General features: G+C 30.5%; 6 protein-coding genes and 1 non-coding gene across 10 annotated transcripts; 3 read left to right on the top strand and 4 right to left on the bottom strand.

Annotated features, from left to right (window-relative positions):
- Positions 1-1,755: 1,755 nt before the first annotated feature.
- LOC114367554 (nuclear transcription factor Y subunit B-5-like) lies at positions 1,756-3,581 on the bottom strand. 2 transcript variants are annotated; one of them, XM_028324753.1, is made up of 2 exons: positions 3,118-3,581; positions 1,756-1,977 (listed from the first exon to the last, which is right to left on the bottom strand). In XM_028324753.1, exons 1-2 carry the CDS (start codon positions 3,414-3,416, stop codon positions 1,923-1,925), a joined length of 354 nt encoding a protein of 117 aa, XP_028180554.1. In that variant the 5' UTR covers positions 3,417-3,581; the 3' UTR covers positions 1,756-1,922. The 2 variants fall into 2 exon arrangements, with proteins under 2 accessions (XP_028180554.1, XP_028180553.1); XM_028324752.1 differs by lacking the exon at positions 1,756-1,977 and having other exon boundaries at positions 2,845-3,566.
- An 11,989-nt stretch (positions 3,582-15,570) lies between these two features.
- On the bottom strand, positions 15,571-16,449 carry LOC114367753. Its single transcript, XM_028324948.1, has one exon. The coding sequence runs from the start codon at positions 16,447-16,449 to the stop codon at positions 15,571-15,573; it is 879 nt and encodes a 292-aa protein (XP_028180749.1).
- A 4,340-nt stretch (positions 16,450-20,789) lies between these two features.
- LOC114366858 lies at positions 20,790-23,476 on the top strand. Its single transcript, XM_028323872.1, has 3 exons — positions 20,790-21,080; positions 22,052-22,164; positions 22,827-23,476. Exons 1-3 carry the CDS (start codon positions 20,909-20,911, stop codon positions 23,115-23,117), a joined length of 576 nt encoding a protein of 191 aa, XP_028179673.1. The 5' UTR covers positions 20,790-20,908; the 3' UTR covers positions 23,118-23,476.
- A 676-nt stretch (positions 23,477-24,152) lies between these two features.
- Positions 24,153-28,548, bottom strand: LOC114425124 (mitochondrial thiamine diphosphate carrier 2-like). 3 transcript variants are annotated; one of them, XM_028391899.1, is made up of 8 exons: positions 28,362-28,546; positions 28,120-28,279; positions 26,905-27,021; positions 26,554-26,665; positions 26,130-26,257; positions 24,925-25,077; positions 24,572-24,709; positions 24,153-24,424 (listed from the first exon to the last, which is right to left on the bottom strand). In XM_028391899.1, the coding sequence occupies exons 2-8, from the start codon at positions 28,237-28,239 to the stop codon at positions 24,206-24,208; spliced, it is 987 nt and encodes a 328-aa protein (XP_028247700.1). In that variant the 5' UTR covers positions 28,240-28,279; positions 28,362-28,546; the 3' UTR covers positions 24,153-24,205. The 3 variants fall into 3 exon arrangements, with proteins under 3 accessions (XP_028247700.1, XP_028247701.1, XP_028247702.1); XM_028391900.1 differs by lacking the exon at positions 24,925-25,077 and having other exon boundaries at positions 28,362-28,548; XM_028391901.1 differs by lacking the exons at positions 28,120-28,279; positions 28,362-28,546 and having other exon boundaries at positions 26,130-26,295.
- Positions 28,549-35,753: 7,205 nt separating this feature from the next.
- On the top strand, positions 35,754-36,970 carry LOC114367961 (protein SRC2-like). The gene has a single exon (XM_028325248.1). It carries the CDS (start codon positions 35,896-35,898, stop codon positions 36,766-36,768), a length of 873 nt encoding a protein of 290 aa, XP_028181049.1. The 5' UTR covers positions 35,754-35,895; the 3' UTR covers positions 36,769-36,970.
- A 2,455-nt stretch (positions 36,971-39,425) lies between these two features.
- On the bottom strand, positions 39,426-39,496 carry TRNAG-CCC. The gene has a single exon. It is a non-coding gene; the product is annotated as a tRNA-Gly (tRNA).
- Positions 39,497-49,525: 10,029 nt separating this feature from the next.
- Positions 49,526-50,310, top strand: LOC114367023 (flowering-promoting factor 1-like protein 3). Its single transcript, XM_028324094.1, has one exon. It carries the CDS (start codon positions 49,666-49,668, stop codon positions 49,966-49,968), a length of 303 nt encoding a protein of 100 aa, XP_028179895.1. The 5' UTR covers positions 49,526-49,665; the 3' UTR covers positions 49,969-50,310.
- The last annotated feature ends 10,638 nt before the right edge of the window (positions 50,311-60,948 follow it).

Below are 60,948 nucleotides of genomic sequence, written 5' to 3'. Positions count from 1 at the left end.
TCGATCTTCTCTCCTTCCTCCAAAACCTGCAGTCTCCTGTGAAAAGATCACGATGTTAATTTGTATCATTAGCATGTTATGTGCTCATGAATTTATTATATATAGGCTGTCAAATACTAACGAGTTGGTAATGTGTGGGTGGTGATTAATAAATGTGCCACTACTGAACATATTAATGGGGCTGTAGAATGCTAAATGTTTGAGAATGCGACGGCATCAAAGAATTGATCATAAGAATTTAGAAAGTTGCAATTAACCACACTACTCTAAAAATAACCTTGCATGCAATTGTTTACAAATTATGAGTGGCAGGCGGGCAAATAAATGAACTTTACTTGATTTACACGTACACATATTGTTTGTTATTATATTTGCCCGTGACTTCTCAAAGGTTGGCATGGCTTATATATATTATTCTAAATAAATAAGTGATAGTATTAGTACTTTTTTATTTAAAAAAAGTGATAGTATTAGTACTATGATCATTCTCAACATGTTAGAGTTAGACTACAACTATATAAATTTGCAATTGAAATAAGTGAGGCAACTAATTAAAAGAACATTTTGGAGAGTCTAATTAATTTATTAAAGAGTTTAATTATAAAAAAATTACATTATCAATAAATAGAAATAATTGTTAGATGACTTTTAAGATATATAATTATTATAACAATTAATAAAATCACCGTATATAATAATATGAGAGTGGATGACCATGTAAAAAATATTTAGATTGTCAATGTATTTAAATTAATTTTTCATTAAATATTGCACCATTTTTTTACCTGTTCGATTAGTTCCCAATATACATAGATCAAGAAGGATGAAAAAAAAAAAACAATCCAAATTCAAGAAAAAAAATCCAAGCGGCTTTCCATGGTATGTATATAAATATTTTAATATTGTACCGATTTACCATTTTTTTAGAGAAAAAAATTAGATTAGAGGAAGGTGCGTCTTTTTGTGAGACTAGGGAAGACCATTAATCTCTTATTGACATTTCTCGATTTATCATAAACATCAGAGAATCTCCAGAACAAATTAAATTTACGATGAATTTGGTTGCTTGGAAATTGTAGGGAGAGAGGGCAAATCAATAGGCTAGAAAATTAGAAAGTTTCATTGTTTGGTAGCGATGAAACGATGAGGAGAAATAAAAAGTGATAGATCCTACATAAAAACATTTTGGCAAAAAGAAGCAAAAATAGATAAGAAATGGGTGAGTGCGGTCTTAGAAGTGTTGTTCTGTGACTGGAGGGTGTGTGATGAAGTGATAATCGATTATGATACATTTTATATGTAAAAACGATCAAATAATGTACATTTTATGTGTGAAAACGATGAAATAATGGGTTGAGAAGCACTATTTTTTATTTTCTCTTTTTTTTTTCACTTCATTTTTCTTTTATTTCTCTTAATAAACCGAACAATCAATATTTTCATTTGAATTCTTATATATTTCTTTTATTTTCTTTCTTCACTTACCTATTTTCACTTCTATTTCCTTTTTCTTCCATCAAACACACCGTTAATGTACTTTCTACTTTTTTTAGCTTTTAATTAAAATGCACTATAAGACTCACAAAAGGTTACTTGGTCGTGGAGTTCGTGGTCTTGATTGGAATGCAATATCTCAATTAGTACTTATTAGTTTTTACCTAGGCGCATTGTCACACATTAGTTTTTAATATTATGTTGTATACTTTCTAAGGCAACCAATTGAGTGCTAGACACTTGGTGAGTAGTCGTTGGCCATGGAAAAGAGTACCTTGATTCTTGTTATATAACCATATTGAGTAACGGTTACTATTAAGGAAAGAGCAAGTACAGTACATATTCATGCTTTCACGACCTAATTGGACAGCTATTAGTCCTTCATTCAAAAAAAATAATATTTTATGCTCTTCATAGGTTGCCATTTTTCAACACAAATCATTTTGGTTGGTTGATGCTTCCTGGATTTTCGTCCTTGATTTCCTGTAGATTCAATGCAACATTTTAATAGAAAGAAGAAAACAACAAGAAGTACAAACCATTTTTTTAGTTTAGTTCTTTTTGTAGGTGGAGGTTGTTACCCCTCCACCACGTTTAAAAATATATATGACATGGTACAATATATCTAAACACCAAAAACGTTAAACTCCATCGTATTCTTCTTTTTGTTTCTTTTAAGAGGGGAAGGTGAAGGAGGGTGGTTTTCAGTTATATGTTAAGACATGACATAATAAATAAAATATTAATTAAGTGGGGTAGAATTTGTACGTGGTCCCAACTCTTAAAAATTACAAGCTAATGAAACCCTAAACATTAGTCTAAAAAAAGTAACTTAAAGAACCAGTGAATATACCAATATATTCACTATGTGAAGAAACCTTAAAAAGTAACTTTGTGTGCAAGTGTGTTTAGCGACGGCAATGCTGACTTCAAACAAGATTAGAACAAAACAATTAACCAGAGATCAAATTAACTCAAACTTGAACACAAATCTTAATGTTATATTGTACATAAATGTTGGAAATTTCATGGAAATTAATTAATCTTGGGAACTCGATCATCTTCAAAAATGAAAGTTTAGCAAGATCCAGGTATGAAACTCAGATCAAACTGGTGTTTTGATTTCTGGCTTCGAAAGATGAATATTCCTATTCTTGAATCAAGGGCACTCTTATGAAAGTACATGCTAGATGAGTTTATCATCAATTAGTATATATATATATATATATATATATATATATATATATATATATATATATATATTTTGATTCCCAAATCATCAATAGATTAGCCAAAGCACATGCAAAGACCTGCAGTATATAAGTATAAAGAAGAAGAAGAAGAAGAAAAGAAGCAAAACAAGAAATCTTGTTCTAGGCAGGCTCAATCAATTCCAATTAAGACAAGAAAAGTATTACAAGAAAAGTAATGTCAAACCTTAAACAAGCCTTAATTAATTACTACTTCACACTAAGCATAATAATTGGTCATCAAAACCTAACCCCTCTATTACTCAATTGAAATACTTCATCGTCCTTCTCTTCAGGACTATTATTCTCTCTTTCTTGAAGATTGACCTTATTATTATGGTCTACCTCAACCTCTCTATATCTATGCAAGTACCTTCTCATTGGTTCAGCATAGTCATCAAAGCCTAGTGTTGCCAAGGCCCAACAAATGTCATCACCATTCACTGTCTTCCTTCTCTCCTTCCTGCACTTCTCCGAAGCCTCGCTGGTCACGAAGCTTATGAACTCCGACACACATTCCTGCATCGTTTCTTTCGCCTCCTTCGAGATTTTCGCGTTCTGAGGAAGAATCTGCTTCATGAGCCGACCAACATTGGCTATTGGCAGCAATCGGTCCTGTTCCTTGATGATGTTGTTGTCGTTTGAGGAACTGCCTCCAATGCTATCTTCCATTGATTTTTTGATGAGATGCCCCAGAAACTGGTTTCGACTATAATTAATATACACTCAGAATCCAGGACCAGATCGAATCCCGCTGCATATATATAGACAAATACTTACATGTGTTACGCACACTCTGCTTGGCACATGTTAAAGTTGTGTGACCTGTGTGTCTTGTTAATTGTTTAATATGTGACATGCCACATGTGAAAATGTATGCTCTCAAGAACCAAAGGGAGATAATTTTAAGATAAAGAACACAGGATAATTAACATGAAATTGATTTAGTTTAATTGGTGGATGTTAAATGTTTAAGAAGAGGGTTTTTTTTCTTCTCAAAGAATATTTACAAAAATAGTTATGTATTATTAATTAACAAGATTTTTCACATTATTAACAGAATTGAATTCATATTTTCTACTAATTAGAACAATTTTTGTTAGTATTTTATAAATAACTTAAACTATGTTATATTAATCATCTATAAATCCCTCAACTTGTGGTTAGTATGTTGTAGAACTAATATTTTAATTAAGGTTTTGAGTTCAAATTATATGGATGAAAAAATATAATTAAAAAATTCTTATTATTAAAAATGATCATTTACATTTTCTAATAAAGATTAATTCAACGAAAGCTAATAAATAGTTTATATCAACTGTACGTGATGAAAAAAACAATCATCTATGTATAATCCCACAAATTAAATAAATACTTAGCAAGATAATGCCAACCCGGTGACTATGTTAGTGGGGTCTGATGCTGCTATTCTCAATCCAATTGTTATTTTGCAAAATTTAAAAGAAGTTCAACCCAAGAATCTTTGATTTCATTGGCTTGCAAGTACTGTTACTCATCGATGCTCAGAAGGCCTTTTGTTGGGACTGTTGGAAATAGTAAAAAATGAATAAGAATTAAGAATTAGCCCTTGAAAAGAGCCAAGATACAAGTCAGTTGATGAGTGTTGGTAACAATGATAAAGAATTATAAACGAACAATCCCACCACCCAAATGAATCACCAATGAGCTTATACTAACGTGGTTTAATAAATGATTAGAGTTTGTAGTGTGACGGTTATGTTATTGCACTTTGTCCACTAATTAAGATGGATTGATTATAACTCAACCTCTGAAAATAAAAGATTGAAAGAAAAACTGTAATAGAAAATAAATAAATAAAGCAAAAGTAGAGGAAAGTGAAAATAATATATCTTTTGGGAATAGGGTACAAGTGATTAATTTTTTATATGTTTTAATGGACTTAACGTCATTCCATACGACAGCGAAGTAATTTACTCTTTAAATAACTGCCCGTCGAGTGTTCTTGGGTTCAATTAGAATTTAGGAGCTGTACATGTAATCGATGAGGTCCGAGGTTGTTGGCAGTTTTGCACCTAGATCATTATAATTTGCCCTTTGAAAATGAAAAGCAGCAGACATCACACAACCACGTTTTGTTGAGTTTTTTTTTCTTCTCTAAAAATTTATTAGGTGAGTTGAATTTTAACTAAAAACATATTTTAAGACTTAAACGAATGTTTATAAAGATACTTACGAATTGTCTACCAATAAAATCATTATATCAATAATAAAATTCAAACCAATATCTTTATAAGATATGAATATGATTCTTATCGAATGATTCAATTAGTGGTTGAGAATTAAAAAAAGTAATTTAAATTGATTAATAAATACACATATAATTAAACTGAATATATTTGAACCCAAAGAACATATACATATATCACATTAGAGGCTTGTTTGATGTTCATGATATAATAAAATATAAGAGTAGATACAAAAATATAATAGAATAAGAGCACACTAAACTTTAATCATATATAATATTTGATGCTCCACATAACATAATTGTGTTATCCTATTTTGTAATTGATGCAAACCAAAAAATGATAGAGGAAGTGACAATGACGAGTTTAATCTGTATGAAGCTTACGAATTACGGATTGTCCACTTCCTAAGTGACCCATATGATTTTTTTAATTTTTTTTTAAAATATGTTTTACGAATTAATTTAAAATTAATGACTTAAACAAGAATTAATGTCAATTAACACAATGTTCTAATCAACTAAGTTAACATGTCAATTGTATTATAAAATAATTAATAGCGTTATATATAACACTAAAATTTCTAATGTATATTTAATGCACATATAAATTTAGATAATAAATTTTGTGATAATTAATTTTGATATAATAATTAATATGTTTACATATATGAATTTTTATGAAACCTATGATTTTTATTTAAAATTTATATATGTAAAAAAATATATTATTATATCAAAATTAATTATAATAAAATCAAAAAATACATTAATAATTTATGTTAATAAACCTATGATTTTTATTTATAATTTATATCTGACACCACAAAGACCATGTTACTGCTCCCGAAACTGTTTTCCAGATACTTTTCTAATCCCTTCGTGACCAATTACAATCATGTTGAAAGAAATGCAGTGTAGCCTCTTTATGTTGTGCAGCAAGAATCCAAGCCACTTATAACACTGGTTCCAGATTGTTGTTGCAAATCTGCACGTAAAAAGGACATGTTCCAAAGTCTCATCAGCTTCTTGGCAGGATGGATAATTAAGAATGGTTACTTTTATCATTCCAATTATCAATAAACATAGGAAGTTACTTAAATGGCAATAGAATTTGTCAAGCAACTTGATGTAGAAGGTACAATATTCATTTTTAACCAAGGATTTTCAGGGAATGATCCATGTTGTTTCCTTTGTCTCATACTGATTGTAATCTGAGACAGTCTATCATTCTACCAATCATTTCTTTCTATTAACTTTCTAAATCTAGCCACAGGATCTTGGGCCAATCTCCACCATTGGATCTCATTAGCCAGATAATAGGTGCAGCCATTTGATGTGGGGTGGGATGGTGTTGCATTCTATATTTGTTATTTAGGAGTCTCAAAAAAGTAAAATTAGATACACATTTTTTTTTGGTGAGTGGGAGTGGCTAAAGCCTAAACTAGAACCCATGGGGGAGCATTACACCAGCATTGTCAGCTAACAAAGAAAAATGAATTAAATATGGAACAACAACAATCTAAATTTGCCCTGCATAGTAAGACCAATTTTGCCAAAGCATCAGCAGTTAGATTAGCTTCTCTAAGAGTATTAGTAAAAATAATAGATCCTCCTTGTTGACTAAACAATAAGACTTGTCTTATGCAGATGGCCACTAATGCATTGCTGCCTTATATAGGGCAATCCTAAGCCAAAGACAGCAGCCATTGGTCCTTTAGGATGTCAAAAAAGAACTTGTACATAATCAAGATTGAGAATACTCAAAAGTCAAAAGGAATCATATTGAAAAATGAAAATTGATAAGATGAGAATTATACAATGAGGGATCTTATTTATAAAGCTAATTGGATTAACCATTCCTAACTAACTTTCTGTAACCTCTGTTAAACAGCATCAGTGAAAGTAAAAGTGGAACTCCATACTTGTTGAGCGAAGACACTATCCCTGATGGAATGGATCACACTTTCAAATATGACTATTGCAAAGAGGACAGATCTCATTAGTGGTTAAGTGGCGCTAGAAGCAAATTGCTTAATAGGAATGCACATTTCTCACCATTTTCCAGAGCAAAAGTAACACATTGAGGGGAAAAAAAAAATACTACCCCTGCCTTGTTAGCTTGATTGATTTTCATAATAACTGTAAGGGACATGCTAGGTGCACCCAGCAATTAGGTGAATGGACAAAATTGTCCTTGTATTAAAAAAATAATTTCTTCTTTCGGAAGAAGGTTCTTCCGGTAGAACAATTTATTCTATCAGAAGAACCTTCTTTTGGAGAAGTTATCAGAAGAAGTTCTTCCGGTAACTTCTCCGGAAGAAGGTTCTTCCGGATGAACAATTTGTTCTACCGGAAGAACCTTCTTCCAGAGAAGCTACCGGAAGAAGGTTCTTTCGGTAGAACAAATTGTTCATCCGGAAGAATCTTCTTCCGGAAAGTTTTCGGAAGAAGGTTCTTCCGGTAGAACAAATTGTTCATCCGGAAGAATAAATTGTTCTACCGGAAGAACCTTCTTCTGGAAACTTTCCGGAAAAACCTTCTTCCGGAAGAAGGTTCTGGAAGAAGGTTCTTCCGGAAAGCTTCCGAAAAAAGGTTCTTCCGGTAGAACACAAATTGTTCTTCCGGAAGAAGGTTCTTCTGGAAACTTTCCGGAAGAACCTTTTTTCGGAAGAAGAAATTATTTTTTTTAACGCAAGGGCAATTTTGTCCATTCACTTAATTGCTAGGTAAACCAACAATGTTGCTTGGTGCACCTAGCATGTCCCTAACTGTAAGCTGAAGCTACAGTCAGAGTACCATCATTTGACCATTTCTAAGCCAAGATATCATCAAAATTTGGAGAGGGAGGCACCATGGCTTGTATTGCTATTGCAACTCTGAATCTGATTATGGCTCATAAACAATATTTGGCAACCATGAATCGGTCCAAAATCAAGTTTTCTCACCACTACCAATCCTCCAAAATAAATTAGATTCCACCCTCTCCCAGATGTTGCAAATACTGCGTTGAATTCAAGCGCCGGTATTTGGCAATGGGAAGCTTTTTGTTGGTTACACATTTATATTTTGCTTTTATCACCAGACTCAAAGATTGGTAGGTCTAGATTGCATATTTGCATTTTCCACACATTTCTCAAGCTTGCTTTAAACCAAGACCTCCACAGCTTCCTTTGGGCCAAGTTGGAGGGTGCGTATGGCTTGAAGAAATTGGAACATTTTTTTTTATCAATGGCATCACAAGGCGACCTTGGAATAAAGGAAAATTACATGATGTAAGCCAAACATGGCTTGAAGAGCTGACTGACTGCCAAGTACCCAGGTAAGGAAAGTCTTCTGGTTTTCCACATTGATCTGTTGTTGAAGTGTCTTGATATGAAACCACACATAGAACCACTTTTTTATTTTAATCATGCCAAAAAATTTGTTTGCCTTGCAAATTTATTACGATATTTCTATCAGAATTGGTCTATATTTACTAGTCGTCATTTTGATGAACAACTTGAACATGAGACCAATTCTAGATCATGACTACAAGCCTCGGTCAACCCAACTAATCAACAAAGTTATGGTAATTAAGATGATAAATTCCTTATGAGATAAAATAGGATCATTCTACCAGAAGATTTAAACATTTCAGCATGTAGTATCCACATTCAAATGAAGACACAAATGTTCCATCGTAACTAGAGGAAAGGCAACTATATGTATAACATAGACTCCACCTTCCCTACATGTTTCATTCGTGGTCATGCATACCAGCTTAATAGTAACTTCCTCACTGCATTAATACTATTAATATCAATCAATTTCATTTCAATGCATTTTCCTTTGGGACATCAATGCGAAGTTCAAAATTACTAGCATTTGTTCGTCATGAAGAGTATCGCATCATCTCATTTCAGGGGATTCATATGTGTAAAGTGTAAACCTTATTTCAGTAATGAATTTCACTATTCCTCTAGGAAAATCCAAAATCTGCCATATCCAGCAAGTGAATAGACTCCATTTCATTCTAGTTTTGGGGTGAAAAGGCTGAAAGCTGAAAAGATAAATCCAAAATCACCTCTATCATATGAGTGTTAGTTGTAATTCAGAATATTAGATGTAAGTTTGGTAGTTTGTTTAGTTAGTTGAGTGTGATAAGGCAGTGATTGAGGCTGAACTTGAGCTGTATAAATAGCTTCTATGTAATTCAATTCAATAATGCAATTCATCTCATTTTCAGTATATGCATTTTCTTGGTTCTCTCTTTCTCCCAACAATGAGGACACCATATAGATCTCAAATATTGTTCTTAATCTTGATTTTCCGAAAGTTATCAAAACACTCGTCTTTCGGTTGCATTCATCTCTCTGGTATTGTCATCTTTCAGTTGCATTCAAGGTTCGAGCATCACATTGTGATATTACATTTAGAATTAATAATTCACATTGCAATCAGAGATAGTATCATCAAGACCCAAACGTTGCATTTCAAAAAGAACACATAAATCTCAAAGCTACATTTCGTATCAAGCCTCAATAATCCCATATCTAATTTCACATTTGGTCATTAAATCTCAGGCACATCCTCCAATATTTAAGTTTCAATTAAGGCCACAAGACCACATGGAGACAATTATTGAAGAATTATATCTTCCAATTTTTGATTTTTTTCTAGTATGGAAATAAATGGCGAATATATTCTAAGTAATAAAAGCCTAAGTTTCCTTTAGATCCCAATTCCAATATGATCCCCATGCCTCATTAGTCGATACTGCTCCTGAAATAATACCTATGTTAAAAAGATAAAACCTTCAATCATTCCCATTTTCCCATACCAATTTCAAGTCTCAATCTTCCCAAACCTAAAACTGTACGTTTGACAGATTGTTTCAGACTTATGAATCAATTAATCTTCCATATCCTATTTACTTCTTTTGAATAATGATTTAGATTTAATTCAACCTAAGCATATTAACTTGGTGCGTTATGCATATTTTAATTGGACAAAAAGCGTCTCTTTTCACTAGAATTCCAGCTTCAAATGTTAATTTCTAATAATATTTTTGAGAAGGTTTTGACAAAATATGCTTAAAGATCCTTCATTGGATAATTGAATGAGGCCTGCTTCTGAAAATATGCATATTTTTTTAACAACTTCAATATAGCATCAACAAAATGCAGCGTTACCTATTTTGATAAGATTTGTTTTTAATTGTAGCAGGTATTTTGATAAGATTTTTTTGTTTTGTTTCAAAAAAAATTAAACCTAATATCAATCTTACTCATTCTTAAACCATCCCGCGTCTTCTCCTTAGCATTTGAATTACTCTATTAGGCTAATTCAAAATAAATATATATATATATATATATATATATATATATATATATTGGAGATATAATATATTATAATAGATATTCTATTCTAAATAAAATACTTTATATTACTATTAATTTATAATTAATTTTTTAATTAGTTTCCATCATTAATTCCTACTTCTATTATTATATATTCTTTTTTCTATGTATCTATATAATCGAATTAGAATCACGATTCTATCAAATATTTTTATTTATTTTATTTTTTAATAAAAACGAAAGTTGTCTTATAATGCAAATCCAAGATTCAACTTCCAGCTCAATGAAAGTAATACATCAATGAAACCATAGTTAAATAAATTGAGTATATTATTATTTTTTTCTTTAAAAGTTCCAAGAAGTGCATTATGAGAAGAGAAAGAGGTTTAAAATCAACACATATCAACACATTCCTTTTGCTTATATGATTTTTGGTTCAAAAGGTGCCATCTAGGAACTTGTTTAGTTTCCAGTTACAAATTATGTTCAAGACAAATACTTTTGTCCTAGATCAGGAACACTTTGCTATTGCATTGAATTTGCTTTTATCCATTGAATTTACATTCAAAATCAACATTCAAGCGTCTCAACGAAATCGAACAGTCTCAAAAACATTCAAGAAGGAGACAATTCAAAATTGTAGCCCAACAACAAATTCGCCCAAAATCAAGATCAGCAACTAAATACAGATCTCACGAGCGAGTTTACTGGAACGAAACCTCCACAAATGGAAACTCCGTTAATGTCGCAAACGAAGAAATTGCCTCAAAACATTCGTGCCAAAACACGGTTTCGGGACAGAGTGCGTTTGCTTAAACCGATTTATCAAATATATCAAAAAAATTAAAGTGTTGCAGTGATAAAGGGCCTGAAAGATCAGAGAAAAATTCAAATTCAGACGAGTGACACTGCAAGATTTGATATTGCAAGTTTGAAAAAAACGATTGATTAGACCGTAGAGGAATCAAGATCCAATCAAGAAGCTGAACTTGCTTTTCAGAAACAACTTTCAAAGCTTCAGAAATCAAAAGACAAAAAATGAAAAAAGAAAACAGAGAGGAATCGTGCAAAGAGACACAAAGCCGGAGGAGGATCAGAGACACCTATGCCTAATGCAGTTATACCTGTGGTGTTTATAAAGGCGTTGTCGCTAGGGTTTTTATTTATATGCGCCTCTTGGGCCGTCCGGCCCAATTAACTTATAGGCCCATTTATATGACGTGGCTTGTTACCGTTATTATCTTCATTGTGATTTGATTTTAAAATTTAAAACTTTGTCTCTGTTAATCTTAGCAGGATAAAATTAGCCATCCACTTTATTATATTTTCCATCGAATTTCTAATGGTAAAATACACATTATTATGAGGATAAATTATACTTTATTCTATGGTGCTTCAATTTAAAAACATCTTGTCCTTTTTACTGTGAACTTTGACATTTTTAATTATTATTTTGGAACTAATAGTATGTGCAATTTGAATATACTTTTTTTTATAAAAAAATGCATAATGAAATTTTTCAAGAAAAAATCTTTAAATTTTAATATATTTTTTTATTATCTATTTTAACAATAAAATCATTTAAATTCCTTTTCATATACATAATTTCATTAACTAAACAAAAACCTTGGTATGTCTTATTTAATTTCTTTATAAAATTTTGTCTTTCACGCTTCTTCCGTAAGATGCTCTTCCGTAAACTTAATTTTTTTTTAAATATTTGTTATCAATTAATTTAAAAATAATAATCCAAGCAAGACTTAAATCTATAACTTTACTTTCAGATTATTAGCATAACACTCTAACCAATTGAGCTAATGAACCAATTATGTTATAAAATAAATAATGTTGGTATACATAACACTAAAAATTTTAATGTATATTTAATTTTAAATAATAAATTTTGTGACAATTAATTTTGATATAAATCATATAAATTATTTAATCCATATATTTTTTTAAAAATAAAAAATATTTACTATTATAAAATTTAATATATATTAAATTTTATAATAATAAATATTTTTTATTTTTAAAAAAATATACGGATTAAATAATTTATATGATTTATATCAAAATTAATTGTTACAAAATTTATTATTTAAATTTACATAAAATTGGTTGATTTTTTTTTTCACACTAGTTAAAGAAAGAAAGTAGACTAACTTTTTGAGGTTAAGTCTGCCCATGAGAGTAGTGCAAATGCAACCATGACCACAACTCATTCAAAAATCAGAAAATAATGATGTCCACAAATGCAAGGGAACTGCTAGGCACACCCAACAGTTTTGCTGGTACACCCAGCATAATAGGGAAATGTTGATTTTGCCCTTTTGTAAGTTCAATACAGATTGGCAACCCATAAACTCAATACGGATTATCAATCCATTTGTGACTTTTACATTATTAACACAACACTCTAATCAACTGAACTAATAAACTAATTATGTTATAGAATAATTAATGTCGCTACATATAATACTAAAATTTCTAATGTATATTTAATGCATATGTAAATTTACATAATAAATTTTGTAATAATTAATTTTTATTTAATAATTAATTTGTTTGCATATATAAATTGTAAATAAAAATCATAGATTTAATAAAAATTTACATGTGTAAAAAAATATCAAATTTATTTAATTATGAATTGTTGTAATAAATATCTAAATACATCATTCAGTTAAATATCATATTTTTTTAATTTTCAATCACTGTAATAAATATCCAAATATATTACTCAATTAAATATCAAATTTATTTAACTATTAATTATTATAATAAACATCTAAATACAACATTAAATTAAATATCAATTTTTTTAATTATCAAATTTTGTGAATAAAATAATGTATAAAAAAATTATAATTTTAAAAAAAATTCAAAGTTATGCTAGATGTACCAACAAAACTGCTGAATGCCCCTAGCAGTTCCCAAAATGCAAATGAAGTGGCAAATTGCCTTGATTGCAATATGAACCTTCAATACTCTTGTCCAAACCTCCTACCAATTTGCCATAGTGCCACCTACTAAAACTAGTATGCTGTTTTATAAGACTAATAAATCAGTAGGGACAACACAATATCTTGAAGTAAAAGGTTAAAGAAGGGGAAATTAAGCTAAGCATTTATAACTTTCTTCGAAAACTATGTACATAGGAAGCAATCAGCCAATTTTGGAATCGATCACTCCATTACCACGCATGCAAGGAAAAAAAAATATTGTACCCGAAAATCATGATTCATGAAAATGGGAATCATAATTCCTAGAAATGATTAAAAATTGTTTGATTTGTCAGGAAATATTTATGTAAGATTTTTTAAAATCAAATATTAACATGATATTTTTACCAAAGATTTTAAATGTTTATCAATCAAAATAATCTAATAAGAGTAATATAGAATACATTAATTATATTTACCACAGTAAAACTCTTTTTTAGAAAGTTAGATTCTCATCCCTCCCATAGGAATGTTTTATTGGAAACTCAATTAAAAAACGATTCCTAGGAACAACTTCAAACATCAATGCAAGGGTCCATAGAGATTTTGCATCCATGTGGCAAGTTCACGTGAGCTTAAATGCAAGTTGAAGGTGTTTATGCACAACACATATTGAAGAACTAAAACTTGATTTGAGAAATCAGTTCCAAAACTGAAGCAGCACACTATCTAGTTAGTACATGTACTAGTAAAAGCATAGCTATGCTAAATACACGCATTAAATTGCCAGCAAAACTTGTTGTTCAGATGACATTGGTCTCTAATGGAAACCTAGAATATAAAAACAGAGCTTCGAGACAAACAGAAAAAGTATCTATCCTCGTCCAAGAGCCTAGCTCCACACAGAATATCCTCTCCCAATCTGCCCTGCTTCGTGTAAAACAAATCTAAGATTCTCAACCCCTTGCATTAAGGGAATCATTTGCCCAAAATGCTAACAACCTGCCACCTAAACTAACTAAATCCAAGTCCAATATTCTTTCTAGAATAACAGTTTCATATTTTTGTTGTCGATCCACTTTATGGTCCTTTCCCTTTACAACACCCTTTCTTGCATCCACACTAGAAACACAATCCTATCAGTCTCAACTCTTAATCTCTAAGACAAATTACGATGCATAGGAGTTCACTTCCCCACTGGACACCAACGATCCTGCCTAGTCCTTTGCACCTCTATTGTAAATAACAGCCCAGTTCACAAGGCTCTCACTATAGTGGGAGTTTGGACTTTGGAGAGTCAAATGTATGAATCCCAAACCCAATGAGCACAGGGGTAGTTTCTACAACTAGAAACATTTGAACACCAAGTATTGATGCAGAACCTTGCCATTGTGCCAAGGCTCACCCCAAGCCAACACTTCCACAGTAAACAAAATAATGCATTACCAGATTCAAATATTTAAATGAGCTTATGGAATTCAGAAAAGCAAGTTAGAATTAAACCTGATGTGGCAATAATTTTTCAACCCAAATATAACTCAGTTCACTTTTAACTACCTCTAAAGGCTTATAATATAATTAAATTACAGCTTCATGATTCTAACAAAATAGAACACTTTAAAATTCATATATCATCCTCGTCTTTTTCCAACAAAAGAACTTTTCTCACGTCTGCCTTATCTTATTGACATGACCAGTTAGCCAGTATGCTGCAAATAAGGACATGACTTTTCTTCACAAAAATTGATCATATTGAAGCTTCTTTCAAAGCACCATTTTCAGAGAAGAAACACGGTAAGCCAGCTAAGATTATTCTAGATCCAACCTAATGAAGGAACTGCAAAACTAAAGCAGGAAGTAAGCTACTGATCCTTAGTTTGTATCCTTTCAGCCACACTTATCCATCTCAAGTCCCCATACAAATTACAAACGGCAAAAGTAAACAGTTATACCTAGCCTACAATGCTGTATCCTGAAGTTGTCACTTGATAGTTGATATAGCCTATAATACATATATACATAATTATTACAAGGACAACAACAAAACATGCATGTGTAAGCTAGGTTACAAATAAGCATTGGATGTTAAGAATTGGTGCTAAACATCTAGTGTCCCAGTCATTTAGAAAGCAACAAGTAGTTGATGTAAATCACAAATGTGATGGGAAATGGAGAAAATGTAACAACCAACACAGGTTCAAACCCAGAAAAACAAAACAATTCAGTTAAATCAGGTGAATATAGTCAGGGTTGACACAAGTGATTGAATGGGATGAAGTAACACAACAAGCTAAGATCAGAGAAATTTGTACTCATGAGTTAACCACTTGATAACTGCCAGATGCTGCACAATCCTCATTTTTTCCTTGAACACTATTTTTTTCCTGGTACAGCTTTAATAGTTGATGTGCGTCCTCCTTATAACATATCACATACTTTTCCATAAACGCCTTTTTGGAAACAGCAAATGGGATATGAAAGCAGGCACTCTTTTTCCTCAAGCCTTTCGCGACTAAATACTGGACAACAAGAGCCCTTGGAATGATTGTTTTTTCCATACTCAACCCAAGAATCTTGGGAGATCGGACAAGGTCCAAAGAATCCCAGCCCAACTGATTGACCCAAAAGTTCATCACAGTATTTATTTTGTCAATGGATGCCAACATACAGTGAGGGCGCCTCCTAAATGCTTCAAGACAGGCTTCATCGGACCAACCCCATTTCTTATAGACGCCAACTTTCTCCTTCCACGAGGTTTGACTCATACTTTTTAGGGCAAGCAATGCTGTAACAAAAGGTGATTTTGAAGGATCAAACCCCAGATCCTTTACTTCCTCCACCACCTTAAGAATATCAGAGGTGAAAACCGCCCTACAACGGTTCCGAAGCAATCTTGCAATGTTTGTTTCTCCCACTCCATTATCAAGCAAAACTCTGATGTTGCGCTCGATGTAATCTCTTCTGCCATAGAAAATGCAATTACCAAACAAACAAGAAATAGTGTGGTCATCAGATTTCAAGAATCTAAATACCAAATCATAGCTTGGGACTATAGTATTCTCCAGGCTTCGACTCAGTATTGCAGGGGACTTACTCACTATGTCAACAATTGTAGAGCTAGAAACACCTTTTGAGAGTAAAAATTGAAACTTGGACTTACTCTTTTGCAAGGGTCGCAGGAAAGCAACCATGGTACCCTTCTAACCATACTGTTTATTTGGGAGTTAGAGAAACCGTGGTCTCTGAGGAACCTGATTGCTGAGTCAGGCTTTTCTGGGGTCCGAAAACAAATGCGGTAGGAGTCACAAGTTCTGGAAGCAGATTCAGGGGAGAACCCAAAATTGTGGATCAGGTAGGATACCGCGAATGAGTGTGAATTTGAAGTGGTCGTTGTGTAGAAACGCAGAGGAAATAGTAATGGGGAGTGGTGGTGGATAAAAGGGTAACGTGATGTTGCTGTGAAAGTGACATCTTTCAGATAGAGAAGTTTATTGAACATGGTGATGCTTCAAGAAAGCGACTAAGCTTTTTCGGTTGAAAATTCAAATAGAAGAAAGGGTTTCAAAATTTGAACCATCAAAGGAGTGAAGGTGAATAGTATTACCTTAAGCTCGGTAGTGAGAAACTCGGATATTGACACAGAACTTCAAATCTCAATCCCTGGTATAGTTGAGGACAAAGAGAGATCTCGAAAACAGAGACTCAGAGAGTGACGGAGAAAATAGCAGCGGTAGAAAAATTAAACGGAGTCATAATTTATCATCAGAAATTGAAAGTTTTACAAAAACAATAAATAAAAGGTTAAATTACTTCGCAGTCTCTGAATTATTTGATAATATTAAATAGGTCGAGGTCCATAAATTATTATTGTTTCCAATTGAATCGTTAAATTTTTAATTATTTCTTAATTGAATCATGTTGTCTTATTGTTGTTACAGAAATTTAATCCCAAATATCTAATTAGTTCATGAATTTAGTATTATCACCTCTCCTAGGGCTAGAATTTGAAAAAAAAAATCATAATATATAAATGAAAATTACCAAAATATACAACTCCTTCTATTATTTATCAAAATATATAATTTTATTATTCACCATGTAAATTTGAGTTAGGAAAACCTGAATTTACACTCTGTTAATTTATTTATCTATTTTTTAAATATTTATAGATAAAGGAAATTAATAAAATTTGAGAAAATTATAAGATAATTTTTTAGTTACGATTTAGGTATTTTTTTAGTTAAATTTATGTGTCGTTGATGATTTTGTTTTTTATATACGTTAATTAAAAAATGAAAAAATTAGTTAAAAGTATTAAAATAAATTAAAAAACATTGTGAAATAAATAATTGATACGTTTTTTTTTATATAATAGACATAAAATTAAATAGTGCGATAACTGAGATGGTAAAGATAAGAATAACGAAACATACTACAAAATACAATTGCAATGTAAATATGACGAAACTAATAATAATTTGAAAGATGTTGTGCAAAAGACATGTTTTGTTTCATTTCAATTGTTGATTTATTAAAAATAACTAAAATTTCTATTAGGCATAATCGTTTCCATTGGTTAGATTCTATTAACACCTTTAATACGTTTTCGTCGTTTTTTAATTTTGTTCTTTCATATTTGATTAAAATTTCTCAATACTTATGAAAAACACCAAATTGCAAATAAATAAATAAAAACAGTGTAAATCGAAAAAAAAAAAAAACCATGTTGAGAATTCAGGTTTGGGGGACCCAAATTCTCAACACCAAATTGCAAATTTTTTTGAAAACACAACACAATTTACACTTTTAACTTGTTTTGTTTGAAATATTTATATTATGTTTGGATTGATCTCTATAAAGAATAAAGTTTGGACTAGTTGAAAATGAACATGAATTAGATCACATTGCATGTTATTTTCATGCAGCTTATTCATATTTGATTTATGTCATCAAGTATATGTGACATTGGTGATCATTATAGTTCAATCATGTTGGACTATGAGGAAAACTGCAATGATTCTGTGTTACTATATAAGATGGACCAAATTATGCAATGAAAGTCTAAAAGTAAATAACATACGATTGTGTACCTAAAGACTTTTGCAATATAAATGATTAAGGTTAATATGAAGGGGAGATTGTTAGGAATTTTATAATTCCTAATTAATTAATTAGTGTGGCCTACATATTATATTTATAACTTATATTAGTTATTTAAATTTATGGGCTCAATAAAAGTATCTAATTTGGTGAGCCTATTGGACTATTATCAGGAATTAATATGAGCTTAATGAGCGAAAACCAATTTGGCTCGTTAGGGAATAATGAGAACTCTAACAGGTTAAAACCTAAAGTAAAGTTGTGGTTCCCAATACACCAAATCAGAAATTGTAGTATCTTCTTCGCATCTGATGAGAAATTTAAAGTCCCAAAAGAAAAACGGTGATTTTATTTGGTTGATGAATAACACAAAATCAACAGTTCATGAGACTCATCAATTTTATTGTTTATCATGGATTCAAATATTTTTTTTCACAATCCCCCCTAATAATCTAACATAATGTATTTTCGATGATTCTTAGTATTTTATTAAGATTCCTAAAATTTCAAACACACCACTCTTACTGTTGTGGGAGTTTGGAGTGTCACATACATGAAGTCATGAACCCTATTCCTACGAGCAAAGGACCTGTTTCTATTACTTGAGTACTTGACCATAAAATCATGAGGTTAAACCTTGTCATTGCACCAACGCTCATCCCAAGTCTGCACCTTTATAGGAACCAAAATAATGCGTTTAAATAAGTTTATAGAATTTTTAAAAAAATCATTTCAATATTCATATATTTTCCTTATCGTTCGGCAACAAAAGAACTTAACTCTCATTTGTCCTTATTATTGACATGCCACAATGCTTCAAACAATGCATAACTTTATTTCAAATAAATTGAATCACATTCACGCTTTTACCACAGAGGTCAAGAGATTCTTTCAAAACACCAGAGGAAGAAACATAGAGAGCTGTATAAGTTTTTTTCTTGATCAAACCTGCAAAACTGAGCAGGAAGCAAGCTACTGATCCTTAGTTAATATCCTCTCAGCCAACTTAAGCAAAAAACATTTTTGCATACACTATAATGTTGTATCCAAAAGCTGCCACACACTATATTTCCCAGTTAAGCATCGTAGAAAAAGTTGTTCGAATACTTCACATTACAGTAGCAAGGTATAAATGAAAAATGTACCCTGATATCTTTTAAATTACAAAAGCAGTTTCTGGTGAGAACTCGAGATTGTTTGAGGTAGGAAACCGTGAATGAGTGTTGTTGAGAGGTGATGTGACAGAATTTGGAAGAGAATGCTGATAGAAAAAGGTTCAATTTTGGGGTTGGGAATGGAAGTTGTATTGTTATGGTTCTCTTCAGATAGAGGTGTTTGAAGAGCTGGGAAATAAACATTTGAGCGGTGCTTAGGGAAGAGAATGCAACAATTGTCGATTGTCAAAACCTTGAAACCTTGAAACCTTGAAGGCACACCTTTGTTGTGTTCTACAGGAAGTGTTAAAAGTTAAAACTCTGTAATCTCGATACTTCAAAAATAAATAGAAAAAACAAAGCTTAAAAATGTTTGAGAAGTTAGAGGTTTTTCCCCTCCAAAGAAATAAAATAAGATTCTACGTTTGTTTGGGTAGAAATGCAGCTAAAAAAACATGTTTGTTTCGGTAAAAACTAGAAAGTATGGTCAGAAATAAATAAACAGTTTTAATTAAATATTAAATTAAAGTTACTAAATTTTAACACTTTAATCATATTGTTTTTGAGTGTTTATTTATAAAAAATGAAAAATATAAAATTTAGTTTCTGTAAAAGAAATGTGATAAATTAATCTTATAAATAATTTAAAGATAAATTAATTTCTAAATTTTATAATTTAATGTTAAATTAATTATAAAAAAATAATCTATTATTAAATTGATCATTGAATTAAAAAGAAAATGACCTTACAAATTTAATAACATGATTAATTTATTTTATTTTTTACACATTTAAAAACAAAAATTATATTTTTCATATTTTAAGGATCAATTTATCATCACATTACATTTTTATAAACGAATTTGGTTATTTAATATTTATCCTACTTTTTCCATTATACAAAATATTTAATTCTTTTAAGAAATAAAATAAATAAATAAATGCAACATTTCTTCCCAATTTCATGACTTATTAGGGAGGAATCATTTAACATGTGAAAAAAAAACAGTTTTTATCAAATAAAATAGTGAAATTTAGTTTTTTTTAATCTTATATGTCTCTTTTCATCTTTTTAAAATTTGTAATATCTTTTTAACTAATATTATTATACTAGAATATGTTATTATAATATATTAATTAATCATATATTAAAATAGTAAAGAGTAGCAAACATATTTAACTTAGTTGATTAAGATGAGTGGCTAAATGTTGTAATCTCCTTTGTTCAATTCCGGAAAAAAAAAATAAAAAACAAATATTAAAGAGTGTGGTAGAGCTAAAACGTGTACATCAACAAGCCACGGGGTTTTGGAAAGTTTTCTCTTCTCTCTTCAACATCGGGCTTACGCTACGATAAAAAGAACCACAAGGCCGCGTTTGGCGTCACACAACAACGATGGGTCAGGCATTTCGTCGAGCATCTGGAAGAATCCGAGCAGCGTCCGAAGCTGACACGTCATCCTTCTCCAAGCCCAAGAACGCCGTCGATCGCCGACCTCCGCCCAATGCTGCCGCCGACAAAGCGGCGCAGATCCCGAAAGCCGCTGAACATGACGTACTTCACGCCAGTAAGTCTCTCTCTCTCTCTCTCTGTGTGTGTGTAGGTTCAAGGTTTTTGGTTGGAAAATTTGGGTTAAAAAATTGCGAAAAATTTGTTCCTTTAACATTATTTCGTTCTGGGGAAACCGAAAATGTTAGTGGGTGCCTTGGAAATTAAGGTAGCTAATGTGGGTTATCCTGAGACTGCGTTCTTCTACGTTGTGGTGTTTGTGAATGTCACTATTCAGTTTAAAGTTTCACTTTTGGAAATATTTTTGCACCCACAATGTGTTGGGTAGGCATGCTTAGTTCAGCTGAAAATGGGGAAGTGAAACATTTTGGGGGGGAAATAAAAATTTACATTTTGCTTGTTAGTTGTTACAATCAAATTGTTGGACAGTGGAAACTGGAGTGCAACACAGTTTCACTTCAACCTCACTATTTTTGCCCTTCCTTGTTTTTAAGAAATTGTGCAAGAATAGAAGCAATAACCCTTGGAGTCACTTGGTATCAGAAAATATCTCTTGTTTACTCCTTTAATTACAAAATGTCACTTTATTCTTACTTTGTTTCTTGTTTTTAAAAGCTTGAGTAAGTAAGAAGTTGTGGAAATGGAAAATGAAACCAAAAAACAATAGAAAGTTGCTTTGTTTTAAAACAGGAAACAAAATGAAAACAACGTGAGAGTTTTGTAGTTAAAAGAGAAAGCAGAAAATGAAATTTAAATACATTTTCTCAAACCAAGCTATCCAAGTGTTCTATCCCACTCTATTTGAATTCTGTATTTTTTGTCTGGTATGTATGGATATACCATTGGATTTTGTCTTTTTACTTATTGTAGCAATTATTTTATCCATGGGGATTTACCTCATGTTAATTTGTGTGTTTGCAATATGCATGCATAGATATTACTTATAATTCTGGTGTTTTTTGAGGTTTTACAATGCTACTATGATAGTTCACTGTGGTTGATTGCACTGTTATTTGTTCTTGGCTTAAGATGATAGTCCTAGAGTTAATACGGACAACATTCTGGAAGAAAGAGATCCCAAATTTGATGCTATGCTTGGTCAAATGATTGGTAGAATTACATCAAAACCTGAGATGGGTGAGGTGAGTTTATGGAAGTTTGCTTTTACACCTTATGTAGAGTTGAAGTTGATGCAGAAATGTCATTATGTTGTATGTAATGTATAACTCCAACTTTTGACATTGTTTTATTCTTCACCCTTTACCAATGAAACTCCATTAGTGTTAGATGCCAAGTTTTATTAAGCATTGATCTCTGTATCCGAAGTAAATAATGGTATTATTGGCATTGAAGATCAAGGAAATCCTGTTTTTATATATTGGCTTGGTCATCTCCTGTAAAATGAAAGGAAATTCTGCCAAAATAATCCTACCATTGACTGTATGTTGTGGATTGATATTTGCTTAAATACTTTGTCATGTATACCTTTATGATGATATACTAATATATCTTTAGAAATCTTATACCAATCAATGTTTTTCATCATCAATCAATGTTGGATATGGTTTCTGACATTTGTTTTGCTCATGGTATTAGCATGGTGTCATTGGAACTTCACAAATTTGATTAATCTTTATGTGTGTTTGGATGAGCTTATTTTAGAGAAGTAATCAATTTCTGTCTCAAAAATAATATTACCAATGACCAATGCTATTTCAATGCTCAAAGGCTTTTACTTTTGACATTTTAGTGCCTATCTTACCAAGACAATCTCACCTTATACAGTTAGACAACATTATTACAGGCCTTCGTGGTTGATAAGTATAATAGGCCGATGCCCAAATTGCGAAACACAAAACCAGATTCTGGCCGTTATGATGAAAGGCCAGTTCCTGCTGGCACTTTGAATGTAGCACAGTTGCGCCATGTCATCCTTTTGCATGAAGGAAAAGCTGATGATTACAATGGGCGTATGGATGCTCACCAGATTGCTGAAAAATTCCGGGTCGATGTGGTTCAGATTCAGAGGATCTTGCAATTCTTATCGCAACCTCCTGAAGGTAGCAGTAAAGACAAGAACAAAGCACCAAGATAAATAGCTACACTGGCATTGCTAACTGGTTCTTGTCTGATAAAAGGCTGTTCTAAATGGATTTAAAGTGTAGAATTTCGCCCATTGAAAATGTAGTTCAACAGAAAGGAGAATGCCAAATACTAAAGGTCTTCATTGACTTGTAATGAACTATATTAGCAAGTGCTTGTGCAACCCAAATATTTAGTTTTAAGGAAATCGTGATATCGACAATTGAATTTGTACTTGTGACGGAAATTAACCCTGGAGAAAGTGAGTTTCAATAAGGGTTTTGAAACCCTACTACAGCTGAGTTTTTGTTCTTTTTTAAGTGCTTCACAGCAGTTAATAAAACATGAGCGAATTGAGTTTTGGCCTTGCAAGTTCCGTTTTATGCATGTCATGATAAAAATGCCTTCATCATCAAGCTATGCACAATGAAGATCTTGACGCTGTCATTGACTAAGTGCATGTTGACAAATACTAAAAATTATTTTCTTACTTCAACACATGTTTCAATATAAAATTTATAATTGCCATAATTTGAATATAAATTCCAAAATATTTTTTATTATTTTAAAAAAATTATATACAACTCTATCCAATTTTAACAAATCTTTAGCTTTTGCATTGCAAAGCGGTGAAGGTAAATTCTAAACCTCTAAATTGTCAAAATAAAGCCGAAACATACATGAACCATTTAATTTGGATACCACTTAAAATCAATTTTGACCCCCAAAAATTATGGTTTAAAATTTTTGGCTTCAACTTGATTTTAAAGTTGATTTTGCTAGAATTGAAAGCTAATCCAAACTCAATTTGAAAGTAAAAAACTAAAAAGCACGTGAGCAAGAAAAAACACCTCAACGGCTGAACTGCACCACCATTCAGTAAAAGGAAAATAGATGTTACCCTGCTAGATCTTAGCTTTCATCTAGACTTATTATCCATCTTAAAAGAGAACTAGAATCTTATCCACTATTGCTGTAGTTAAATTATCATATACCTCGTACTTCCTATCCGGGGGAGGGGGGGGGGGGGGGGGGTTAAGTAGACTAAAAAAGAATGAGATTAAAAATCATAAAAATCCCCTTCTTCTCCTTAGTAAAAAATCAAGTCAAAATAGATTCCAGCCAATCTACTGTCAATTCATACGCAACAAATGTTACAGCACCAGCTGGTGCAGCTTTAACAGTTGATGGGAGTATCCCCTTATATAGACCAGCCCAACCCTCCATCTGTAATATTCTTTTCATGGCATCTAACATATTTTTGTAGGCACGATGTTCAACCCGAGCTCCATATCTTGGATGTCTTTGAAGACCTTCAATCTGGTAGCAAACAAAGAATGAAGATTCATAATTGTACCCACATCAAGTCATGGAAAGTTAAGGACATCATTTAATCAGGCATCAGGCCAACACACGTTTACTTGTTTTTTTATGGGTGGATGAGGGGTTCAACATTCTAAAATCTACCTGAAATCTTTTTTTGACCACATCAAGTGGATGACAGACGAGCTTGGCACATGTTCCTGCAGCCAACCCACACAGGAAAAGCTGAAAGCTAGAGAGGCTTTCTGCAGTAGGATTTGAATATTGGCGCTGATTCCACGCCTACAATTATCCCACATAATATATGCATATTATAAGAACAGGTATCAGAGGATTGCTCACTATAAAGTAATAGTAAAGCATTCATTCATCAGCTCTAAAGGAATCCAACTCTATCTTTATATGATACATTCATTCACTATCTTTATAACATTTCATTTATTTTATTAAAGTAAAACATGCATTAATCAGCTATGAAGAAAAAACTGAAATTTTACCATGGTCCAACGTTTAAATGTATCATAGGTGCCAAATTGTAGACCTGCATAAGGTATAATCTCAACTAGGGTTGGTGACAGTCCAGCATACAAGCCTCGGAAGCCACGAGTCTGGAGAATATCAACTAATGCTGCCCTCATGTTTGGATAAACCTAAGTGATGGGAAAATATTAGCATGGCATGGTTAGAAACAAGGACCACAACAGCCTCAAACTGTGCACTAAAAGCTAAAATTATATAGTCAAGGGCCAGCAGAGGTTTTTCTTTTTCCCCAACTCTTTGCAGCATGAAACACAGAGTGCTCGGTACTGAGATACAATTCTTCACTGAATTTGAGGCTAGGGTCATAATTTATTTCCTACATAACCATGTCACCTGTTAAGATCAATGCTTAAGCAGCAAATTATGGATGCCTCTTTAATGCCATTGCAACGAACAGTCATGCTGTGGTGCCAGTCCAGGCACTTGACCAGCATATTTTAGGGTTCATCATAGCTTGTTGATCATTAAAAATCATACATGACATAATATGACAAATTTTCAGCCGTTTTGTGTTCTCCTCAAGGCATTTCATCAGCAAACTTAAGAGTTTAGCATGGTTTTTAGACCGCTAAAAATCATACATGATATGATCTGATAAATTTTCTGATGTGAAATACCATTAATTAATCAAGAAGCCAAGGTGAACAATCCCACCCTACGATTGGCAAAATGATCATGAAGCAACTACCCAAAAATCTTAAGTTGTTAGGTAAAGACACATAAATGAATTATATTACATCTCTAATACTCCGCCTTATGCAGGAGTCATTTAGGTTTGAAGCAAGGGCGTTCCAAGCCCACCTATCAAGTATTGAAATTCAACCTTTTTATTTTATAATGTGGGTAGCAAGGATCAAACTCTAGACCACTTGATCATAGAGATTCTAATACATTGTCATAAACCAACTAGCCCAAAAGCTTAAGTTATCAAGTGAACACACAAGAATGGTTATATCTAACATCTACAGCAAGAAGAACAAAATAGCACAACATGACATAAAACTTTCAAGAACAATGGACAGAGCAAGAAGCAGAAGTAAATGGCCAGGAGGAGGGCGTTTAAAAAGCATGCCAGCAATTTCCTTCATTGACCTTCTCAGTTCACAACACTAATACACATTACAGTAATTTACTTCAAAACCATCTTGTAACATTGATCTACCTTCGGTTCACCCTGGGAAGCTAATATGGTTCGGAGAAGATCAAAGGGATATGACCCTACTGTAGCAGCACACCCAGCTAATGCCCCACTCATGTAGGATAGATAAGGGCTCAAATTAATGTGATTCTCTGCAGCAACATGAAGCAAAGCAATGAACAAAATAGACCTACAACAGGAAATTCCCTACTAATTAATATCTCTAGATTGTACATGGACATAGGTTTTGATCTGGCATATAACAATGTATACATCCATTACATACACATTTAAAGTTTTAACTGATAATGATGTGAAAAAACAAAAAGAAAAAAAGAAAAAAAAATCTCAGTAGACAGACACCTAGGATATAAAGTGCAAATTCCTTTTGCTCATTCAGCTAATATGTTAGGCCACTGATCAAGAATTGAAATACAAAATAGGATACCTGTCTTGGAAGAACCAGCGGCAAAAGTCTTCAACTTGTGTAGAACAGTAAATTGTATAGCTGTATATGGCATAACCATGAGCAAAGCTGGCACATTGCCCCGCCAAAAACCCTGTAATATAGCAGATAAGAAAGGGCAATACAGATTTTTTTCCCAGAAAAAAGGTTGACAGGAAACTTCTGAAAGACATTATTAAGAATTCGAGCATTATCAAATATACTGATCTCACCAACAGCCAATTGGTACCCTTTTAGGGAATATAGGAATCAGATGCAGATTACTAACAGAGAGAAGTAAACTAGGGTTAAATTAAACAATAGTTATAGAAAATGGGTTAGCCTAATTCCTACCCATATGCCTTCTTCTCTAAAAATATCTTTGCTTGCTTGAAGCATGCCAGTATACTTTGAAGGTGTAGACAAATCCTTGCGTAGTAAAGTCCATGAAGATGTGGGCTCTAGTTGAACCTGTCAATAAATGTGAATAACAAACAATTTATTTCAGCTCAGTGATCACCTTGATGAGGGAAAGGCAACAAGGAACAGCCATGATGATGGAACCCAAGCACCCTAAATCTAATGCAAATCTTAAAAACATTAACAAGTATACACATACAATTTAAACTGCAAGTAACCCCCATCATGTCAAAACCAACCAGCCCTCCTTAGTCCTTAGCATAACCAAGCCCAGTATTGACAAAGAAAGTCATGCGCACACCCTGGATGCTGACTCTAGTGTATGTTAGTTTAGAATAATTCAACCTCAAAAGCTAGCCCATGAGTTGAGGACTATCCCCTACACCTACTTAAATACACTATTTTGGCCATGTCACTAATTGATGTGGGATCACCAACTCACTTCCTTATGTTGAAGAATGGACATCCCGGACTGAAGTTTACAACACTGAATATCTGCAATGGTCCGATAAACTTGACATTTGACAACAACCACTAAGATAGGCTTAGACAACATCTAAAATAGCAATTTCAGCTTGACTCAATCTCAAAGGCTTGTTCGTGAAATGAGAATTACCCTCCACTTATATACATTATTCAGACCATATCATTTGTTGATGTGTTGAGGACTACCCCTACTTCTATACACTATTTTGGCTATATCATTAATTGATGTGGGATCACCAACTCACCCCCTCACGTCGAAGAATGAACATCCTGAACTAAAGTTTACAAGACTGAACATCTGCATTGGTCCAATAAACTTGACAACGATTGCTGAGACAAGCTTTGACAACATCTTAAAATACGATTTCAACATAACTCAATGTCAAAAGCTAGCTCGTGAAACCAGGGTTACCCTCCACTTATATATATTATTTCGACCATATTGACGCCAGGATCTCCCGCATGTCATTTATTAATAAAACACAGAAGATTACTTTAAAAGCAAAAAAAGTTGGCCTCAAAACATGTTCCAAAGCCGGACAAGTCTCCCTAAAAGTAAAAGGAAAGGGAGAAACACACGATCGGATGAAAGAAACCGTAAATGCGAGTACGAGTGAAGCTGAATTAGAAAGTGAAGTGCGATGGAGAGAGTAAAACTGAAACCTGGAACCTAATCTTAATAACATCGAGAGGTGACGTCACTGTCCTGGATATGCCACCGGAGATAGCTCCAGCAGAGGCATCAATCGCGGCACGCTTCAGCTGGCTCGGTTCCCCCTCCATTGCCGCCAAAAAAAACCCTTCCTTTTCCAACTACCACAACCTGCAAAATCACACAATTCACATAGTAATGATCGTGAGGTGAAAAGTTAGGATTTTCGCCGAATTTGAGAGAGAGGGCGTACCGGAGAGAGAGGACGGGGAAGGAGGCAATGGAGAAGGGAGGGGACATCGGAGGTTGTAGAGAGAGAAAGTAGTGAGAGAAAGAGAAAAAGGAAAAAGCGTTTCTTGCCGCCTTATTTGATTGGGAAGATTTTTCTAGGGCGGCGAATTCTCCGCCTCTGTCTGAGGCGTTGCAGGAATTTATCAGAGTCTCTCAGACTAATAATAATAATAAATATAGTGAAAAAAGTTAAGTAAAGAAATATTTTACACGATCCTTCAATAAATTATAATCACTGTATATATAATAACTTTATTAATTTTTAAAATAATATCATTAAATAATTTCATATTATTAGTTCATATATATTAAACTTATAATAAATATATTAATAAAAAAACACGACCACACGAACACGAGATCGTGGTTTTGTCTGAAAATAAAGCACAAAGTTTTTGGAGTGGACTGAGTGATTTCAGGGATGAAAAATAAAAGTTTTTTTTTTTTACTTTTATTTTGTCTCTCTCAGTTGCCAGTGCTTCTGGTTCCCGTAACTATCCTGACCAATTATGATTCGTAAAAGTTTTTACAAACATGCATGTTAGATTCATCTATTTTCAAAACACTTTCAATTAGCTTAACCAAACACAAAAACAAATACTGATTATAATTGACTAGGAAAAGATAGCACTTTATGTCTCACTGTCTTTTTCATATTTTTTAAAATAAAAAATTAGTAAAAATTAGTGAATGATAATAAAATGAGTATAAAAATATATGTATTATAACATCTTATTTTCTTTTATATATAACTAGCAAGACATATTTTAAATAAAATGAAAGAAAAGGAAAAAAGATTTAGAAATTAAAAAAAAAAAAACTAACAACATGAGAGGGTGAGTTATTAAAATGGATAGTTGAAATGAATTGATTTCAAATAATCTTAATTTGTAATAGTATTTCTTTCTAGAAAAAATTTTGGACTATCATGATTTTTCCAGAATATAGAAAAAATAATTCACATTAACTAAAAAAAAGGTTTGTTAAAATAATTAATTTTATCAATGTCATTTAATAAAGAAAGTTTATTCATAAAATGCCTATCTGAAATATAATATATATATATATATATATATATATATATATATATATATATATATATATAAACCAGCTAAAAAAGATCAATAATAAAAAACAATCATTTAAATAAAATATATTTTGAGAATAGTTTGACTAAATATGATAAAATTAGTTAAGATTTATTTATATTTTAAACTAACTTAAGTTTTGTTTGTTTGTTTTTTATTCATTTATGGTCAATACCAGAGGAAGTAGCATTATTAACTTCTTTTACTTCTTTTGTTTGCTTCTTAGAAATGGTAGAATGGAGAAACGTCTTCAATATTATCATATAAGACGTCAATTACATGCATGTTTGGACTATCAACAAAACTCATCTAATATTTCTTTAATTTTTTATGTCTTTGATAAATTATGAGAACAAATAAATCTATATCAATATGAGTTATGCATAACTTTGTTATTTTGATTCATCTAATCATTAAATTATAAGTAAATAATTGTCAATTTGGTCATTGATACAAATTAAAGTTCATATAATTGAATTTTACGCTAAATATTATATAAATTGAACAAAAATAAAAAAAATAATTTAACTTATTTTTACGGAAAGAAAATAATTGAACTTTATATAATTCAAAAGTATTTTTATATTATTTTTTATGTAACAACATGTCTTTTATCTAAAAGTACCTTTTCAAACCATAACACAAACATACTATTAGAGGTTAAACAAGAAGATTAATATAATATTGTAAGATTTTTTTATATTCACATGATTGAAAATTATTTATTTAATAAAAAATTATATTTAATTTTTGTTATATGTAAAATTATTTTGAATCAATAATAATCATATTTAATTAGTGGGTTGGGAGATACCCATAATATATGTATATGTGTGCTCCCAAAGATACTTTAAAAAATGTTGGAGTTAGAGGAGACGGTATAAAATTAATAAAATCATTTTCTTAGATTTCAAAAATAATGGACCTATTTGTTTAAACTTATTTTAAAAAATACGTTTTTTAATAAAATAAAAAAAATTATGTTTTTTATGTATTTATTTAAATTACTTTTTAATAAGAATAAATATTTGTGTTATTTTTAAGTAACAAATTCTATCAACTTATTAAAAAATAATTTTTTAGAAATACTTTTTTTTGAAAATTGACTTTTTCTAAATTTAAATAAACTGACCAATATTTTAATGTGCGTGCTTAAATAACCAAAAATATTTGGACAGTATTATAATTATTAATTATTAATATTATTTAATAAACTGTTGTGTTTAGTATAGCACTTGGTTTGAGGAGTTACCGTTAGGTCCAAATCTAATGGCATAACATTCATAGTCCTAATTTTATACAGGTCTGACTTCTTATATACATCAAGGAATATTTTATTAATGCCTTCCTCTCTCTCTCTGAGATTGACTTGTGTTGTAGATTTCTATTGTTAAGTGATAATAAGAAGCTTTTGACAAAATCAAATCATCCAAATACCTCAATCTCTTCAGGTATAGGAAGGGACAAATACAAAATAAACTAGTTTTATATAAAAAATACACGTAGTATCAACTATAATGTTTGTATCTCCGAATATATAGTTTGTTGGCGTCTTGGAGGGGGGGTCTTATTTACGTAATTCTATCACTTCAAAATACTCGTAGTATCAACTAATGTTTGTATCTCTGAATATATAGTTTAAAAATACACCCAGTAAATTAAAAAAGAGTTTTAAAACACACGTAGTAACATTCCCAGGAATATCATTGTCACATACAATTTAGTCCGTCAAACAAACGGTCCCCAAGGAATAACTTATGGATTGCCTTCATGTGATTGAAAATCTTGTGAACTTGATGAAGAAACACCGTAATTGATCTATCCCTTGGCAGTAAATTAAAGCATTGGTGGATTGTAAATTCATTTGAAAATTAAAAGGATTCGTGAAGCATACTTGGGGCTTGTAGCCAATGGTTCATGACTTTGAGTTCACTCTGCATGGCTAATGTAAGCTTTATGTTAAGCATATTATAATGGCCATTCTTTTTTTATTTTAAAGGGAATTTGTCAATGTAAAAAGGGAAAGTTGAGCACATGCAGCACTATGCTGATATGAATATAGTGGTCCTTTGTGTTGAGAAATTGAGCTAGTAGTGTGGACGAAAAGAAAAACCATATGAAGCAAATGGAGAAATGGACCCGTATAAAAGCAGCTCCACTATTGAAGTAGATAAAGAATTAGCTAACATAGACTAGTAGCTTAGATAAAGCTTTATTAACACTGTGTTTATTGTTTTATATATTGAAATAGAAAGATAAAGAAGTAAATTACATAAAGAAGTAGTTTAGATAAAGCTAGATTAACATTGTCTTTACTATTTAAAATGGTTTCACCTTGTGTTATGACGAATTTGTAGATTAATTTTACTCAATTCCAAATCCTAATGCTTTTAAGCTATAATAAACTACGAAAAAAAAATGCATAATGAACAACAGGTATCACATTCTATATAAGCATGGTATTTGTAAATCATTAGATAATTGAAGTTATAAATCCACTTTTTTACTAATATAATTTTTTTTATATTAAAACATCAATTTGGATTGGTCTTTGAAGTATTTATCTATCATGGATGATTTTAGTCATGTCAAACTCCATAGACGTTAGTCAAAGTGACATCTTAATGTCAAACGTTTGTCATGTTGTGAGAGACATCACTAAGAAACTATATCACAACTTTAGGTGGATTGCTAGAACAAGTGATACGAGTCTACTCCACTTCATCAAGAAGTACCACCTTGAATCCTTCGTGGTTTTTGTGTTCCAAAGTCATATGAATAGGAGGCGCCATCATGTACCTCACTTCCACTCTTTTTTCGTAATTGGTCAGGAGGCCTCATCTTGTTCATTGCCATAAATAAAATTGTTTTTTTCTTTTGCTTTTTTACTTTTATAATTTCTAAAAAAATTTAATATTAGATTAATTTTTTTATTTGAGAATTTATATGCAAATAATAATAATAATTAAGTATTGTTCGTCTATTTACTATTTTTTGATAATTTGTTCTATAACCTGAAAATTTTAAGGAGATTAATGAGGAAATACAACATTGGATTCAAGGAATTTTGAATTATTTTTTGAGGGAAGTAGAATAAATGATTAAAAATTAGTAAACAAATGAACAATACTTAAATATTATTATTTTTTGCAAATAAATTCTCAAATAAAAACAATTAAATCTAATATTAAATTTATTAAAATTAAAAAAAAAATAGTTTTGTTGATGACAACAAACAAGATGACGCCTCCTCTTGACAATGAACAAAATCATGTCTCGTGGGATCTGTGATCCCTTTCAAGTTTCCTATAAGAGAAAAAATCAGGTGAGATCCTATTAACCTGGTTTGAAAACCCTAATCTCAGAAATCAGAAATCACTTTTCCTTCATTTGATTTAGTAATGTCTTTTCTAGAGTTTTCATCTTTTTTTTTATCATAAGTAAAATTTGGATATTAACAATAATAAACTTAACTACTAATTTGTTGGTAGTTAAAATTGGTAGTAAAATTATGAAATTCTTGTAGTGACAGTGGAATAAGTAACAAATTTGGACTCACTTGGACCAAAACGAGAAGAGGAAAATGTGTTGGGTTTTGGCCCAATTTTAAAACAGATATGGTTCAAACAGCTTTTTGTAACGAGATAACAATAAAAAAAATAGAATTAATATTTATTAAAAAGCTAAAATAAAAGAAAGAAATAAAAAATAAAGTGAAAAAGGACACATTGGATATTCTCAAAATATGCTTCCGGCTAAATGCAAAGCAACTGAGACCAATGCCGCGTTTCTCAGTGTAAATTCTTTCTTATCATGAAAACAAATGGAAGTCTACAAGTGAAAAGGATTCCAATAACTTGAAACTTTCCCACTTTTCATATGCGTCAAACTTGGAAGAGAAAATCATATGAAATATATTGTATTTTTTTTATAAAAAAGTCTTAAATTTGTTCCTTCGTTTTTAAGTTCAAAAACTCGGTTAACAAACGTATTTTTGAAACGTGAACAGTACACTTTCTAACATCAAGTCCGCGTCGAAGACGCGGCCCGGCCCGTGTTAGTTTTATGTATAGAGGTGCGCGCGTGATGATATCATAAATACATGCATATGACACGTAATTTGTGACATTGCAAATGCAATTAATTCAATAATTCATGCACGTTCGAGAAGTTAGTTTCAACGGAATCATTTGGTGCATATTTAATTTGCACCTAAAAATGTTATGACATGTATTTCAATAAAAATTCAATGAATAAAATAAAATAAATATAAAAATAAGGATTTTGATCCGTTGGATAAAGTTAAAAATATCTTTATAACGACAAACCAATCATATTCTTTCTTTTCTTGCCAGCTACAAGAAGGGCCAATAATTAAGTTCTACTCCACTTTCTTTGAGAATAATTAAGGTGTGTTTAGTTTGCATTTTCATTTTCTATTTTTATTTCCTGTTTTTATTTTCTAAAAACTGTTTTTATTTTCAAAAGATTAGAATTCTGAAAACATGTTTGGTTTGACTTCTTGTTTTCTGTTTTCATGAAATAAAAATACTGAAAATTTATGATATATTGACTTCTCGTCTTTTTATATTTTTAAATTTGCTTAAAATTATATTCATTGTCACCGCAATTTCATTTTACCCGAAGTGAAGTTTCAGTTCTCAACAAAAATTTATTGTTTTAATTTTCTGGTTGTTTCCTGTTTTCATTTTTACTAAGAATATTTTGAGAAATCCAACCAAATACATTTTCATCACCGTTTTCTGTTTTTAGTGAAAATGAAAACAGAAAATAACCAAATCAAACATCCCCTTGGATTTTTCATTAATTCTTTTCATGTTTACGAAAATATTTTAGGGATGTATTGAATTGACATTTAAAAAATATATATAATATAATATTTTATTGCAAATTTTTTTATAATATTTAATTAAGACTTCAAAATAACATAGATAAGTTTATGGTATTTAATCATGTTTATTACTATTTTTCTAAAGAGTGTATTAAAATTTAGTGACATTCGATTGAGATATTTTATAACATATAAAAGAAATTCTGATATTGAAAATATATAATTTTTTATACATTATTTTGAAGAGTGAAATTTTGTGACTCATCCGAAAATCCCATTCAAAGCTTAATCTTGTGTTGGATAAAGAATTTTAGCAATTAAAAAAAAATTGAAATACATGATATTTGAATTTTTTTTGTTTTGTAAAAATTAAACCAAATGCTTAATATATGAAATTAATATAAGATAGATGTTTAAACGAGAGTAATAACTATCTTGTGTTATTGTAACTTTTGTTTGTTGGGTCAATAAAATAGGATAACATTATTTTATCTCTTATCTAATTGGTCTAATGTGTTTTTTATTTTAAATTATATTATTAATTAAAATATTAATAGTTAAATAATCATTAATCAAATATTTGAATAGTAATAATATCTTATATCATTTTTTATTATCTTAAGAAAAGTAATTACAATGTAATATAATTTATTTAACATTATGATTTGTATAATTATAAAAAAAATTATCATTTGAATATAGTTTATATTATATCCTATCTAAAAGATTAAAACTTATTTTACACTTATAATTATATTCTTATCTGAGTTTCATATCTTATTATATCCTGGTCAGCGAACAAACTTTTAAAAATATTCTTAGTGATTATTTATATTATATGAAAATAATTAGGGTGTGCAACGAATCATTATCCAAGTAATAATGAAAAGTAAACGACCAATTGCAACATAAAAGGGCCGTAATTGTTATTTTTCTTAATTCTTTTTACGTTTTCCAACCTATTTAAATTACATTAAGAGACATTAGGGAGCATCCAATTATTACCAAAAACACTAGTAGTAAAAAATAATCACACGGTTCCCTCAACACCCAAAGAAAATAGAAAAGCACACGACGAATTGTTGCATAAAAGGGCATAATAGATTAATTGTTGCCTTTTCTATTTCACTATCTCTTATTTAGTAAAATATCTTTTTCTGGATAATTATTTATTAAAATATCTTTTTTTTACAGAATATTTAGAAAAATATCTTATTTCTTGCATAATATTTAGTAAAATATCTTAAACATTAAGCAAGATTAATAAACTAGATAAAAATATAACTATTAACTAAAATTAAAAATAGCAATACGCGTGAATAATAATTTAAAGCGCCTTATTACCTGGAAGGTTCCTATATATATATATATATATATATATATATATATATATATATATATATATGTTCGTTTGTTCAGTTCTTCAGAATACATAAACATCAAGATTTCAGTTCCAAACAAAACTTATCAAAATCTCATATACTGATTCAGTTCTATACATAACCATCGAGATTTATTATCAAACCAAAAATTCTCAAAATCTCTTCACCTCTGTGATGACCATGGAATACAGAACCTTAGAACTCAACATCATATCCGCAAAGGACATCAAGAACGTTAACCTCTTCTCCAAGATGGACGTATACGCCGTCGTTACGCTCTCCGGCGACCCTCTCCACCCTCAGGGCGCCACCACCCACGTCCACAAAGACGCCGGCAGCAACCCCACGTGGAACTACCCCGTGAAATTCTCCGTCAACGAATCGCTGGCCAAGGAGAATCGTTTGTCTCTTGAGATCAAGCTCGTCTCCGACCGCACCCTCGGCGACACCGTTATCGGCACCGTCCATGTTCCTCTCAGGGAACTCATGGACAATCCCGGCGACGACGGTTCCTTCCGCCAAGTCAGTTACCAGGTGATGAAACAGTCAGGGAAATCCAAGGGATCCTTGAATTTCTCCTACAAAGTAGGCGAACATGTTCCTGCCCCGGCCCCTAAAGCACCCAAGACGGGACAAGAGCCAGTGATGGCTTATCCTCCGACCGGGGCGGGATCCAGTTCGATGCCTTATGGAACACCATATCCTCCCCCGCCGCCGCCTGTGGCAGGATCAGGAGGATATGGATATCCACCTCAGCAGGCGTATGGTGGATACCCACCCCAACAGGGATATGGGTACCCACCTCAGGCTGCTGGTTACGGATATCCACAACATCAATCAGGTTATGGATATCCGCAACAGCCTGGATATGGGTACCCACCTCAGGCTCAGAAACCAAAGAAGAACAAATTTGGAATGGGATTGGGAGCTGGATTGCTTGGTGGTGCCTTGGGTGGCATGTTGATTGGAGATATGGTATCTGATGCTGCTGATTATGATGCGGGCTATGATGCTGGCTTTGATGATGCTGGTGGATTTGATTTTTAATTTTCAGTTTTTCAATTAACCATGTTCTTTTTTTTTTTTTAATTTCTGGATTTCATTTTGCTTTTTTTTTTTTTCGGTGGTTGCGTAATGATGTTCTATGAGATTGTTTATTAGTATTTGTTTCATATACCTCATTGCCTGACTCTGTATTTAACTGGTATGATATAAAGTATATAACATACAGCTTGTGATTTCCTTGCAATTCGATTCTATTTGTTCTATTGATTGATAAACGAGAGAAAAAAGAAAATGTTTCATGCTATTAGGGATATGATGATGATGATAAAGCTGGATAAGTTTTTTCTGTTGTGTGACTGGTATTCTGGCAATTGGTAGGTGTAATAAAAAATGATGATTCGGTTGAGTTGATTCAAAGAAATGTTATTGTAAGTTGCAAAGTTGTTTTCTAATCATATCGCTTCTTGAATGGTACCGATTTTTTGGGTTAGCTTTGCCAGTGAATTTCGTGGTGGATATTAAATCTCGTCCCAATTGTAAATTTGGGTGATAATTTTAGACTTATGCAAAACATCAAAACTCAATTTTTAATTTGTTGCCTCTTGTTGGCTTCCTTCAAGTAGCTTTTCACAAACGAAACTTCCCTTATTTATCTTGTTTCTTCTTTTTTTTGTTGTCACAAAAAACTCCAGATTAAAAAACTACAACAAGACAGAAACTAATCTCGAAATAAACCATCCTGAAAAATAATGTTTCTCCTATTGCATACTTTCTGCTATAAAAAAATCGGCAAATGTGGCATAACGTTTGCCAAAAGTAAAACAAGTAGATAATTTGCACAAGAGCTAAACCAACCAATGATTGAACTAGAAAAATTACTTAAGAACTGCATCTGGGTTCTGAATTTCTGATTGTTAGTGCAGGGTAACAGAATACATAAAAGCCATAAGCAAGGAATATATTTTTTTTTATGGTATGCATATGGAATATAAGAACTAGAATCATGGAGCGGGAGAATTCCATGTTATCTATTATAAAAAATTTAGTGAGGGAAATATTATCCCATTCTACTGTTAGGTTGGCCCCAAGTTCAGTAAACACTTACACAAGAGGGTAACAATATTAACCCACCAACACAATACCTTAGATTCGAATCAAAGCTATGCATTAATAAAGAGGATGGCACAGTGAACTAACTTTGTGGAAAAACAATAGATGGGGTTATTAGAAATTCAATTCTTTATAGCAGAACTTCCAAAGTATTTTCTGTTTTCCTTTTACTTGGCAAAAAAATAAAAATAAAGTTATTGGAAGAGAAAGTACATCATGTATTTAAACTATTTTTGAAGAGAACAATCCTTGAGTTAATTTTGATTTACCTGAATAGATATTGGAAGAGAAAGTAGACACAGTCATAACTCTCTGATGAAATCTGTCTGCTCTTGCTTAACTATTTTATATACAAGGCCAATGTCTTGCCAATATTAAGTTCATCTAGCTCCAAAATTTGGTCTGTGGCAAGAATTGCATTATCTGATAATAATGGAAATCAAGGTCCATGGTGTTCCAACTTTCCCAACAACAGCACGTGTTTTGTGAGAAATTGTTACATCTGTGTTTGGTTAAGTGTTAAAATTCACGTTCAATGAAAAAACACTCATTTCAAGACACGCTAAAACAACGTGAGAAAAACTTTTTTTCATTGTCAGTTGCGTTCAGTTCACAAACACACCCTACGTAGTTCAGGATCATGTAGTTTTAACTAAATTTCATGTGCCATTAATTTTCTCATGAATTAAAAAAATGTGATAATATGTCGCGTGAAGATTAATTGAGATTACATAATTCGAGAAGTTATAATAATTCGAGAACTTCACTTTTCTTTAAAAATGTGGGAATTCCTTGATAATCATATCCAATTCCAAATGCAATTAACATATATACATTAAAAAATAATTAGATTGATATCAATTATAAATTTATAATTATAATAATATATTTTGTAGAAGATATGTACCCAGAATTCGTTGTAGTCAATCTTTCTTTTTTAAAAGTAAATATTAGATATACTTTAAAAAGATATTATTAACTTTTATAATTTTGCAATTTTTTTATAATGTAGAACACTATAAATTTTCTTTTTGCCTATTGATTTCCTTCTTAAGGTACTATTGCTTTCTCAATTGTTACACACTCGATTTTTCTTCATTGCACATTTTCAAAAATGTATATGATGTTTAATTTAGATTTGCTTTAAGTTTTTTTTGATTGATTGTAGAGAGCCCTATAGAAAAATCTACTCTTCATGCATATTTTAAGAGATAAGTAGAGACAGATCCGGGACCTAACAAAGTTGAAACTCCTCAATCTCATGTTCCCAAACAGTCATTCAAAGTTCCTAAGATAGAAGAAATTGATATGAAGGTAGGACATACACTACTTGAATAAAAGATACATTACATTTAAATTGTTAGTCTATTGTAGTTTAAATTTTAGTTAATATTTATTATTAATTTATCACTCTCTGACCAACTTCTGCATCCGTCTCTGACTATATTACCTCAATATTGCCTTCGGGTAATTCTTTTTCTTTCCCCTATAATAGTATCATGTTTGAAAACTCTCTTAAAAAAATCATCATCAAAAAGTTCATGTTTAGAAACTCTCTTAAAAAAATCATCATAAAAAAGTTAAAAAGTTGCGCATCCGGGGAATCGAACCCCGGTCAGTACCGTGGGAGGGTACTATGATACCACTACACCAGATGCGCTTCTTGTCCGTAGTTCGGCCACTAAATTATAATATAGCCTCTCAATGACATTTTTTGGCTTCAAGGAAAGAATGTTACCAAAACTAGTGGGCTGAGACGTAACAATATAAATTAAAGAGTGATGAACGTGAAAACTGAAAAGAATTAGTTACTCATTCCAAAAGAAAAAAAGGACACATAATCCTTGTTGGTGGACACAATTTTTTTTTTTTTTGTCTTTAGAGATCATAAATGTTTTCCAGCTTATTTGAGTAATTAATTTTTTTTAATCTCTCAAATTTTTGGAAAATTATTTATAGTTTTTCTTTGTTCATTATGTAGTGTTTTTTAACCACCAAAACTTATTTTTTTAAAAACAATTTCTGTCAATTTTAAACCGCCAAATATTTTACTGGTATGATTTTGGTGACCGTTTGTTGCATATTCTAGCAAATTTAAAGAAGAAAAATAAAAATATAAATGTGAAATTATTGTGATTTTTATACATATTTTGATGGTTTTAAACTATCACAAATCATTTTAAAAAAACTAAATTTGAAAAGAAAAGTTATGAGAGTGTAAAATCGACACAAATTATGACACCATTAATACAAAAAATGAGAGAGACTAAAAGTAATTTTTCAAAAATTTTAGGAACTAATAAAAACAATTTTTTAATTATTCAAATTTAAAAGACTAAAAAGGTATTTAAAGCCATGGACACATTATTGAGGAAGAATGGGTGTGAAGAAAGAATTATTTAAGAATAATAAAGATAAAATAAAAATTATTTTGATATTTCCTTCTATATTGATATTTGAATTATATAAAAATCGCACTGTCGTTTTTTATCTTCAATTTTGAGAGTATAATGAAATATCAAATATTCACACGTGAATATTTTGTATTTATTTATATAAATAGTACTATTAAATCTGATTTTTTTTTATAATATTCTTCATAGAAGTGTAATTAATTAGCTTAAGGAGTGAGAAAATAAAGTATAATTTTTTAAGGTCCAAAAGGTATAATCTAAAATCTAAACATAAAAATGGTGGCAAGGGGCACTTGTGCAGACACCAATATTGTTGAGGTTGGGCCTATGTAGTGTGGCCCAAATTCGATTGATATGGGTCGGTTTTGTTATATATTGCACATTGACCCATTCAGGTTTAGTCAGGACTAATTAACCAATTAAGGTCTAAGGATACCTCCGAAGCATTCTTTAATATCAACCATCAACTTAAGGAATATGTATCAATCTTGATTGATTAGTATGTGTTTAGTTGATATGTAGAAATACTAGATTTTAAATTTGGGTATAAGAAAGGGAGAGACATTTTTTATTATTATTGAAATTTACCTTCTCGAATTTCTTAGAATAACTAAAATAGATTAATTGGTCTCACAGATTAAATTAAAAATGAGTTAACCCTTGTTTTGTTAATTGTATGAATCAAAAGACAAGTATTAGAGAATTAAAAATAATTTATGTACCATGTTCAATTAACTGAGGTAAGGTAGATTTTAAATTGACTTACTTTACTGATACATTAAACATTTATTTTTTAATCTTGGGTTTTACATGCTATAAAAAAATCTTTATGAATTTATAATAAAAATTAGTAACTATATTGACTGTAATTTTCTCTTAAAAAAAACTTTAGTTTTTTATTTTAAAAAAGGACTTATTAATTACGTTTTAAAAATATGTTGAATCATAATAAATTATATTACTTTTTATTTTATTTTTTTTATAATGATAATATACAACACGATAGAATTTACTTTTAAATTGGAAAGTATGATAAGAATATTATATTCTATCAATGACTATATTAAAAAGTAAAATTCGACAAACATTAGTACAATACGATATTTGATTTGTTTTATCAAAGTTTACATAATAGTATTTGCATTTGTTCAAAGATGTTAAAGTTTCACAAACAATTATAAAAAAAAAATGTTAATATGTCTTAAAGTTTAAGTTGTCATTCTTGTCCGTAGTATTTGTAAGTTTATTTCATGGACAAAGGTTAATAATATATAGCTTTTAATTCATTGATTATTTTAACCAAATCAATATAAAAGGAAGGATAACAAAATTATTTATCTGTAAATGAAATAATTTGTTTTATAGTTTTAAAAATAATAATATATTTTAAGCGAAAAAGAATAATTATTTCTATAATAAAAGCTATAAAAGGAAAATGAATATTTTTTTAAAAGAAAAAAATAATATCATTATCTTGACAATAAAGATATAAAAGGAAAATAAAATATTTTATCAAAATATAAATAAAGGGATAAATAGTACTTAAATATTATTATTTTATAACCAAACTTTTAAAATAAAATAATTAGTAAAATAACCATGCTTGTATGACTTTAATATAAGTCACACCAAACACTTTTCTTTTCTAAAGTCTTCCGCGACATTTCTTTTCTATACATGATCATATATATTTTTTGTTTCAAATCAATTAAAAAAATATAATTTATGGTGTAACTCAAAATTAAATTTGTGCTCAATCATATTTTTCATAATTTTATAATGTAACTCCTACAATTTATCGGTCTATAATTTATAATTTATACAATGATTTGTTTTTTTTTATTTTATAGAAATGATCAATATGATCCTCCTCCACTCATCTCATATTTTTTTTATATCTCTATATTTATCTCATTAGTTACTCTGTTATCTTGCACGTTTGGCAACTAGAATCTATGAGCGTCTGGTTTTGTATGACAAAATTTGATACGAAGCTCGCAGAAAGAAATAGTGCATATAAAAGAGAATGTTAGTTAAGAAACAAAATATTTTTTATATAATATGTTACTATCATACTTTTATGTGTTTTAGAATAAATGTAACTTTATTATGATTTTAATATTTAGCTATGTAAAAATAGAATTTTTTTTCATTGATAATGTCCTTAAAAAATGCAAATATAGCAGGATCTAAAGAAATATTCGATAGTTAGAATTAAAAAAATAAAAAGGTACGCATAATGGTAGGTTCTCTAAGACTAGGTGAAATATTTTTATTGAAAGTACTCATGCACCAACCATTCTCTGTCATGTTATCCATCCATCACCCGTACAAGAGGAAGCATTAATTCTAACACAATTGCGTTTCAGTTACATTCATTGAATGGAATAAAGAAATGTTAATTGTACTTATTTTTATGAATTTAATTTAAGTAATGTTAACCAGTGTTCGTATAGCATATATATATATATATATATATATATATTTTAAGAGTAGCGATAGCACTAGTTAAGAAATTCAAAAATGATATTTTTAATGATTTTTTTTATTTTAAATTGTTTAACGAACGTCTTAAATATATCGATTATTTATATTGTTAATATAAAATATAATTACGTGTCTGACTTTACTTGTAACTCTTTTATGGAGTACTTCACTTTGCTAAATTCGTCAGTGAATTAGTTCTGGGTTTGGGGTCTCTTTTGCTCAACCCATCAGCAAAAAAAAATCCCTATTTGAGCTTTAATTAGATACGTTAATTGGAGATCAATTACTTTTATCAGTTTCTTTATAGTACAAACGGAAAATGGCCAGAAAAATCTTTCCTTAAAATGGCCTTAAGAGAGAATTGATCCTACATTCCTTATGTTTAGAACTTTATTCGCAAAACAAATATGTAACGAGATATTTGATTTGGTTGTTTTTTTTATTTTAATCGAAAACAGAAAATGTTGATGAAAATATGTTTGGTTGAATTTTCAAAACATATTTTATAAAAATGAAAACAGGAAATAACCCGACATAAAAACAATACATTCTCGTTTGTTTTGAGTGTTTTTAGGTAAGAACAGAAACCTCATTTCGGATAAAATGAATTTGCTGAATGTAATTTTAAGTCAATCTAAAGATAAGAAGTCAATATATCATAAATTTTCAGTATTTTTATTTCATGAAAACAGAAAATAATTAGTCAAATTAAATATGCTTTTAAAAATGAAAATAATTTTCAAAAAATGAAAACAGAATATAAAAATACAAATCAAATGCACCTAAAGTTCCTCATTCCATCTTAATTTTTAAATCAAAGGGATTCTCTTACCTAATTAAGAATATATATTAACAAACAAATCATTCTGTGTTTAGCTTTAACTTAATTATTATTTTCTATCGAAAATTCCCCCACCATTCGTTTCTCTCCCCCGTTTAGAAAAATTCTGATATCTGACCAACTATAAAATAAATATCAATCAGGTAATCGTGTGGGTTTTTAACTCCTAGTAGACTGCATGCAGAATAAATTCATTTACCTAGGGGCTGGCAAGATGTGCAAACTGTTAGATGATTATTTAGAAGAATCACTTTAAAGGAAAATTCCTCTTTTGAAGCGAAGTATACTCAAATTTAAAGGTAGAGGAACATATGTTTGCTTGCATTATTTAATTTATAATGTGTAGAGAATTTGGGATTCTTTAATTAAGAAAAACTCAACTCGATTAATTCATATCATGAAGATTCTAATTAAATCAAAATGCATGTTAATATTAATTAATCAAGTGATTTGCAGCTATCAGTGTATATATTAACAATATATATACTCTAATATGGAAATTATTTAAGCCCTTCGTATAAAGTTGTCTCCCATCACAGACATAATAAGTCCTTGTACCTCTCCCATCTAACAAAGCTACTAAGAAATTATTATTACGAGCTCTGTAAGAAATTCGTAATTATTAATACATGGAAAAAATGGTTGATATTGTAGTTATTTTGTTCAGGTAAATATTCAATTTAGTTCTGGAAGTTCTGAGACGTTGTTACTTTAATTTTTGGAAGTAATAAAATTTGAAATAAGTTTCCATGTTTTACCTTTAGTTCCTATATTTAGCTCCTTTTTTTTTTCTCTTCTAAAATTATTTTGGATAATTTTTTTTTCAATCAATGAATTCAAGTTAAGATTATAAACAACAATAAAGTTGAACTAGTTAATCATGTCTCGTCCTAAGTAACTCATAAAGCTTGAGCGGTCACTGCCATGCAAAGAAGACTAGATCTAGAAGGCATTATAGTCTCAACCGTATCCGTAGGAGTTGAAAATGATATCGAAAAGTTTATAACATTCATTCACTCACTACTAGAAAAATTGAATTTTAAATCGATTATTATGTCCATATCACGATGATTTTCAACCGTCATATAAATTGAATTAGATTTCCTTTATAGGAAGGACAAGGTTTCTAAAGGGAGGGTTTGACAGTTATAGTTGTAGCGTAAACAAGGATTTTGGAGGTTCTAAGTTCTTCGCAGGGGAGGGAAGGCTTTGCAAGAAAACTTTTTAAAATATTTTTTTTTATATTAGTTCAAAATAAAATTGATATGATAAAATTTTGATTATATTATAATTTTGATCATCTTAATTTTTAATTGTAACATTTGATTCTCTTAGTTTTACAAATTGACAGTTTTGATACATTTATTAAATTATTAACTAATAATTGTGATTAGTAAAGTTATTAAGTTAGTTACCAATTAATTAAAATCATTCATTATTTAAAAAAAAAATAGTCAAAGCAGGCCTGGGAAAGTGATGTGCGAAATGTCAACAAACTTAAAGCCAAAACATTGACAATAGAAAGAAAATCTATTAGACCACTATTATCCTTTAACTTCTACAGGAGAAATAGTTCTGAGATGTTAAAATGTTAGTGGACTTGAGATTGAAATATTGACACTAGAAAAAGAATTTAGGTCATTTTTGCAAAGCCTCGATTGAAGAGTATATTGTTATATGTGTCTCATATTATATAAGAGTCAATAATAATAATAATTTACAAATATCATTTTTCTTCAATCCATTGTGACCTTTTTTAGTAAGGATAAAACTATGATAAATTATTGAACAACGAAATAAGTAATACTTCAAATGACGATACCCAAACAATGCCAACAAACTTGAGATGAGAAGAACTCCTAAATTCAAAAATTTTAGTTTTGAAGATAATTATTTTAGTTTTTCAATGTTTTTAAATAAATAATATGACTATACTTTATTTCAAAAATTATTATTTTAAGTCTCTTTTATTAGTCATCCTATCACGATTTTAGTTGCGACATATATGGGACATTCCAGTGCAACAATTAGAAAGGAAATTCTCTTAACCGTTAAATATTCTACAACCTTTAATTAACATGATAGGTGTAACATGATGTTAATTAGAAATTCTCAAATTTGAGTGCAGAGAGTATTGGTACGCAGCAAACTTAATTACTTGACATTTAAAGTCTCAATGCAAACGAATTATAAGGTTGGTTGGTTGATAAAAAAAGAGAGAAAGAGAAAAAGTCATGGATTTAATTTTTAACGATAATAAAAAATTAATAATTAAAAATTAACATTTAAACAATAAAAAAATTTCAATGCAATGTGCATCGACTCAATGTATAATCAACTTGGGTTTTCAGTCACCTTTTATTGATGCTTAGTAGCCTAAGTCTTCAACTACCTTATATATGTGTAAAATAATTACAGTGATGTGTGCGATTTTATTTTTCACACATTTGTGAGAAAGCACAACTAATAAGAAATAATGGCATGACACGAGTGGCAACTTGGTGATTTTTGGTACCAATTTGAAAGCAACCTATTATACGACCCAAAACCCTAACTAGCAACTTCTTTAGTGACTAGAACCCTTCTTTTAAAAGGAGAGGCTAATATGGAAAGATATGTAGTATGAAGGATGCCGTTACGAGCAAGTATCTTGTTTTGTTAAATATAGGACTAGGATTTTGGCTTTTCTATGGGACAATCACATGGGCTTGTAGCAAACATGTGCTGGGGGAGGATGTTTTCCATTTGCTGTGGAGCCAACCCTTTATGATTCTCAATGTTATACGGGATTAAAAGAAGCATTTATGGAAAGGTTGTTGTTTTCGAGCTAAGCATATGTTCTCCAAATAACTTTATTGCACAAATAAATATGGGCAAAATCACAAAAGTAATGGGTAATGTTGACATAGCTTGTCAAGAAAGCTCAACATGGAAAATTTTGGTTTGGATATTTAGAATTATTGTCTGAGGGAGATGGCTATTGTGAGTGGCTGAAACAAGTTTTGGTGCCACCAATTGTTTACGTCATTAGCCTCACAATTGATTTTATTAGTTTGCTAGGGTTACTGAAAAATAATAAACAGGATAGGGTTCTAATTTACTTTCAATCTAAATGTTTTTTAGATTATTAAGGAAGCGTTTTGGATTTGGAATAATTTTTTAAAAATTATTTGAAGAAGCTGATTTATGACATTTTAAAGTTTTTTTAAAAAAAAAATATATTTTGACAATTTTATAACTAAATAAATACACAATTAAAGTATTTATTAAAATGTGTCTACTGTCTAAGTATTGTTGACGGACGCATATATGGTAATTAATATCAGAAATATCATAATAACGTGAAACAAAATTGAAAATGAATGAAACAAGCAATCAAATTATACAATTTAGTTAGTGCCTATCAGCTGTATCCTTATTGAGAATTTAGATGGCAATTTGTTTATATAGCTTTGCATTTATAGGAGAATTGAATTATATGGAGTTATCAACTAATTAATTGACGGAACATTACAAAATTGAAAACACTCACGTGGTCCAATGGGGCACCCAAAGGAATTTAAGCTGAATTGACTAAAGGAGAAGCCCCCATCAAAATCTTGGTCACAACACATGGCAAAATTAATAAAATTAGGGTCGTATATAGGCAAGCATCGTAGTCACAGGGACCGTGTGGCACGAGGAGGAGATGGCTAATTGATGCAGAGTCACGACCAAAGGTGTTGCGTTGAAGAGAATGTGTGTCCTAAAGTCCTACAAGTTTGATGGCTCAACTTTGATTTGGTTGGGTGGGATAGGAGTTGGAATCTAGCACCACTATTATTATTCACCCTCAAGTTGTGCTGCCACCTCTATGCACATTTTTTCTATTCCAGAAAATTCTATTGGGATCATCCTTGAATTCTCAAAGTATATATATATAAGGGTTTTAATTTAGGGTCTGTAATCATAATAGCGACTGCAATATCATGATTTTAGAAGTCTGTACAATTATATATAACTCCATCAGTCCTATTTTAACTATATTTCTTTTGCAATATCATAATAATTTAGAAAGTATATTCATAACTGAGAACATAATCCCAATTTAAAATTTTGTATACCACACAAATACATAATTTTTAATCCATTATTATAAAATATTCTATTCTCTAATTTGTTAATCCCAAGTTAACAAGGTTTATATGAAGAATGGGGAGTTAAACTTTTTTGTGCATGTTCATAGAAAAGACGATTCGATTTGGCGTAAGACTCTAATTAATGATGCACGTGCATGTCTTATTAATTACTCTAAGAGTAATTAACCGCCATGCAATAAACAGTACTTGTACTGCATGGTTAAATTAGAGTCTAGATTTTGATAGATTTAATGGGACACCAACTAATGAATGAAGCTAGCTAGCTATTAGTTCAATTTAATTTATAGATATTGTTAGTCTATCTTCTTTCATTCTGCTGATATGCGGAACATTAATTAGAGCTTAGTTTACACGAATTATTAGCCACAAGGGAATAAGTGCAGATATCAATGAAATTAAATTACAATAGCTAGTAAACGAGCCACCTACCTAATCCATTCCCTATATATAGCTGCAAACGGATATGTTTCATATATAGTCATTTTCAAAACGATTTCAACATAAGGATTTGGTGTGATGGGGAGAAAAAAAGTTTATTATTCCTTGTTATCATCCATTGACCTCTTCTCCCAAAAACTATGTATTTTTTTCTTGCAGTCCCATAAATTTTACAATATTTTACTCACATTTTTTCTTTCTATCTTTCTCCTTATTGTAGAAAGTATTATATGAATTAAATTAACGTGTGAATAAAGATGTTTCTATATAATATAGTATGATTTGAAGGCTGGTGATTGAATAGACAACACTAGTTAGGCAAACAAAAACCCTTTATATACCGAAAGTAACTGATAGTCTATTAATTAGCCTAGACAATTAGGCAGCATATATAAACAAAAACAAATGCATGGAAAACCTCGTGGCACACACGGATTTCTCCAAATGAAAATCACCAATGTTATTTTCCACACCTAACGATCAGAATTAATTGAGATAAATTTCTTTCATCTTCGGTCCCCACCCCCCACCACCACTATGTACCTGATAATCCTCCCCACAAACCATAGAAAGACTTTTTCAAAAGAGCATATTATTCACTAGAGTCTACCTCGAGCATCCTCCTTCCTTCTTAAAGAAACTAATTCCACAGCCACATCCAAAGTGCAAATGATATTTTCCCACATTCTCCCGCACATTGAATTTTTCTTCACCAATACTTAATGATACGAATTTGTGATACTATGATGGTAGGTTATTTTTAATTGGCCTCATTATCGCTAGTCCCGGGCCAATTAGTTTATAATGAGCTTAATTTGCTATATTTCATGCACAAATATGTTCCCAGCTATCTTTGTTTATATTATTTATATATATTTGCACAACTAGTTGGTAAGCAGAAAGTGGCGTGTGCATGTAGACATGTAGTATATATGTTCACACACCAAGTTATTTTATTATCATTAACTAACTATGCGATTTTGTTTCTAGAATAAGTTTCTCTTCTTATAAAAACAAAGATTCTCTAAAGTGGGGTAACAAAAACTTTGTACTCCGCAAAATGGTTAAGGGAATCAGGATTCCCCCAATCCGATTAAGACCACGGGTGATGAAATGAGCCCCTCAAACACCCCCCTCTTCCAAATGTATATACAAAAGCTTATACTTTATAGTACCCTCTCCCCTGTGGGTCCCACCTTAGCTGTACTCACATCCAAACATCCCTATACTCAATATACTGTCTTTATCACCACCATATAATTTTTAATTATTACATATTTCTACATTTTATAAAAAAAAATAAAAAATAAAAAACCCATCTTACCCATTACTTCAATTTATCACCACTATATATACATCAATGCCCCATACTCCCCTCCCCATCTCGCATTGCACACTAATTCACAAAAACACTCAAAATTAAACACACAACACTTTGTGTTTGTTCTTACTTCTTATTCTTCTTCAATTGGTACACTTGTGTTGTGCCTCTAATTAAATCTAAGAAGAAATGTCTGGGGTTTGGGTTTTCAAGAACGGTGTGGTGAGGCTAGTGGAGAACCATGGCTCAGATCGCAAGGTGTTGGTTCACACTGCAAGCAACGAAATCATCACTTCCTATGCAGTTTTGGAGCACAAGCTTAGCTCACTGGGGTGGGAGCGTTACTATGATGACCCTGATCTTCTACAATTCCACAAACGCTCCACCGTGCATCTAATTTCTCTTCCAAGGGATTTCAACAAGTTCAGGTCCATGCACATGTATGACATAGTCGTCAAGAACAAGAACTACTTCGAAGTTAGGGACATTTAATAAGGGGGTGTGTAAAAAAAACTATCCATGACCCAAATTGGGCAGGGTAACCCTACAAAATTGAATTCTTGGGAGTGATTTATATCTACAAGTAATGTTGGTTTGATGATTTTGGATTTCTGGCCTTGGGGGGTGAGTGTCTGTGTCTACATGATGGGGACATTAATTTGTGTAATTTGTATATGATCGAGTTTGTGGTATGATTAATATTTATGTATAGAGTTACGGTCTGATCGATCGGAGAAGCGTGATCAAAGCCTGAGGAGGGGATGTGATCATTTGTGTGTCGTGATGTAAATCTTTATAATCATCATTCTAATTTCAAAGTTGAGTTTTCCTATACTTGGGTGTTGGGTATTCATATTATTAAGGTTTTGCTTTGTGAATTTATTTCTCAGAACAAGTTCATGGTGTTAATTATATATGGTGCTTTTGTTATAAGCTAAAAATTTCATGAGTAATAATAAAAATGCTTAAAATTAGCATAAGCAGTTGATTATGGTGTTAGTATTAAATAATATGGGAGGATCCAGACTATGCACGTACTTCTAATTTCAGTTAGAATTAATTTGGGCTAGTATAAATCGCATTCCATGTATTTGGATCTCTTTTTTATTTGATTCTTTCATCATTTTCTACGAGGAAATCGACTGTACATTAGAAATTTGGTTTTGCTGATGGGATGGATTCGGTTTTTCTTTATCAAGTTTGTGTCATGCGTGATGCATGGTCGAAGATCACAAACAAAATTATATAATAAAATTATAACAGGTAAATGATATTTATCCTTTTTATTACGGCTTTTACACTTATCCATTTTTAAATAATAAAAATATGCATTTATTGTTGCAAGAAGAAAAACTTGAGGTAATGAGAAATGATTTTAGTTTGTATCATAAATCCTATACTATATCCCTCTGAAAGGATATATAATCCAGTAGAAAATGGGTGAGAAGGAGGAGGGTGAAGCAAGATGCATGTGATGACGAGAGGTATGGGGAGAATGAAAAAGGGTCACGTGAGGGGATAGAGAGGTTCTATTGTTGTAAAGTTGACTTTTCTCTGAAGCCGCAATCCAAGTAAGCATGTGGGTATCCCGCGTGTATGGAAAGGAAGAGCTCTTTTTCATTTTCACACACAAAAAAAAAGAGATTTTGATTTTTCTCTCTCTTTTGAAATTTTCAATAAGTCATTGGTTCCCACAGGAAGGATAATATGGGCCTTGGTCCAACCCGCTAGTCAGCTAAACAAGAAACATTGAGTTCCATTATTCAACCTATCAGTCTATATTAGTTTCTACTATTTAATCCCTCAACCTGATGAACCAACAAAAGACAAAAGACAGGTTGACTATTTGTATTATTTTTAAATTTATATTAAAATAAAATTTAAAATAAATCCTTGATATATTTTAAGTTCTTTAATTTTTTTTTCTTTATTTCTTTTTCATTATTTTAAGGATCATTCTACCAATCCACTTCTAAGTAGGTAGATTAGGATTTTCAACTCACTATTAACAAGTATGTCAATTTGTCTCCAATCGTTTTTGACTAGTGATTGTTAGATTTCATTTTAAAATTAATTGACATTAAGTGAAATTGTCCAAATGAGTACTAGCAGAAGCATGGTCCCAAGATTAGAGTTTGCTCTAATGGTGGGTACTCGTCGCAGCTCTGATACCATATTAAATTTCATCTTAAAACCAATTGTTATTAAGTGAAGTTGTCCAACAGATATATAAGCCGCACTTCAAGGATTGAGGCAGCCGAGGTGGGACTTGGGTATTTTCCAATAGTGATGAGATACATAAAAATAACTCGAATTTGCTTACTTAATTTATCATCCCTACATAAATAATATTAGACTTAATTCTTTTAAATAAGATTTTAAATTTGAACATTATAAATAAAAATAATAATAACATGATTAATTGATAGAAAAAATCTTACTAAAAAATAATGAGTCACCTTACTAATGTATTCTGGTACCAAAAAAATTTTTGGCAGAAGGAATAATTTTGGAGCAAGCGTATCATATCTCGTCTAATAAAGTTTTCTTTTTAAAATATCATATCTCCTTTTCTTTTCAATGTGTATGCAAAATGTTATATTAACATTTTTTTTTATGTAACTCTTAAAATATTTTTTAGCTATAAAATAATGTTATGTATGTCTCTTAAAATGAATGCTAGGATTAAAAACAATGATTTTAAATTTTGGAGGGATGAACAAAAAAATAAAAATTAATTCACTTATTTTATAGGAATCAAAAACCGCAATTTTAGAGAGATCACCCATAATATTTACACTAGTAATAGTTTGTTTTCTACTCATATATATATATATATATATATATATATATATATATATGGTGTGAATATTGAAATATCCGTACCGATCATCTACCTATTTTTATAAATTTTTGCAAATAAATACTCAGACCCAATTTCAAATCTATTTAATGGATAAATTCTATCCCTATCAAAGATAAATTTTATATGTATTTTTTCGCCCCCTTTATGAAGTCAGGTATTCCTCTAATCGAAAACCACGAATTTAATTTCTTAAGATTTAGAGATTAATAAATTGGATTTTACATTTTGAAACATGTGAGAGATTATCGTATATTTTGTTGATATTTCAAAAGTTAATATTTTTCTTTAATTAAATTTAAATAATTTTCTTAAATTTATAATTATTCATTAAAATAAATATTTTATTTGACTTGATCATTTAGATTATGTATCAGTTATCCTTTGACTTGGTCTCAGCTAGGAATCCTATCTTTTTCATTATAAATATCTATGATTCACATTATTTAAAATAGCTTTTTTTTATTGTGTTATGATTTTCTATTCTTATTAAAAAAATTAGCTAGCTTTTTTGTGCTGATATTTTTTTTAAAAAAATCAATTATATTTTAGGTGACTGGTGTATTATGACTTGTCAACATGCTTAATGAATCTAATTATCTATTAAAAAAATTGCTAAAACTTGTGTCGACTTGGCAGTATAATTCATTCTATATAAACTGGTGCAATGCAAAGACTTCTTTAATTATGATCGACGTATGTTTAAAGTAAGAAATCACTGTTGGAATTTAGGTTGAGAATTTTAAATTTAAGGTGTAGAATTGAGACCCATATGTGCTTAACATAAAGAGGGATGAGAATACACTAAAAGAGGATCAAACCCAGCACTCGACATGCGTTAACACGTGAATGCATTCATGATGACATTCTTATCAATTGAATTGAAAAGTTTACGGGCTGCTTCATCTATATTTCTCGTATCTTATTGAAAAGATGTTATTGAAGATCGATGTTAGTATCAACTTTTAAGATTGACTTTAAGTAGCCAAAAATAAACAAAAAATATTTACTATATTTTTATACAATAAATACTTTTTTTAATAAAAAATAAACATGTATGTATTCTACTTTTACTTAAAATAAGTCCAAAGGAATTATGTTAAAAAAAAACCGTTTTCTTTAATCTTTAAGTTTGATACAATGTGTTTAAATACTGTACAAAATTTTATATTGCTACCAAATTAAGATGTGTTTTTTAAAATAATTATCATAAAATAATATAAATCTTATTGAATGGTACTAATTAAATTATAAGAGCTGTACATCATGAGAATTATATAAATTTTAGGATATTTTTTATTTTCACAGTTTGTTTTATGATTTCTTTTAAATTTTAAAAATTATAAGCCTGCCCATATATATATTATCTAATTTCATGCTTTGGCCTCCTTTTATAAATAATAATGATAATGAGGATGTGCACATTTTTACTCTAAAGTCTAAACATTTTTCTATCTCATTATATAACCTATTATACATATATATTTTTCCTATCAATTAGTTTCGTATGATAAAATGGTGGGAGGAGAGAAGGGAAAGCAGAGAAATGATGTGGATATGGGAAATCTCCATCTTTTGACAATGTAAAAACAGAAAGAAAGAAAAATATGACAAGGTGTGAGTCCGTACCTTTTTATTTCTTCACTCATAGGTAATAACTTCAAAACTTATGATAATCAATTAACATGAACTACAATTAATTGTCACTTTTAACTTCTAAACGTATGATTATCACACTTTAAGATCGATTAACAACAAATTTCATATGACAATATAATTGATTATCTTCTTTTTTTTTTGTTTATATCTACAATCAATTGACCTCCTTTAAATTCGATTAACAACCTTTTTTTATATTTATATTTTTTTTCTTATTTCTATCAAACCATAAACTCTTAAAATTTACACTATTTTTCACATATTTTTATCTACTTTATTTCTCTCTTTCCTATTTTCTCTAGTCATTTGCCTTATTTCTTTTCCTCTTGTCTTATTTAGAATAGAGGTGTTAACCAATCATTATTGTTTTATATTACATATATTTTACTGGAAAAAAACTATTATTTGTAAAATAGCATGATGTGAATGGCTAGAAGCATTTCTCATCAACATAGTATCGAATCCACCCATTAGTAATGATTTGAAATGTCAGTGGTACATTTTACATTCTGTACCTGCAAAAAAGAAAGCAAGAATCTTTGGTTTGTATCTATTGAAAACCTGCCATACCGGAAAATATTTTCCCAATTGGATATTATGCAAACAATACCATTCATTGAACCCAGTAACATGTGCCCCACCCATAGGTTGGAATTGGATCACATGGATCTCCAAGTTTTCTGTACCTCCCATCCTTTTTTATTTTCTTTATTGATAAATATTAATTGTAAATTTTGACTCATAAAAGAGTTTCAAATTTATGATATATTTTTTCTTTTTTTTTTTTTTCCTTCAACCACCTAATTAATTTTATAACTCCTCTTTCAGTGCCCTTCTCAACCAATTGAAAATCTTCAAAAATTAAAATCCAAGGATTCCATAGGAGATATGGTAATTAAACACCACAAAAAGAAAAAGTCCATCAAATGGAAGTGAAGATAAATTCTACAGCTAGCTTTGCCGTCTCATCAATCATGGGAAGGTGTGGGTGTGGTACCTTAAGCCCATTCTGTTCTTGAATGGGCTAGGTGCTCTTTTTCATTGAGTGGTCAGTTTCATGCTTTATTATGTTGAAGAAGCTCAAAAGGATCGAGCAATGGAGAAGAAGCTCTGTGTATTTTTTTTTTTTTTCCTTTTACTTATGTCCTATCCGTTAAGAATGGCAGCAAATTAGTTCCCTCTGTCCTCTAATGATTTGCCTTTTTGACTGGACCAAACAACTGGACATCGTGTCTTGTCATGAACTTTGCACTGTACACATTCTATTTCAAAGTTTAGGATTTTAAAATTTCTTGCATAAATAAGAGAGTTGAATGTGAAAAACTATATTACTCCATCTATTTAATTTTATATTACGTTTTAGTAAAAATATTTTTTTTAAAAAAAATATTTACCGTTTTACAAAATTAATCAAGTATTAAGTATTATTTTCATTGAGTACCCTTAACCGATATTAGGATTATTCTTTTCAATTCTCATAATTAATCAGAGAGATAAAAAGGGTATATTAAAAGCTTACATAATATATTTTATGAATTTCAAAATTTTAATTACACCTTTTAATAATATACCAATACCTTAAACGTCATATATAAAATGAAATCATAAAAATAATATGGTTGGAAATTGTCTATCCTGTCTTAACTCAAATAATTAACTACTTTTGTGTTTATTTACAAATAACCGTAAACAATATTTAATCACTTATGAGACATATTTAATCTTTAGTGATACAAACATACTGAGAATTTGGCCAGATGATCAAGCAGGTGCATGATTATATATATATATATATATATATATATATATATACTTGTAATTACTTGTGAAATATCTTATCTTTATTGGTATAATTGTGTGGAATATTTGAAAAAAAATAGTTGACCTTTAAACAATTTCTTTGAAAGAAATTGTCAAAATAAATATAACAATATAGCTAAAGTATTTTTTTTTAAAAAAATATTTTAAGTTATTTTTTTAATTATTAGTAAATATCAACGGCTAAATGCGGATATTAAAAAAAAAATATGGATATCAACTTAACAGGTATTGCTTAAAAAAAAAAAAAAAAGCTTGTCAAAGTATCTGTACATGTATAAGGGCGAGAGCATAGTTATCTGGCAAGGCCAGTAGCGAACAATTACTACAGTTCTCACTATACCTTATTGTCATCTCCACTTGTGAACCATATTTAACCATTAGTGTCACTAATACATATTGATAATTGTATATGCATTCATTTACTCTTAACCACTTTTGAGACAAAAATAACCACCATGAGTGAATAGTGATTGAGATCTAGAAAAAAGGCTTGAGGCTTCATTAGAGTAAAATACTAAATTATGAAATTGTATAATTTTTGTATTGGACCTTGTTGAATTTTTGTAATTTTTACTATATTTTATAATTAGAACCTTAGCTTAGATTGTGCTTCCTTGATGTTGGGCCATCCTAAGCTTCTAGGTTCTAATTTTTAGTTCAATTAGTTGCATTATTTAGTTAGTTTGTTGGGTCATGGGCCTAATTAGTTAATAAAGGTTTAAGTATGGCTTTTAAGTCTTGGGTGGAATTTGATATTAACTTAGTTATGTGACATAATTTTTCTTTGACTTTTGAATTCGAGAACCTTTTGATTTTTATCAAAGAGCGAAAGAAATACTTTTTACATAGGGAGTCGTTGTTGGGGAGATTTGAGGGGTACACCTATGGACCATGAGCCATCACATAAGGAGACCTGACACCACACTCTAACCCAAAACCTTAAGTCTCAGGTTTATACGTCTTCTCCTCACTTATCTGGTGCTCAACCTTTCCACTTCTACCCGATAGAAGACTTCACCTCACACTTGTAACCCAAGAGTCGTCCTAATAGACTTATTAATCGAGCTTAAATTGTGATGTCGTTTCCATTTTTATTTCTTCCGTTTTGATATTTTTTTTCTTTTATTTGAGTATTGATACTGTATTTGAGATCATAGAAGGGGTTTTTAGTTTTTATCACCCTTGGTACAGGTATTCTTACGATCTCTCATTCCGTGGCTGGTGGAATACTAGAGCTTAATTAGTTTAAATGGATTCTTAGCCTGTTAGCCATAAGGGAAATGCTGATAACAATTGCAACTACAATAGCTAGTACAATATAGAACTAATAGAAGCCACTTACCTAGCTAATCCAATCCCTATATAACTGGAAAGAAAGTTGCAAGAGGATATGATTCATATATAATCATTTTAAACGATTTCAACACAAAGATTTGGTTTGATGGGGAGAAAAGTTTATTATTTCTTGTGTTATCATCCAAATAAACTCTTTTCCCATAAATTATGTGAAAGAATTATAATACTATATTTGTTCTCATAATTTTTATAATATTCTTTATAGTATCATATTTTTCTTTCTTTCTCTTAATTTTCCAACAATGTTTTACATATTTAGATAGTAAATATATAAATAACAAGACGAAAACTGCGTTGCATCATGTTAATTTATAGATGGTTTACAGTGCACCACAAATAATAACTAGATCTTATCTTTACAATATTATTGTGCACTCCTCACACCACCATGAACCTAATTTGTCTATTGTCCCTTTTTAACTTATCCTTGTATTATTTTTTCACACCGTTTTAAAATTGAATCATAAAATTAAATATTAACACAACATGAAACAGGAATAACTGGGAAAAGGATGGAAGCCAATTTCTTCACACCATGGCATTGTTTTCTTCCTCTCCTATTCTAGCAACCCCTGGTGCCACCAACCACTAGTTGCCATTGTTCGTCACTGCACGAAGCCAAAATCGGTGATGGCAAAAACGGCGTAGATTTCTTCTGTCCTTTTCGTCATTCTCCTCTCTCCTTCACACCATGGCGATCCCTGAAACTTGTTAAGCAACATTGAAAACACAACAAAACCCTCGGCCAGCTCCCTCACACCATCATCAACTGCCAAAAATTATATATAATTTAAATCTTCAACCACCCAAAATTGAGTTATTTTATATTTTTAACCAATATGTCATCACTTTAAATGAGATATATCCCAACATGCATGATCAAAAACAATATTTTAAAATTATCACGACCAAAAACTTTTTTAAAAAATATTAAGAATCAAAAATAAAATTTAAAAATTTGTTAAAGATAAAAATATATTTAAGCTTAAATATTTTCAACATTAAAATTATTATAATAAATTTTAAAAACTAAATCTTTTTTATTCCTCTACAATATTATAATCTTATATCTTTTGCTTCATTTATATAATTTTGGATTTTGTGATATGTGATAAATTGCCATAAGTTTTTTAGTTGTTGGTTAAATATAATATATTAAATTAAAAATTAATTTACTTTAATTTTTATATTTGGCTCCACTCAAAGAAAATTTTCTAAATTTTATATTAAAACATATATATATTTATGTTGTTTATCGATATATTAACTTTTAGTTTTAATTTTTTTATTCTTTACCTGGTTATAAAAATAACATAAAATAATATAGAAAAAATACTACACAATACTAATTCATATATATGAACCTTTTTAATTTTTTTGGATCCCTCTAACCAAGTGTGCCGCATGGATTTTTAAGATCATCAAACCACACAAAAAACTTGAAATGACTTGCTGTTGATCAAGGATTCCTTCCACAACAAATTATTGGATAAATGCATAGACGTTTCTGGAGAAAGATTTGCATACACTATCAGGAGTTAATTTTGGAAACAGATTATTTACTAATTGATTAAACATGATTAATTTGCTTGATCAGCGGATAGATAGGTTAACTTATTTTTAAATTTCCGTTTACTCTAAAATAAAATCAACAGTTATGATAGATTTGTTTATGCAGTATTTGTGGATAAATAGATTAATTTGTTTTTTAAACTACAGATTTCTGTTAACCCAAATGTTGTTAAGCCTTATTAACATATTTTGATAGATTTAATGGGACACCAACCAATTAATGAATGAGGCTAGCTATTAAATGTATAGGTGTTGTTTAGTCTATCTATCCTCTCGCATTCCACTGGTGGAATATTAGAGCTTTAGTTTACGCGGATTCTTAGCCACTAATTAAGGAGGTGAAGATATCAATCTCTCCTTATTGTAGAAATTAACGTGTGCATAAAGATATTCTATATATTATATAATTTGAAGGCAGGCAAATATTGAATAGGATAGACAAAATAAAATTCAGTAAAAAAAAAGATAGACAAACAAAAACCCTTTAAGCAGGAAGTATCAATTAACATAAACAATAATGAGGCAGCATAAACAAAAACAAATGCAAGGAAAATCTCCCTCATACACACGGAGGTCCTAATGAATATCAACAATGTTATTTAATTTCCTAATGAATATTAACAATGTTATTTAATTTTCCACACTAATTGAGATCAATTCCTTCCATCTTTGTTCCCACACCACTACTTTCCTGTTATCCTCCCCACAAACCATAGAAAAACTTTTTCGAAAAGGTATATATTTACTTGAGTCTACCGTGCCAAGAGCATAAACCTTTTAACTTTCTTAATTAAAAACACTTATTCCACAGCCACATTCAAGTCCAAATGATATTTTCCTCGTTCTCACTAGCTCACACGTACAGTTTTTCTTCACCAACACTTGTTGATATAATTTTGTGATATGGTAGATTATTAATTTTTTGGCCTAGTTAATCTGGAGCCAATTAATAATAAGCTTAATTAATTTGCTAGTGCAGACGTGCTCTGGATTATGTTTGTATACATTTTCTTTTTAAAAATCAGCAAATACTTGTATATATAGTTATAAACAATACAGAAAATGGCACCAGAAGTACCATTGTTTACAGTAGACATAGTTTCAGCACCCACACTTGGCTCACAGGTTAATAGATATTAATATCTCAACCCCTAAGCAACCCATGGTAGAGCCTATATATACCCACCAAAACAAAATTCCTCCAAGTCCTAGTGCACAAACCACCCTTCCTTGCCATTAACCCCTTTAATTGCACTTGACAAATCCATGTAGCTTCCTTAGGCACTACTCAAGCACGCTGCAATGTTGGAACTCCACTGCACAAAGGAGAAAGTGAAATTCGAAGATAATTAACGAACTCAGCTATGACCACACTAGAAAGCTTATGTCGTAAACAATATATACTTTGCCAATCAGCAGTATGTTGCGTAAAAATACATTTGTTTCTTTCCTTCCAAAGCCGAAAAATAACAGCACTCCAAATGACCACACCTTGCTTTCACTCTCGGACTTAGTTTCTAGGATAAGTTTCTCCTCACAAAGCAAAGATTCTCTTGAATGGGGTAACACAATACTTTGGACTCCTAATTAAGATGCTGAAGGGAATCAGGATTGCCCCCAAATCCTATTAAGACCAATTAAGACTAATGTAATCATTTCTCTGTGTCAAAATATGTAATAACTGCTCTCCAAATGTTCTCTTTCAAATCTATTCCCCCCGTGTCCCACCCACCTTGGCTGCACTTATAAACCAAGCATTCCTATACTCTATAGAGACCTCATATTCTATATAAGAGATAAATTGTTGGGTATATATCTTGTATTGAACCACCATGTTTTTCATTAATCTTCATATCACAGTGTTATTTTCTCTTTACCAAAATAATAATATTTTTTAGGCTTTAGCCTTTTGTTTTTATTTTAAAATAATTGTCCTTTTTTAGCTTTTTAAAGCTATTTTGTTTCTAACAATACTCCTAAATATGATTAATGTCAGTAATTGACTTAGTCAACAAGGATTTACCTTTACCTTTACCTTTATTTTGTAAAACAGTTATTCAGTTAACTGTTATTTCTTTTAACAGTTTTTCTATTATAACTGTTTAGTTTGTAGTTGGTAGAAATAGAAACTATTAATAGCTGGATAGTTCTAGTAATCAGAGAAAGTTTTTCTGAAATCATTGTGTGGTTCTTTTTTTCTC

The sequence above is a fragment of the Glycine soja genome, chromosome 9 (assembly GCF_004193775.1).
Source record: "Glycine soja cultivar W05 chromosome 9, ASM419377v2, whole genome shotgun sequence".
NCBI classification, from domain to species: domain Eukaryota; kingdom Viridiplantae; phylum Streptophyta; class Magnoliopsida; order Fabales; family Fabaceae; genus Glycine; species Glycine soja.
This window is presented reverse-complemented; position numbering and strand designations above follow the sequence as displayed.

Coding starts and splice junctions, on each gene's coding strand:
- LOC114367554 (XM_028324752.1), bottom strand. CDS start 3,416: ATGGAAGATAGCATTGGAGGCAGTTCCTCAAACGACAACAACATCATC.
- LOC114367753 (XM_028324948.1), bottom strand. CDS start 16,449: ATGGTTGCTTTCCTGCGACCCTTGCAAAAGAGTAAGTCCAAGTTTCAA.
- LOC114366858 (XM_028323872.1), top strand. CDS start 20,909: ATGGGTCAGGCATTTCGTCGAGCATCTGGAAGAATCCGAGCAGCGTCC. Junction 21,081..22,051: donor ACATGACGTACTTCACGCCA/GTAAGTCTCTCT, acceptor TCTTGGCTTAAG/ATGATAGTCCTAGAGTTAAT. Junction 22,165..22,826: donor CAAAACCTGAGATGGGTGAG/GTGAGTTTATGG, acceptor ACATTATTACAG/GCCTTCGTGGTTGATAAGTA.
- LOC114425124 (XM_028391899.1), bottom strand. CDS start 28,239: ATGGAGGGGGAACCGAGCCAGCTGAAGCGTGCCGCGATTGATGCCTCT. Junction 27,022..28,119: donor TTATTAAGATTAGGTTCCAG/GTTTCAGTTTTA, acceptor ATTTATTGACAG/GTTCAACTAGAGCCCACATC. Junction 24,710..24,924: donor CATTTAAACGTTGGACCATG/GTAAAATTTCAG, acceptor GGATAATTGTAG/GCGTGGAATCAGCGCCAATA.
- LOC114367961 (XM_028325248.1), top strand. CDS start 35,896: ATGACCATGGAATACAGAACCTTAGAACTCAACATCATATCCGCAAAG.
- LOC114367023 (XM_028324094.1), top strand. CDS start 49,666: ATGTCTGGGGTTTGGGTTTTCAAGAACGGTGTGGTGAGGCTAGTGGAG.